Raw genomic sequence first — 71,518 nt, forward strand, 5'->3', positions numbered from 1 at the left:
GAATTGAGGACTTCACGCCGAGTTACACGAAGAAATGGCTAAATTTGGACCTCCGGAGCCGTTCGACTTTACTCAGCCGGCAGAGTGGCCGATATGGCGGCAGAGATTCTCCCGTTTTCGAGTGGCGTCCAAGCTAGGGATGGAGAGCGGCGAAGTGCAGGTGAACTCGCTTCTTTACTCCATGGGGAGAGATGCCGAACCAATATATGGCTCATTTGTGTTTCCTGCTGCTACGGAGGCCAGGCCAAGTCCGCAGTTTGAGTTTGATCTGGTTATACAAAAGTTCGATGAGCACTTTGTCCCAAAGAGAAACGTTATCCATGACCGCGCCTGTTTTCACAAACGGAGCCAGAGGGCCGGGGAGACGGTCGAGGCTTTCGTGCGGGGCCTGTACGAGCTCGCGCAGCACTGCGAGTTCGGCGGCAGTAAAGACGAGCAGATCCGGGATCGTATCGTCATTGGATTAATTGACAAAGATGTTTCACAAAAACTCCAGCTCGAGGCGGACTTAACTTTGGATAAAGCCATTCAACTAGCACGCCAGAGTGAACAAGTCAAACAGCAAAGTGCAGACCGAGTGGAAAGCACGGTGAATGAGGTGAAACAGAGGCATTATAACAGCATGAGAAGGAGTTACTACCAACCTCATCAGGTACGTGAGCAACAACATGGTGAGAGTAAACCAAAATGCCAAAGATGCAACAGGGTGCATGACAAAAGAGAAAACTGCCCAGCCCGCAATAAAAGATGCAGAAAGTGCAATAAGTTGGGACACTTTGAAGTTGTATGCAAAACCAAAATGCTAAAAGAGGTCAGGGCTGAGGCTGTAGAGGACTCAGATGAGGATTCATTCTTCATAGGGGAGCTTTTCCTAGGAGCAGTAATTGAGCCAAAAACAACAGTCATTGAGGAGTCAGGCTCAGATGCCGACTGGGACATTGAGCTATTGGTAAATGGCAGTCCAGTTGATTTCAAAATTGATACAGGCGCAGACACCACTGTTATGACAGAAACGACCCTTAATAAGCTACAGCAGAGACCCAAACTTATCCAGTGTAAGCCAACTGTGTACAGCCCTGGTGGAAAAGTCAAGTGCATGGGTAAATTCCTTGCTGCTACAGAGTACAAAGGCCAAAAGTACCAGTACTGGATTACAGTTATAAAAGGGCAATATGCAAGTAACCTACTGGGGAAGACAGTAGCAAAGCGCATGGGATTAGTCACTAGAGTTAACAAAATCAGTAGTGACTTAAAAGAGGATGTGTTCGGAGAAATTGGCCTGCTGAACTGTGAACCTGTAAAAATCGAGCTGACCGAAGATGCAGTGCCGTACAGTGTAACCACCCCACGCCGGGTGCCTTTTCCTCTCCTCCCAAAAGTGGAAAAGGAAATAAAGCGCATGCTCAAACTTGGCATCATTGAGGAAGTCACCGAGCCAACAGACTGGTGTGCACCAATGGTGCCTGCTCCAAAGCGCAACAAGGATGAGGTCAGGGTGTGTGTGGACTTAAAACGTCTGAATAAGGGAGTAAAGCGTGAACGGTACATCTTGCCCACATTGGATGACATAACTCCTAAGTTAGCAGGGGCTAAAGTTTTCTCCACTTTGGATCCCAGCTGCCAAAAACTAACCACGTTCATAACTCCCATGGGCAGGTTTTGCTTCAGACGCCTGCCATTTGGCATAACTTCAGCACCCGAGATCTTCCAGCAGCTCATGAGCACCTTGCTCAAGGGCCTAGAGGGGACTGTCGTCGTGATGGACGACATATTGGTTTTCGGGGCTAACAAAGAGGAACATGACAAACGCTTAGGTGCAGTATTACAGACAATCAAAGCATCAGGACTTAAGCTCAACAGGTCCAAGTGCCACTTTGGAGAGAATGAACTACAGTTCTTCGGTCACATCATCAGTGCGGATGGTGTGAAACCTGATGATGGCAAGGTGGAGGCTATTGCCAGGATGCCCAGCCCCACCAATGTAGAACAACTCAGGCAGGTACTCGGATTAATAAACTATGTTGGAAAATTCCTGCCAGGCCTGTCCACGGTGCTGCACCCCCTCTCCAATCTACTCAAAAAAGAGACTGTATGGGTGTGGGGCGAGCCTCAGGAGCAAGCATTCAACAAAGCAAAAGCAATGCTCGTGGCTGCACCAGCACTTTGTTATTATGATGCAGGCCGACCAACAGTTGTCAGTGCGGACGCCAGCAGCTATGGCCTGGGTGCTGCACTGTTACAGGACAATGACGGGGAGTTACGGCCTGTTGCCTTTTGTTCTCGCACGCTCACAGACGCAGAGAAAAGATATTCGCAGATCGAAAAAGAGTGTTTAGCATCTGTCTGGGCCTGCGAACGTTTTACCCGCTACATCCAAGGCATGGGTCATGTACGTCTACAAACTGACCATAAGCCCTTGGTGCCTTTGATCAACTCATACGACCTTGATAAAACGCCACTGAGATGTCAGAGATTGCTGATGCGACTGATGCGATTCAATGTCACTGCTGAGCATGTTCCCGGTAAACAGTTAGTGGTGGCGGACGCACTCTCCAGACATCCACTGCACGGATGCTACCCGTCCGAGACAGACAGCCATGTCAAGGCATATGTGAGCAACGTAGTGACAAGCAAACCTATCAAGTCACATAAGTTGGAGGAAATTCGTAGAGCTACACAGAGGGACCCAGAGCTTCAAAAAGCAATCATCTTCATCAGACAAGGGTGGCCTCGGAGAATGGCAAAGAGCTCACCACTGCAAGGCTTTTATGCAGCCAGAAGCCACCTTTCAGAATCAGATGGTCTAGTGCTCTACCACGATCGCATCGTAATTCCCACAGCACTTAGACCCAGTGTCCTTGACCAATTACATGAAGGCCACCAAGGACTAACTAAATGTAGAGAGCGCGCAAGATCAACAGTGTGGTGGCCCAACATTGGACTTCAAATAACACATAAGGTGAGGTCATGCAACTTTTGCAGAGAGCACAAGCCTACACAGCGACGGGAACCTCTCGTGACTACTCCTCTGCCCAATGGCCCCTGGCAAAAGATTGCAGCTGATCTTTGCGAGCTTGAGGGTAAGAACTTTCTTGTCGTTGTTGACTATTTTTCAAGAGACATTGAGATTGCTTCCCTCACTACAACAACCAGCAGACAGGTCATTAACAAGCTTAAACACATGTTCGTTAGATGGGGCATCCCGTTAGAACTGGTCAGTGATAATGGGACGCAGTTCACATCATCAGAGTTCCAAGACTTCAAACTGAGTTATGGCTTCACCCACACTACGTCGAGCCCTCATTACCCCCAGTCAAATGGAGCTGCTGAAAGAGCTGTCCAAACTGCCAAGTACATTCTCAAACAGCCTGACCCCTGCTTAGCCTTAATGAGTTACCGCTCTACACCAATTGCAGCAACCGGTGCAAGCCCAGCTCAACTTATGACAGGACGTCAAATCCGCACCACCGTCCCAGTACTCGAAAAGACATTGCTGCCCAGTCCAGTCAATAGGGACACAGTGTGCCAAAGAGATGCTGCAGCTAAGGACTCTTACAGATTCTTCTACAACCGCAGACATTCAGCTCGTCCACTTCCTGAGCTTCTCCCAGGCCAGGATGTTGTAGTGAAGCTTGACGGGGAAAAGGGGTGGACGACTCCAGCCAAGGTCATCAGTAAGTCTAAGGAGCCGAGATCCTACTTGGTGGAGATGGCGAATGGGAACGTGACTCGCCGCAACAGACGACACCTTCAGCCTGTCCCAGGCACCGCTGATCCTGAGGAGCAGCAGCAGAGCACTGTTCCAGCTACACCGACTACTCCAACTAAAGGGGCGGCCGCTTCCCAAGAACCACCAGTAAGGCAGACATTGCCAATCCCTGTCCCGGGGTCTCCTCTCCACCCTACCACACCTGTGAGAGTGACTTCCAGGGGGCGGGAAATTAAAGTACCTCTCAGATTCAGAGACTGAGGACTATCTCCTTTCTATGTTCTAAGGACAGAATAATCCCTTATCAGGACTGAGGGTAGTCTACCCCTGTGATGTCCTGCGTTCTGACAACACTGTTTTATGTTAAAGTACCTTTGTTAAAAGGGGAGATGTTGTGAAATCTGTTTATGTTGTCCTAGTAAGGCTACCATGAGGGCAGCCACTAGAGGTCGCTAGAGGACCGGTGTATATGTGTTTTTTCCAGAAATTGATGTAGCCACAGACACTGCTGCTACAACTCAATAAAAAGTGGTTCGTGCTTGAGAACCCTGCGTCTTATTGCCTCCGAACATGACAGCGGGGGTTTATCTTTCCAAAGGAATTTGGAAATATATGAATCCAGAGATCTGAACCAATCTTGTGATGGTTTGTTAGGGATCATCAAAAATAAGTAATTTATTTTTGGCGAGATCATCATTTTTATAGTGGCGACCCTTCTGTCAGTATTTAAGGACCAGCTTCAGCTCTCAGTTGTCATCAGGCCGTCTGCATCGTGATTGGGAACCTCGTTGCTCTGTGTTTCTGCAAGTTCCTGAGTTTAAAGCCATCGTTTGCTTGTTGCCACGTACCTGTCCTCCATCAAACAATCAGTTTCATTCTGGATTGTGTCATTTTTGGCTCTTTTTAGGGGCTTGTTCAGATTAAATAGAACAAGATCCAAAGCTTTAAAACATGTTAAAAACACAACAGCCTTAATAAACACAGAAGCAGGTTTCATAGTTCATCACTTACAGAGGAGCAATCTTTATTAACATTAGTAAAAAAATATTAAACATGTAGCTCATTTTAAGCAAAGCAAAACACAACTTTGAGATTAACTCGTCGCCTAACACAAACGCTAACACAAGTGTAAGCTAACGTATTAGCATAGAAATGAGAGCAGCTCCTGCCTTCTGTCTGTTTCTTCCTCTGTTTCCCTCTCTGTGCCTCTTCCTCGCTGCCTCTCTCCCAGTCATAGGCCACCTTTTGTCTCCATGCAAAAACTCACATTCCTCATGGCCTCTGCCCACAGACACACACACACACACACACACACACACTTGTAGGCATTCCTTTGCGCAGCAACAATGAGGTCTTTGTGTTGCACACCGCCCGTGTTTTCATTTCATTTTTTATTGCTTTTGAACTCCTTGCATGGAGAATTTAATCATCTCTCCGTCGGTTCCTGAGGCTGGTTTTGAAAAGATTTTTTTTGTTTGACGGCTGGTAGTCAAGGAGGCCGGCAGCTGCACTGTGTGTGTGTGTGTGATCTCCCACAATGCACACGCATGCAGAAACACACCACCACATGATCCAAGGACAAAGGGCTGCATGTCTTCAGAGGAACCTGACTTGAGTTTTGTTTTTGTTTCAGCTGCTTAAAGCCAAAAGGTTGAAGGCTGTGAAAACTGAAGAGGCAGAGAAGAGCAGGAAGTGAGCGGAGATGAAAGATTTGATGAATTACAGCAGATTTTCTGCAGATTTACACCAGATTAACGTTAAGACATTTAAGATCTCTTTAATAGCGCACACTGTTCAAATAAAAAAGAAAAAAAAAACCCGTAATGGCCTTACCAGAAAACACACAATGAGCCAATCATGATGTCATATTTTTTTGCTCCTCCCAGTTTTATATTTAGTTACATCATCAGTCTGTTAGGGTGACCTGGACCAAAGTGAGGCCTTGGATCATCTGTGTAAAGTGCTACACAAAAGGCACACAAAAGAACGATAAATCCTAAAGAATAAAAAAAATACAGAGACAAAAGAAAAGAAGCACGTTAGCGTGCAGTAACATAACATCGAGCTTTAAATTCAGTGCAATTTAAGTTCTTCTAGAAGGAAGTCCATGAAAACGTTTGTAGATTTTACCCAAAATAAAGTTTTTCCTCTCCCACCACACACAGCCGGCCAGTTCATACAACCACACAGTGGAGGAAAGCATTTGATCCCCGTCTGAAGTTTACTCACAAAGAAATGAGCTTCTCTATTTCTATAGTAGCTTTATCTTAACGCAGCGAGGCAGAATACCAGCCAGCGCTCCACAGTAACACCACATAAAAGTTACAAACTGATTTGCATTTCACTGACTGAAATAAGTATTTGATCCACTACAACCCGGACAGAACTTTGCACATTAAGACTGTTATTATAAAAGTAACATTGAATTTAAAAAGACCAGCACAAAGAGCCTAAAAGAGCCATTTCCTGTTTTATTTTGTAATCCTTTCTTCCCATGAATCCATTTTTTTCCTTCTACAATCAATTTTCAACACTTATTACTTCCACTAATAGAAACACACGTCTCAGCTGGATTCAGTCGAGGTCAGGTCCTCGTGCTTCCTGTTTTCTAACTTTTAATAGTTTATTCAGTAGAATCTTTTGCCAGGATCATCTCAGTTATATTTAACAACAAAGTTTAGCAAAGGTCAAACTACACAAACGCAGTGTCTCACACAGGGCCGTGTGTCTGTGTTTCTGCCTGCTTACATAAGACAGCGGCTGTAAAATTTATATCAGCAGTCAAACATTTAGTTTTTACAGCCGCGCAGAACAATGGCGGGTATTTTGGTGACGGGACACCTGCAAAGCGTTTGAAATTTTAGCGTCGACTCAGGCACAAAGCTCCCTCAGAGACAGCGCACAGTCAGGTAACCCAGTTTCTGCAGAGCTGCATGCCTGTGTGCGTACCTGCTCGGCTTCGCCTCAAGCTGCTTCCCGCTCAGTGACAGGCCTTTATGTTTGCAGAGCCTTTGAACTTTTTGCTGCAGAACTCAATGTGTGAAAGCAGGAACATCCTCTGAGGCCATCACGTCCAACCACAGACAGTTGATAAAATATGGATGTGGCCACGATGACGTCGCCTACTGGTTTTATACTCCAGTGTCACAGGTTTAGTCAGTGTTGTTCTATGGGGCCAATCTAAGTCTTTACTTTAAACTGCATCCACAGACTGTATGGGAGCATCACAGACACAGAGCCTGGCTAGTTAGTGCTCAGTTACATCCAAATCAATATCACTCCCCAAACTGGAGCTCAGACTTTTTGGACAGTCTGTTAATACAATTATCCACACAGCAGGCATGTTAGTGGTCAAATGTACTGCAAAGTGTGGTTTTTGTTCCTGTAAGTGTATTTCAATGCTAAACTTTTTTACTATTATCAAAGAAGAACTGCAATTTTTACTTGACTTACTTTTAGGGCAGCAATAAGAGCCCAGTGCAGTACTCCAGAGATGGAATATAAACTCAAAGGGTGGATTTATTAATATTTGTTAAATCAAACACAGCTGAGATGGAGCTACACAACTAAAAACTGAGAATCAGAAGAGGAGGGAAGCACACTACCTAGTGGGGAGGACATGGGGAACATATAGACTCCGGGTAATTAGGGAGATGGGAAACACCAGGAAACACATCGGCAACAAATCAGGGTTAATGAGACAGGAGACGTAGAACTCAACACGACGCACACAAGACCGTCATAGGATGGACAAGCGTGGAAAGCAGACCTGTGCAGTCCTCCTGTATACCATTTCATCTTATTTACATCATGAAGCACTTTGTGACTTGTTCTTGAAAAGTGCTGAATTCATTAACTTTAGTTACTTAACATGTTTAATTACCTACCAAAAAAGTTACCACTGAGGACACAGGGATGAAATATTCTGATTCTGGGCTGAGTTAATATTGAAATTTTATCTGCAAACATAATTAATCTTGTGAAATACTGAATTTCAGTGACTCACAAACTTGCCGTAACTTCTTTTTAATAGAAAGTGCAGAAAAGTTGAATTAGGTTTAAGGGGCCAGAATGTGTGTGACGTGTGAGCGAGAGTTCTCACACATATACAAACACCAACGTGTGTGTGTGTGTGTGTGTGTGTGTGTGTGTGTGTGTGTGTGTGTACCCAAATCTAATAAACTGACCGTAGCATCGTTACGCATCATTACTTCTCCACTAACAGTGGACGGCTGAGCAAACACGGAACATTTTTCATGCTAAAATCATGTCTTAAACTCTGGGGAGTTATTTTATTCAGTGTGTGTGAGGGTGTGAATGCGATGGTTGTTGCCTCGTTGCACAGCGGGTTTCTTTGCAGTCTAATTTCATGATGGTGGAAAGAGTGACGAGGCGTCTGCAATAACACCATTATCCAGTCTGAAATAACAGGAGCTGCTGTTACACCTGAGTGAGTCACACCTGCTCGCCTTCACAGGCACAGACTTTTCCACCCTGGTTTCTGTCTGTAGGGTCAGTCACTATGAGACATCAGCTTTAATCTAATAATCCTCCTTTTCTTTCTAATGAAGTGTGCTGAGGCCTCGCTCCATCCTGCAGTTTCATCACAGAACTGTTTTTTCTTTCAGTCATCTGTAAACTCTGGATGACGGTGGTTTTTCTGCTCCTGTGCTTCATTTCTGTGGTTGTTTCAAACCTCAGCCTGACTATCTCTTCGCACCAGCAGAGTCTCATGACTTGCCCCTCCTCACTACTCAGCTGGTTCCACTCCACTAAGCATCCTTTCAGTCACCCACCAATCCCAGGCTGATGTGGAGTTTCTGTCATTTCCTGTTTTATTTTGAAATGCTGCCACACACTTCAGCTGGATCTACCTCCAGACTTTATTCTGTTTCACACCTTGTTTCTACCACACCTTTGTTCAATCAGTTAGTCAGGTATTTCAGTACCTACTACACTCTCCCACCTATCATTTTGTCTCCTCTCACTTCACAGTAAACCCTATTATTGATCATTTCCTTCTACTTTTGGCTGCTCTCTTATTTCCCAAGGATTTGTATTTAATTAAAAATGCTACAAAAGGCTCCAACAATACAGTGATGGAGAGGTGAAGTCTACTTTAAGCCTTAATCTGAAGCTGTTATGCAGTCCAAACAGGTGAATGATAAAAATGTACAGTTATCATGAAGAGGAAAATATCCACAGAGGCCTGAACAGTTTTTGTATCAGACTGTAAAAGTGTTTTTTTCTGCTGTAAAATTGGATGTTTTAACATGGGAGTCAATGGGGAATGCCTGACTGCTGGAGCCTCTGGTGGACATTAGAGTAACTGCAGGTTGTGGCACTCTAGCTTCACTTTTTCGGCTTTGATTTTGTCACTTTATTTGGGACCTCTTAAGAGAACAATCACTGTCACTGGCTGGTGCAAAGCTCCGCCCTCTGAAATTCCACCTAAAGATTCAGACGGTTACAGCTCAGCACTAATATCAGGACTGTACACGCTCACATCAATCTGGGAAATAGACACAGCTTCTAATGTGTTCATTTATTACTTAATGTGTCCGGTCGCGGCAGATAGCCCCCCCCCGCCTGGTTCTGCCGGAGGCTTCTTCCTGTTAAAAGTAGTAATAATAATTAAAATTGCATAAAGCAACTTTAAAAATTCAATTAGGCTGTTATTAAAGTGCTTTTCAAGGCCTGTTGAAGACTTGGATGATGTGAATGATGTTTCTGTTTTCGGCCTCTTTTATTATCTGTATACTGCATCATGTGTAGAGATCTATTTTCTATTTTTCTACTTTCATCTTCTCCAGTGCAGCAGTCAGATTAGCCATCAGAGCAAGCTTCATTTCCTCTGTTTTCATTATTGTACTTTTAGTTTGCTGACATGTTTTCTCTCAAATGCTCAAAGCTACATCTCTGAATATCTGATCAATAAGTTCATATTTGACCCTTTCGTGCACTGTAAGTTGTCTTTCATTGCCTCTTTTTTCTTTTCCCATCCATCATCTCTTTGTTCACTCATACAGCCTTCCTGTAACTGCGCCTCTCTTTCTGCTTTAGCCCTTTGTGTTGTATTTTTGTAGTGGCTCGCTGACTAATGGGAGGTGAAAGGGGGAGGGAAGCGAACATCACACCCACCTGAACTTTGGACTCGCTCGTTCCACTCTCTGTTTCCCTCTCCGCCCTCCTTCTCTAACCTTTCTAAACACACACAGAACATTGTGTTCTTCAATAATGTGCAACGTTTGCCCCACTTCTTTGCTGATGACATTTTCTTTCTCATCAACCTGAATGTTTTTCTGCACAGCACCCAGATGAGCTGCACATATTTACTCTTCCTGCAGCGAATTCAAAGCAGAACTATTGCGTTTTATGTCACCCGTATTAAATTCATTATTCATTATTTTTGATCTCACATCTTACTTAATTATTACAGACAGTGTCATCACTTTTACTAACAGCATTTGCAGGAGTTACGTAACCTTACGGACCGATTTAATCCTATGTCTCTCATCAGCAGAGATGGGCAGTAACGCGTTACTGTAATCCAATTACTTTTTTCAAGTAACGAGTAAAGTAAGGGATTACTATTGCAAAAACGGTAATTAGATTACCGTTACTTTCCCGTAGGAACGCTGCGTTACTGTGTTACTAAAACCGTGATTTTTTTTGTGAAAATGTCTGATGACAGTGACGTAAGCGAGTGCGACGTTTGTGACAACAGCTGTGTGCAGATCAACAATGGATCATATATCGAGTGCAGAGAGAGTATGAGCGTGCAGCGTTTAAAGCGTGGAAGTACTGACCTTACTTTGAGTTTGATTCCATAAAAAGTGACAAAAACATTAGTGTCCGTTGTGCGTGAGAAGAAAACTTCTTTTTACAGCGAAAAAACCCCTAAACTTCCAACAAGCACCGAGTAGCTACGACGTAATGGGAAACTCACAGAGAAACTCGCGGATTCTTCCACTGACCGCGGCACACCTGCACCAGGGTAAACCTCCGCCTGCTTTACAGGTGAAAATAGAGCAACAGGACCGCTGAGTCTTTGACTTTATTTATTTTCTGCTGTGTTTTACTTGCATCTATTTGAAAGACTGAGTGTAAACACAAAAAATATTTTATTTTATGAGCTGGAATGTGCAGAAAATAGGTTTCAATGTTAAACTAATTTATTCAACTCAGAGAATGTTGCAGATAATTAAATGTTTGCTTGATGCATAAAGTTAAAAGATTAAAACTAATAAAACAAGTTTTAAAAAGAGACTTTTCCATTTGATTACATTTTGTATGATGATTATGTAGAAAAAGTAGAATTGGGCTGAAAGATCTATCGCTTTATCACCTCTTCAGGTTGTAAATCGTGTTTTTAAAAAGTAACTAAGTAACTAAGTAATTAATTACTTTTGAAAATAAGTAATCAGTAAAGTAATGGGATTACTTTTTTGGGGGAAGTAATCAGTAATTAGTTACTGATTACTTTTTTCAAGTAACTTGACCAACACTGCTCATCAGTACAAATATGTCCATTAATTTGCTTTAGAAGCTTGCGCCACCTGATGCTGCAGGTTGATGTTCAACCTTTGGTGCTCATTTCAATCTCCAGCTTTTTATTCTTGTACTCCAAGACATGAGTAGCTTTGCATGATTCCCCGTTCAAAATAATCAGCCTTTATCGTATTCTGCTCATCGTCTGAAGGGATATCCCCTCTCTTTGACATCATGCAGATCCAAGAGTAAAAAAAGACTGTTTTGGCTCACAGGAATGACCCATACATACACTGACTTTATTATTTGAAACTTTACTCATGTTTCACATGAATCCACTATTGAAACAGGAGATGTGTCACGGACCGGCTCTGGAGGACTCAGGGGTCCGTGAGCAGTTTTGACTGTTGTTGTTATTATTATCGTTATTATTTGGTGATGTGTGTGTTAATCTGTGTTCCACTCATTATATGTATAGGCAGGGTGTGGGTGTGTACGTGTGCGTGTCTGCGGGTGTGGCTGGAGGATGGAGCACAGCCACCTGCAGGCCTGATGGTTGTGGCCCTGCGGGAGGACTGGCCACACCTGAAGTTCCTGCCACACCTGTTGGTGATCAGGGCTCGTCGGGGGAGCTACTTTGGAGAGTGTTGGAGCTCCCACCGGCGCGGGATCATTGCGTTGTCATCCAAAGTTAGTGTGTGGCAGTGTATAAGAGTGCAGTTCGTGTATGCCCGCGGGGGTCAGTGTTGACGGCTGTTTCTGTGGTTTTCCTGCAGGTGGAGGAGTGGACCAGAAAGGCAGCACGCACGGGGTGTGCGGAAACACGACAGCGGGGAGCACGAGCACAGACGTCGGAGGGGAGCACACACATGGGAGTCAAGGGAGAAACGGGGAGTTATTGTGTTTACAGCTTTCACTGTAAATAAAGTGCAGTTTCCATCGCAGAAACCTGCGTTTTGGCTCCTCATTCCCCATATCCCCACGGTCTGCCAGCCAGACCTTGACAAGATGTTTAATGAGAAAATAAATAAAATATAGTTACCTGCATCATCATTTTCATTTTCAAATAAAAATGATATGATTGTCTGCTAGTAAATCGATCGAATCGTTGCCTTAGATGCACAAAACCAAAATAAGTCACCACATATACCTGGACAGCCCACAAAAAATCAGTACACACGTAAACAAATGTGTTTGGAATAACTGTTGAACAATATTAAAGACCAGTGTCTGCACTGGGATTGTATTAAAGGATATGGCTTTGTTCAATAAAGTGGATTACAGCACATCTGTAAAGTTAATATTACTGTTTGTTTCCTCTACTTGGTGCTTCATGTGTGTTTCAGTCTGACCCTAACTCTGCTTTAACATCCATCAGGTCATATTTAGGGTTCAGCCACACATAAAGCAGAAAATTTTTCAAAAACTTTTGACATTTAAAGTCTCTTATTTTTATGGATCTTCTGTAAAAGGTTTTCCTTTTGGGTGATCCAAACAAGTGAAAATGAAAAAGGCCTGGACATCAAGCCGAACTCTCCTACTGACCCATGATGCACTGGTGTTGATCTGGTGGATGTTGCGAGGTCAGTGACTTTGCATATAAGGATGCTCACATCACCTGATTGCTCACCTGACAACCTTCAAAACATCCAGCTGATCAGCTCTGCAAGCTGCTTTACAACCCACCTCTACCTCAGACGTTGTTATATCCAGTTAGTCGATGTCATATGTTGTTAGCATGCGATTTTGGTGCTGAAAGAAAATGTTCACATAGGTTTAAATGGCCGTTATTGACCTTTCTCACTGAATTTAAATGGATCATTGGCAGATGTGTCATGCTACAACTACAGTGATACAACTCTGCCACAGACCTCCACCTGCAGCTATGACACAGTGTTTTATAAGAACAGAAGAAATGTCGGATTTCAGATTTATAAGCTCCATTTATCGCTTATGGATAATCAATAATCAGTTAATATTAATTTTGAAAACTGCTGTTTGATACAGAGTGGATATCCAGGAGGAGGTGGCTGTGGTGACAGGCTGCTGCATGCAGTCCATGTGAATCTAATGGTAGTTATATTATATATGAATATAATATAAATTAATACTGTTGCAAACTGAAGTATGCGATGTTTCTATGGAAAGTTTTAAATAAAGTTTTGTTAAATTCTGAAGGAAATGGGATGAAAACACTGACTGCAGAAAGAAAAATCCTCCTCCGAGAGCTTTTTAAGATCCGTATCTTTGGCTGCACTCGCCCCAGTTTTCTTCCTGGCACAGCAGGGACTCGATCACTTCCTGTTATTAAGTCTGGCTGAGTGTCGGAGGTGAAGGGTGAGAGGTGGAGGACAGACGTAGTGTTGACAGGGAGGAGGGGAGGAAGAGCGAGAGAGAGGCTCTGCCTTATGTGTGTGAGACGGAGGCAGTGATAGCAGGAATTACAGAGGAATGACTGGAATTTCCTGAGCTGGTGATGAAGGCTCGCTGATTCAGAATGAGTGTTACAGGATTTCATATCTGGCCTCTCTGATTATCTGATCGTTTTGCACATAATGAGCATCTGAATCACTTACATGAGCAAAACTAAACCTCTGAAAATAGAATCCACGTGTTGTGTGATGAAAGTTTTGTGCACTCTGGAGTCACAGGGGGTTGTGAAATCTGGATTTGGGACCACTACAGCCTTCTTCTGCCAGGACTTCTGCACAGCAGCCATATTATTGGTCAGATAACATATTGTCGCTTATATTGGAGCTTTATATTGTCTACCTTACAACACAGAGAGCCTTGAGGTGACTGTGAATAATTGCAGTAAAAATGCTCCAAAGGCTTCAGCAGCTACAGCCGCCTGTGTCACCATCAGTGTTGGTCAAGTTACTTGAAAAAAGTAATCAGTAACTAATTACTGATTATTTCCCCCCCAAAAGTAATCCCATTACTTTACTGATTACTTATTTTCGAAAGTAATTAATTACTTAGTTACTTAGTTACTTTTTAAAAACACGATTTACAACCTGAAGAGGTGATAAAGCGATAGATCTTTCAGCCCAATTCTACTTTTTCTACATAATCATCATACAAAATGTAATCAGATGGAAAAGTCTCTTTTTTTAACTTGTTTTATTAGTTTTAATCTTTTAACTTTATGCATCAAGCAAAAATTTAATTATATGCAACATTCTCTGAGTTGAATAAATTAGTTTAACATTGAAACCTATTTTCTGCACATTCCAGCACATAAAATAAAATATTTTTTGTGTTTACACTCAGTCTTTCAAATAGATGCAAGTAAAACACAGCAGAAAATAAATAAAGTCACAGACTCAGCGGTCCTGTTGCTCTATTTTCACCTGTAAAGCAGGAGTGGGGTAGGCGGAGGTTTGTCCTGGTGCAGGTGTGCCGCGGTCAGTGGAAGAATCCGCGAGTTTCTCTGTGAGTTTCCCATTACGTCGTAGCTACTCGGTGCTTGTTGGAAGTTTAGGTTTTTTTTCGCTGTAAAAAGAAGTTTTCTTCTCACGCACAGCGGACACTAATGTTTTTGTCACTTTTTATGGAATCAAACTCAAAGTAAGGTCAGTACTTCCACGCTTTAAACGCTGCACGCTCACACTCTCTCTGCACTCGATATATGATGCACTGTTGATCTGCACACAGCTGTTGTCACAAACGTCGCACTCGCTTACGTCACTGTCATGAGACATTCTCGCAAAAAATCACGGTTTTAGTAACGCAGCAACGCAGCGTTACTACGGGAAAGTAACGGTAATCTAATTACCGTTTTTGCAATAGTAATCCCTTACTTTACTCGTTACCTGAAAAAGTAATCGGATTACAGTAACGCATTACTACCCATCTCTGGTCACCATCCACCTAACAACGCAAACTTTAAGCCTTAAAACCATTTAAACAGGTGAGTTATAAAAACATTTTCACCCCTTACAGTTTTTTGAAGGACAAACTTATGTATAGAGACAATAACAGTGTTGGTATCAGGCTGTGAACATGCTAATCTTTGCTGTAAAGCTTTAACATTTTAACATGGAACTGACTCACTGCTAGAGCCTCTGGTGGACATTGGAGGAACTGCAGCTTTTGGGTGTATTTTTAAGCTGTGGAGGTTCGCCTTTGAGGAGCTTGGCTGCCCTGATGGTTGCAGACATCTCTTTGCTCAGAATATCTGGTGGAATCAAAAGGATTGGCTGGAGAGATCAGGAGGAGTTCCCAGGTGGGACTCGGATGTTACCTGAGCAAACTTCTGATAAGTCACCTGAACGCTGCTTCAGTGGAGGCTGGTCTTTCATAAAAAGCTGCTAACACGGTCGGGAGCACAAAGCTGCTTCCCCTGGATCTGGATGTAAGCAGCATCTGAAATCTTTTTTTTCTGAGTCCTCAAACTTTGCGATTGTTTCCAGATTTATATGAAAACACAGCAGGTTTTTGTTTTTATTCATGTGGACTTTTGTGACATTGAATGTCGTATAAAACAAGCAGCCAAACCATCAGAGTCAATGAACACTGACAGAATGATCACAAACTCATGTTTAGTCTTGGTCCCGCTCTTTTAATGACTCCTCTGTGTTTGGCCTGGACCTGAGTCCATGTGAGCTGTTGGCAGTAATGAGGATCACGTTCTCAGGCTCTCCAGCGGCTCGTTCGAGCCGTCAGAAACAACGCGGACGTGTTCCGCCTCCTGCATTGTTCCCCAAATCAGCCTGAGCTCCGTGAGGATCAGCTTACATGGCGGTGTGACCTGCCAAGCAATGCACAAAGAGCAAGCGCACAGAAACACACAGTCATACGCTCACCTACACTGCTCCCAACACAACAACATTAAAACGACATATTTGTTCTGCTGAAGTCGTTGTGAACCTCTCAAGTGTGTAACAACATGATTGGCTGGTGTGTCTCACGGTCAGTCGCCAGCTTCCCTGTTCCTGTTCGGGATTCTTTGATGGTCCTGCTTCTCATTCACTTCCGACGTGTTGGCGTCACGTGATGCTGAACTGTGAGGCTTGATATTTCGCCTACCATCAAAGACTTAACACATAAGAAGATGCTTGGGGTCAACTAGAAATGGTTTGATCACACATGCTGGCTGGGGTTGCGTCAGCCAGTGAAGTCGCCTTTATTCCAATACTCCTGCTGCTAACCAATCAAATCACAGTGTGGAAAAGTCCTGAGAGGGTGAGGTGTTTGAGCAAACCTGCATCAAAATGAAGAAGAAGGTGATCCCTGTGCCGAAATGCTCGCCTACAGCAGCTGCGACGTGCATACTCACGGTTTTTCTCTATTTCAGAGACTGCTGATGTTATAGAAAGATCCGGCCTGACAGCGAGCTCTCCTGCAGACGGGAGGCTCTGATGTGTTTGACAGGCCGGAGGAGGAATGAGACGTTTGGGACTTTTCCATGCGGCTCGAGCTAAATCAGCTCCATGTGTGTTTGAAGGTACAGTAAATCCAGCGCGCTGCCCCCGGCTTCATTTTAGGGAGGGGGGGATAAATGTTAAGCTGGCTAAAAGCCCTTCAAGAGTCCCCGCCCTCGGGGGGGGGGGGGGGGGGGGGGGACTTTATGTATGGAGTCAAAGTAATACGATTCCCTTTCTTTCTGTCCCGGCCTCGCTGTTATATATGTGCAATCATGTTTCACAGTGTGGCAGCCCGGCTTCATGTGTCTCACATGTGATGCGTGCATGACCGTGAATATGACTGAATACCAATGCTTAGTTTTGCCACCTGATGCTGATTTAGTTCGAGTGTTTTGTATTTTTCTTCCGTTACGTTCGGCAACATTTTAGTCTCACTTTTGATCTTTTCATCTTTGAGGCTGCAGCCATTGTCATAGGCGTCGGTTTGACCCGAGAGTCGATGATTTAGTTTCATACCTTTTGTTTTTGCTCACACGCAGTTCCTGGTCACATATTTCAAAAGAAAGAACGTCAGAGAGTCGCGTTCAGGAAACCATCTGAGCCATCAGAAGAGGGAGACTGCGGTCATAAAGGGACGGACAGGGTCAGCATCGACAGGCTGACATTCTCTCCTCTGAGATGGTTGTGTGAGAAAGTCCCAGCAGATCAGCAGTTTCTGAAATACTCACCAACAATCATGTCAAAGCCGCCCTAAATCACTTTGCTTCCTCATTCTGATGTTGAGTTTGAGCTTCATCCGTCTTCATCAGCTGTCACACAGAAAATGATGGACTCCACATCTGCAGCTCACTGAGAACTTTCTCTTCTGGTCAGCGCTGAAGCTGCTTCAGTTCCTCCAAAAAATGAAAATGTCAAAGAGAAAATACCAAATGCATCAAGTTAAAAGAACACAGAGTAAAACAAATGAAGGGAAATCCCAGTTTAGCACTTTGACACAAAATATTCTCCGTTAGCATAAATATGCACACCTTTCTATGTGTTTTCTCACATCTAAAATAACTTTATTCTCAGAGGTTAGTTGGACTCAAAGATCCAACCCTTCATCCCTGGAACTGAAGAACGTCTCACAGTTAGCAGCCATCTCTAAAATCCTCTGGACGCTTGTTTGTGTCGTTATTTTCAGGCATCGTGTTAACCTACGATAAATTAATATCAGTGGTCAGTGAGATGTTTCCACAGGAGCTGCACGTTCAGCACCACACGTCCGAGGATGCTAAAGAGACGCCATCGTGAAAATGGAGACTCTGCTTTTTATTCAGACTTTAAATGGCGAGTCTGTTATCAGACTGAACAGGCCAGACTTTGATATTTAAACGTAGCGATATTGTAACTTTGTGTTTTGTCTTAATTATCTTTGATTTATTCTGTTTAAAAGGAGCTCATTTCCATGCAGTAACACAGTTTGTGGAGCATTATCATGAAACAGAGGAGGTCAGAGAACTCTCTCCCTCTCCTGTACAAATACCCGCCAGCACCAGGAGAAAATCCAGCGGCCGCAGACTTTCAGTCACGTGTTTCAGACTTTTCCTGGTTTTTCCCCTTAAAGCAGCAAATTCCTCCAAACCGGGTCGGGCTGTGAGCGTGTCTGCGTGTTGGACAGTTTACAGTTTTTATGTCAGTTGAGGAAACGTAAAGGAAGCAGTTGGCATTTGAGGACGCATGCTTGCTCAGTGTCTTACGATGAATCGGGAGATTAATGAAGTTCTTGTGGAAATTAAACACGGAGCTGTGGAGCTTATACACCGGCTCCTGGTGCTATGGAAATAAAACTGATCTTTCAGTTACAATATGAAATATTTAAAAACACTCTGTCTGTGTTTTTGGCTGCTAAATAGAAAACCTTTCAAAAAAATAAATGATGCAGTCTTTCAGCTGTTAAACGTGTGTCTTGGTGGGTTGCTGTGGATTTTAAAAGGTTCAAATTAGAAAGGCTGACACAGAGCCTTCAGTTTTCAGGCCCCTCTTCTGTGGAACCAGCTTCCAGTTTGGATTCAGGAGACAGACACTATCTCTACTTTCAAGATTAGGCTTCAAACTTTCCTTTTTGCTAAAGCATATAGTTAGGGCTGGACCAGGTGACCCTGAATCCTCCCTTAGTTATGCTGCAATAGACGTAGGCTGCCTGGGATTCCCATGATGCATTGAGTTTTTCCTTTCCAGTCACCTTTCTCACTCACTATGTATTAACAGACCTCTCTGCATTGAATCATATCTGTTATTAATCTCTGTCTCTCTTCCACAGCATGTCTTCATCCTGTCTTCCTTCTCTCACCCCAACCAATCACAGCAGATGGCCCCGCCCCTCCCTGAGCCTGGTTCTGCCGGAGGTTTCTTCCTGTTATGATCAAGCACTGTTGCTAAAGTGCTGCTCAGAGGGGGTCATATGATTGTTGGGTTTTTCTCTGTATGTATTATTGTAGGGTCTGCTTTACAGTATAAAGCGCCTTGAGGCGACTGTTGTGATTTGGCGCTGTGTAAATAAAATTGAATTGAATTGACTGTGGTGTCAGGATCAGAGGGAGGGCGAGGATCTCAGGAGGGACTCGGTGTACAGCATTCTGCATGCTTCCTGTATGCTTCCTGGCTGTGGGGAGTTGGGCACGTCCCACTCCCAGGAGAACTGCAATATTCTTAGGACCTGCTGGAAAGATCATGCGTCTCAGTTTACTAATGAAAGTAGATGCTAGTGACCTGAAAAAGAAGCTTGTCTTCCCAGAAGTGGTGATGGTGAGTAAACAGACTGAACAAAGTCCTGATTGACGAGGCCCGTGGAAGGATGACAGCCTCATTTCCCACTGAGCCCACAGCAGCATCGCTGCACTCTGTGCTGCAGGAGATCGACTCGGAGCTCAAAGCCACGAAGAAGCTGCTGGAGAGAGAACCTCGGCAGCTGAGGCCAGCTCTGCACGCTCATCTTTGATGAGCGCTCGCATGTCTGGTCTCCTGGACTCGACCCTGTAACAAGACAGAGCCTCTCTGAAGTTCTGCAGCACAGTGTCCTCAGACTGCCGTATGACTTTAATTATTAATAAACGTCTGTTATTCTGTTGATCCACTCGTTGAAAAACTGGGCAATAATTCACAACTCTGCTTCAAAACTTTATATCTGTGTTAGTAATAAATCATACTCTGTCCTGTGACACAAATAAGAACAGATGCTCACAGTAACGCACACACACGCACACACACACACACACGCACACACACACACACACACACGCACACACACACACACACGCACACACGCACGCACACACACACACACACACACACACGCACACACACACACACACGCACACACACACACACACACACACACACGCACACACACACACACACACGCACACACGCACGCACGCACACACACACACACACACACACGCACACACACGCACACACACACGCACACACACACACACGCACACACACACACACACAGTGTATTTATAGCACAGCAGGCCTCAGTTTGATTCCTGGCAGTCTTCATCAAAATATTTACTTCACATCACATACCTAAAGACGTGCCAGCATCTTTACATATTTATGTTCCTCATATTTATTTTCCGATCACTTTAGTTGAGATGAATTTTCAGCTCTGGGAACTTCGTTTGAACAAAGACAGAAGGAGTCGTGGTAAATAAATACGACGTACCACAGAGCCGACAGGAGCCGTTTCCCACAGATCTGGCCCTCAGTCGTCCCGAACGCACAAGCAGAAGCATGTGGAAGCATTTAGAGGTGGCAGCCCCAAATCACCGTGTCCTCCGTCACCCCAGAACACCACCCTGAGAGGGCTGTGAACCCGGGCAAAGAGGTCAGAGGTCAAAGACTCAGGATGGAGTCCAGGCCTCCCAGAAACAAACAGCCGCCAGCAAACCTGACGACCAGAGGGCAACACGGGAGAGAACAAGAGTGCGCTTCACCGGTCTGTGAGCGACTGCGTGAAGCTGGCTCGTCTCCATGGAGTCGGCTGTTGATTACTCGAAAGTCTTGTTTACAACTTTTATGATAAATGTATCAAATAATGTGAATAATTTAAAGGAAAAGCAGCAAAATTTTAATCTTGAGAAGTCGATCTGGCCGATCATCATTTACTGCTGCTCAACTTCTGATGCTGCTTCTTGTGCCCACCAGGGTTACCGTGGGTAACGGGGACAGCATCACACTGACTTTGTGTTATGTGAAGGCTGTGTGCAAGCAGAAGTGGTAGGAGGAGGACCCAATGTGCAGACACTCGGAGGCAGAACGTGAACTCAAAAGGGCAACAAAACTAAGACTACAAAACACACTTACACAGCCAGAACACACAGCTAGATGAGGGTAGATCACAACACTGACTACTGAAACACAGGGCTTAAATACACAGAGGGAGCAATCAGGGAATGTTGTTGTTTGATGTCTTTGTTTTTGGCATAGACTGTATAAAAAGATGGACGGCATACAAAAGCCTCAGCGTCAGCATTTTGACGCAGCTTTGACATTCAGACTGAGCGTCTTTGTGTTTGGGAGAGTCAGACACTGTGAACATTACAAGAAATGTCAGCAAAACATCAGATTTCCAGAAGTGCTTCCTAGAAAAGTATTTAATGTCACATCAACAAGGAAACAAATATCTAACATTTTGTAAAAGTGATGGTTATTTGCAGCTTCGCCTCTTTATTGGACTGCCTTGAATCTATATGCACATATAAATATACATAAATATATAAAATATGATATATGCAGATGTAAAGACTCTTTAAGTTGGTGGTGAGAGAAACCTCTCTGACCCCTGACCTTTCCTCAGTCCAACCACATGTCAAAACAGTGAATTAGCAGTCGTGTCAGACGTTCTCTAAACACCTAACAGTCCGAGTGTCATGTCATTATGAGGGTTCAAAGGTCAAGAATAATCATAACCTTTTGTCTTCCTGTTCCACAACGCGTGTCATCTGTTTCTCAGCTGCGCCTCATTCCTCTTTGTTTCCTCTCTCTTTAGCTCGGCTCTGGTAACAGAATCTGCCTCCCTCTTTTCATCGGTGACATTACAGGAACCCGATCTGACGTCCCGCATTCCTGCAAACAAAGACGGAGAGCGAGAGCGAGGGCAGGCAGCGAGGGATAACAAGCCAGTGGAAAGATTTCAGCCACATGAATCGAACGCATGGCGATAACAATGGTGGGAATTCAAGGAAACTCAGATTTCAGTACAGACTTCAGAGCTATATCAGTGTAACTGTGGGTGCAGATTATTGGGGGTGTAAGGAAGTGTGGATCCCCTGTTGTCCTCCTCAGTGCATCATGGGAAACCTAATTACATGTTTGCACCAAACACTCGAGCTAGCATCGATGCAAAGCACAAACCAGCTCCTGTCCTCCGGCTCACAGTGGGATGTTGCACACTCTGCAAACTCCAAACAAAGGATGCCTGAGACATTGTTCTTTGGAACAGGATAATAAAACATGTTCAAGGCTGGAACCAGGCTGCAGATTATATTTAATTATGATTTTTCTAAACTTTTCTGATTCCTTTGTTCCATCAGTCACAGCCCATTTAAAGATCCAGTCCCCTGCAGGGAAACATCGCTGATTTATTAAAGCTCGGCTGCTGCACCTGCTGCATTATGATTCTTATGTAGGACTTGCAACGGTTTTCTTGTTAAACCAGTTTAATCTTGCACGCAGACAAGATAAAAGATGGCTGCAGCTGTCACAGGAATCTAAATGAACAGCCTCGTCAGCGGATGTTTTTTTCTCAGTATGTTTGCTTCCTAAATCAGTTTATTTGTGCAACGACTGATGAAAAACCAGCAGCAGTTACCCAAAGATGGGCGAGCCAGTCAAAGTGTTTATGCAGCTAGCTTTAACAGTTTGTCCCAGGCTCTGTGCGGCCCTCTACAGGCCCCGGACTGAGGCCAACAGCAGCAAAGAAAGATGTTTGCATAATGGAAAAGAGCTCAGCCCTCATCCAAAGACCTGAAAGAAGTTTTCAAGAGTTTGTTTCATATTTTTATCCTGATTGTTGAGCGAACCGGTTGTGAAACGCGTCCCGAGTAAACGCCAGATGTCCACATGTTTGGCAGAACATCGATCAAATAAAGACTTGAAAAGGTCAAAAGGTTAGATCATCAGGTACGGGCACATACGCGACTGAATTAATCGTGAGCAGAGAACGTGACAGAGCGATCGCTCGAGATTCCTCTCGGGTGAAGTCGACTCTCTACTCTCTCAGTTTTACTCAGCTTTGGGAAATCAGCCAAAGAAAAAGTTCAGACCTGCAGGTGTGGTTAATCGAAGTGATTATATCAACGACTCTAGATTAAAGATGAAAGACTTTGTAACTGCTTCTTCTGTATTATTTTACATTTTTATGACTTGACGACATCCAAATGTCTCCTTCAGGATGTTATTTTTGCCAAAACTAAACAGAATCTAAAGTAAACATGAAGGAACTTTTTCAGTATTTGTTTCCAGCCTGCAGGGTGAGACCAGCAGTGAGTCGGTCCCCATGTTAACGCTTTACAGCAGAAATAAACATGTTTACAGCCTGATACACAGCTGTACGGGTGCAGAAGGCTTTTGTAACTGACCTCTTTAAATTGTATTCAAATCTGCATTTGGGGCGTGGCCTAATACAGGTATAACAGGTGGGTGTAACTTAGCACTTGACCCTCTCTGTTTCCAAAACCAACAGGCGAAAGTGTGATAGCCATGTCCATCTTTTATATACAGTGTATGCACAGCAGGACTGGGCTTTGCTGGACTCATACTGGTCGGGTTAGTGAATGTGCTGCTGCTGCCTTCAACCAGTGTAATATCCATCCATCCATCCATTCATTCGCTTATCCTTTTCAGGGTCGCGGGGGGCGCTGGAGCCTATCCCAGCTGTCATAGGGCGAAAGGCGGGGTACACCCTGGACAGCTCACCAGTCTGTCGCAGGGCCAACACACTGGGACAGACAACCATTCACACCTAGTGACAATCTGGATTATCCAATTAACCTATCCCCACAAGCTGCATGTCTTTGGACGGTGGGAGGAAGCCAGAGTACCCGGAGAGAACCCACGCAAACACGGGGAGAACATGCAAACTCCACACAGAAAGACCCCGGCCTGATGGTGGAATTGAACTCAGGACCTTCTTGCTGTGCGGCAACAGTGCTAACCACCGTGCCACCGTGCTGCCACATTTTTAGCAGGATTTTGTTTGTGTGTATTTACACTTTTATACTTGCTATATTTATTATATCCTGTATGTTAGTCTGCTGAAACATAAGCTCTGCTCCAGTTTCACTGTACAGCGCCCGAGCACAGTGACAATAGAGGAATCTTTATCTTATCTTTATCTTTACACACACAAAGACAAAGGTGTGTGTGTGTTTCTACTATTCTGTTTTTGTACTTGTATCTTGGATGTTTGTGTACCTGCCAAATAACTGCAGTGAACTGCTCCATTTTGATGCTTAGTGCAGCCAGTTTGCGGTGTGCAGCACAGCTGGCACCAAAAGTTTCCGACTCAAAGTACGACTGCAAAATGTTCTTTAATTCAGCATCTTTCACTTTCAGCAGGGTCGGAGTACTTTCCCCTCCGTTCTCATAAATGAGATTCACTCTGAGCTGCTTCTGAAGAAGGATGTTTCTAGAAAGCAGCGGAGAGTATGAAGCGCGTCTTTGATGGTCTCTGTGTGGTTTTCACCTTTTTGCTGAGAAAAATTCCGCCTGTGCCGTTCGTGAGTTTATTTCTTTAAGTGCTGCAGCTACATCACAGAGGAAGACAAGATCCTGGCTGCTTCTGATCGGTGAGGTTTGACTTAGAGGATGTTTGCACGACGGTGGGCTTCTGTGTGGAGTTCCCCCTCGTTGTCTTAGTGAGAAAACCGGAGCAGCAGCCACAGACATCAGGCTGTCAGCGTTTACAGTCAGACTTCCTGTCTCTGCTCTGTGAAAACCCGCCGACTGTAACTGCTGCAGAGCAAACGCTGCTCTCATGTTTAAGGCTGTAAACTTTGAGAAACTAATGCAACAGGTGCAGAGTCACTGACGGGAAAAGTCACACACACACACACACACACACACCTGCACACACACACACACACACACCTGCACACACACACACACACACACACACACACACACACACACACACCTGCACACACACACACACACACACAGAGACACACACACAGAGACACACACACACACACACACACACACACACCTGCACACACACACACACACACCTGCACACACACACACACACACACACACACACAGACACACACACACACCTGCATACACACACACAGACACAGACACACCTACAAACACACACACACACACACACACACACACAGTGTTTAAATCTCATTTTATTTTTCTACTATGCAAGAAACTTCAAAACACTTTTTAAATGTTTGTTAAAGACAAATGTCTGTATGTGTTTGAATAAATCACTAAACATTTTTTCACTTTTATTGTTTATACATTTGTAAATTGAATTTATGTTTTTTGTACTGAAAAAGCACTGACTGTATATGAAAGATGACCATCATAAGAAGAGGTTCATTTACCTTGTGGACAGATGATGGAGCTTCTTCTTCACAGACTGATTTAAGGACACGTACAGGAAGTCTATCATGCCACATACGTCTTTAAAATACTCTTATTGTTCCTTAACATTGCCGTCATGCTCACTGTGTCGCCTGTGTCGTGGGAGTAGCGAGCCAATTTTCATATCACAACACGTGTCGCAGGACACAGTCTTTGTGGTGCAGCATCCAGGTGTGCGCCTTTCACGTTCGGAACTTGGCGTGTTGCGCTGGGTTGAAGGCACGAGGGTACGATTGTGTCATTTTTCCCACCATTTTAATGATGTTTCAGCTCAGGGCCATACAGTATCTGGCCTTCAAGTCTGCCGTCGTTAGCCGTTTCCGGGTCCAAACTCCGCTTCAGATCCCAAAGTCAAACGAACACTGCAGCATCACTGAGAGTTAAAAACTGTCTAAATTCTTTCATCTTTAATAAAATGATCAGCGTTGCTGCTTTACCAGGTGTAACAATTGAGTTTAACATCCAGGCATCCATAAAAACAGGATTTATGATGTTTAACAGAGTTAGAAGTTAGCAGGGAGTTAGCTCGCTAGCTTCCACCTAAACATGATATAGCATGTTCTGACTGAGAGATTTCTGACAAAATTCAAACGTACAGCTCTGCTATCACTTCCAACATAAATGAAAACATGAAGACATGCTATATAAATAAAATGGAATTGAGTTAGTGCTACGAGCTAACCATCACCAGACTCATGCAGTGTAGCAAAGTTACGGCTAGGTAGCTAACAGTAGCATGCTTGCTCAGGTTAATGCTACTAAAATTGTGTGGCTGGCTAGCTGAAGGACCATTAGACAGTGAAATGTGACTGATGAACAGAGGATGCTGCACACTCACTCAGCCAGCATTTACATTCAGTAATAATCTGCAGGGTCTCCCTGACGACCAGTCTTAACAGAGACAAAATTCAAAATTTGAAGTTGTGAAAATCATGAAAACACTGCGTCACGTTCTTACTAGAGTAGGTTTATATCTCATTCATCTCTGCATTTTATTTCACTTATCCCATTCAGGGACGCAGGGGGGCTGGAGTCTGATCCTGCTGTCGAGAGGCAGGATACACCCTGGACAGGTCGCCAGGCTAACACAGAGAGACACACAATAACACGCAATTTAGAACAACAAATGAATCTAATTAATCTAATTTCTTATCACACTTGACTGAGATGCTGAGCACGGTGCACCAGAGATTTTATCATTTAAAAACAAATCATAGATAATTTATACAAAGATATACATAAACAGCATAAATGTGCTGTTTATATTTTCAAAACTATACTATGGTAACAGCACACTTCCCAAATCATACTTGTTTACAAAACTGGTCTCACATTGTATTGATTTAAACCCAAAACTGGAACTTAAAACCATAACCTCACATCTGGAAAGTCTTTATTATCCTCATAAGTCAAGTTAGAAATAGATTTCTTTTCCCAAACATTCCCATACAATCTGATTCCACACGAGTCGCCCCCTGCTGGCCTTTATAAGAATGCATGTTGGAGGCTTCATTTCTAGTTTGGACAGGCTGCTTGGGAGCTGGATGAAACCAGGTCTATACGATGTTTTATTTCTCGGTGTAATCTGAGAGAATGGGGGCTGTACAGTAGCTCTGAAAGTCGGTGAAGAGCTGCAGGTTTGGCAGTCGCAGTGTTTTCAGCCATTGGTTCATGTTGTTTACAGACTTTGCTGGTTTGTGGTCACAGCAGCTTTCAGCCTCGATCTTTGTTCCCCAAACCTCAGAGTCCGACTCGCACCACAAATTAGTCTCATTTCCAGACACAAGTTTGTGTTCCCACGGGCTGGTTTTTAGAAAGGTGATCCTGCTTGAGTGAATGCACTTTGTTCCTTTTTTACCATGTTGATCATAACAACCTCTGTTTTTCCAAGTTACTCATATGCTAAGGATATTATTTATCCCTCTGACGGTGAATTCCTGATTTAAAAACAAACAAACAAACCAACCACAAAAAAAAAAACAAAAAAAAAAAAAACACTATCAGCCTGTGTTATTGCACGCTGTAAGTGACGACACGAGAGAGAAATCCACAGATTGTGAAATCACTGCAAACAGGCTGCCCTGAAAACAGCTGTGTTCCCCCCCCCCCCTTTTGTTTCCTTTGGTCCAAAACTGGTTTGATTGCTTTAGTTCACGATCCTTTTCATCCCCGGGCGCTGAACAGAAGATGACACACCCAGATGAATAATCCCAGGTCATGCAGAAAGTCAACTGTGCAGTCCCCGAGAGCAAATACGGAGCTGCGGTTCGGGCGGCGAAACCAAAGCAGAGGCTGCCTCTCAGTGGTCGCTTTCATTGATGCATTCAGAGAGTACAGATGCACATCTGCAGGCCTGTTGTTACCGAAACTCCGTTTACTTTACACATACTCTGCATAATAAAAACTGTTACTACAACAATGAAAGTACCAGATTGTGTTGTGGAGCTTTCTTTGCGGGTAAAAAGCAGCCAATGCCTAAACAAGAGCCTTAACCGTCCATCATAAAGCTGGAGCGCTGTGAAGCTTTAAATACACTCTGGCTCCCTGGAAGCAAATATAAAGAAATGAGGGTGAACACTTTTTCTATAAATAAAATAGTTTTATTTTGAAGAGTGACGTCAGCTCGCTGTCGGGAGCGTGACGTCAGCGGGTGCGTTGTTGCAGAGTCACTGCGACGGTTCGACTGTAAACAAGCCGAGGACAGAGAAACGTCTCGAACTGAGTCCGAATGTCTGCGCTGTTATCTCCGTTAGTTCATCACGGCTCGTATTCATCCGTGTCCGGTTCCATGTAACCGTCCGTGCTCACTCTCCCCCCGAAGGAACAGATCTCGTTGTCCCGGAGAAAGAGTCGCTCAAAAACGTTCAGACCCTGAAGCTAGCTTAGCTTAGCGTAGCTCTGGATAGCCTACCTGGCTAACCAACATCTGAGGGCCCGTTCAGAGGAAAAGCCCCTCTATGCCCTGGGCACCTCTCTCCCTTCACCGTGACTGGGATATCCTGAACCGTAAGTATGCCCTCCTGTATTTTAGAGGTGTTGCAAGCATTTTAACAGCAGTTAATATGACCTCCAATGCCGAACTAGCTAGTTAGCCTAGCAGCCTGCTAGCATTAGTGCAAAAGGTTTGAAAACACGCTCTTTACATGCAGAGATTTTCAGCGTTTCAGGCATTAACTAAGTCTAATTTTACTGCGAAAGCTCGACAGACGTGCATTAATCTCTCGGTGTCACGTTTCATTTCATTTATTCGGTTTATCTCAAGTAATGTGTTTTTATTGGCAGCGGCTCCGCTCGTCTTTAACTAGAGGCCTGCTAAACTCATTCACAGAACTCTGCGTGTCATTGTGGAGTGATCTCTGAGTTATTAGTTGTAATGTCTCAGTTAACGGTGGATAGCACTCATATTTCCTTCAGAAACGGAACCCCTGCTGTCGTGTTTTTTCCGAGTTTGCTGTCACGTTTATCACGTCTGCCGATCTGATTGGATTATCTATAGCCCAGCTGATCGATCAATAACATATCAACAATCTCAAAAGTTCAGTGTTTGTTGATTTATTGTTTATTTTAGAATTGATTTTAGCTCCTTGGATCAGCGAATATGGCCTTTATTTTTAATTGAATTTTTTCATTACTGGAGTAGTAGTTGGTAATTTTTTTAGAAAGGCAGAAAATACCTTCTTATGACCACTTAGGTCTGTCTGATATTTAATTTACTTGGAAATTAATAAAAAAATGTTGACTCAGAAAACACAGAAATGCCTCTTTAAGGAGCTGAAATTATTTGTCTTTCTCATCTTCTGTGATGGTGTGTGTGTGTGTGTGTGTGTGTGTGTGTGTGTGTGTGTGTGTGTGTGATTTGATTAAAGACTAGTTCTAGTTAATTTTCTGATATTGTTTACTCGTCCAGTGTTTTCATTATACTGACTCTTTGAACAGCTGCTCCCACTAAGCAGCATATTCTCAGCGCCGCTTGATAACAGATGTGACTTTTAATTAAAATTGGAATCTCTGTGAAGGAAACCGTGATGCGCACTTACCTGTGTGGCTTCATCTGCAAAACACTGTTGTGTGTTTCTATTTTGTAGCTGGGTGGCTGGTCAGAGCGGCCTCCTCCCACCATGGAGGCAGGAGGGAAGGACTGTGAGGAGGAGACGCTGCAGATGGCGTTCAAGAAGCTGAGGGTTGATGCTGAGAGGTAAACACAGGCCAAAAAAAGTTTTTAATTTATTTTAAAATGATTTTTTAAAATTAAAACCCCCACAGGCCACTTTATTAGGTTCACCTGTTTGACTCCTTGTCTATTTAGCGAATCACATGGCAGTAACTCTGCTTTCCTCTCTCCTTCCAGTTTGCCCGGAGCTGTGAGTGTTTCGGAGGCGGTAACTTCCAGAGCAACATCGCGAGCTTGTCTCGACTCAAGCGGAGCGAAGCCCAAACTCGGCTGCCCGAAAGACAACTGGCACAGGTAGGCTGATTCTCTGGGAGACGCTCGATCACAGGAACAGACAGTGTGGATACTTGTGTCCATCATTGTGAGCTTTTTTCCACTGAGTCAGAAAAGAAGAGGAGGCACGTTTCGTTCTATCAGTTCCATCCTAAACACAGCCTCAGGACTCAGACACTCTGGTTCGACTTTTCTTAACTGGTGGATGCTTTAACTGTTCTAATCCAGTGGAGTGTAATGGTTTTTATTCAGCGTCATTAGGAAAAAAACAGGCTAAACTGGTTATTTTAACTCTAAGCTGAGTCATAAAGTTTAAGTCAGGCATTGTTTGCTTGTTTAATAAATACGTGAACACGTGAGGAGGAGATCTAACCCTCGTGTTTAGTGTTTTGTTTTGTTTTTTGTTCTAAAAACAACCTGTGAAGGTTGTGAATGTTAAGATGTGGCAGTCTGTGGAGAAGTATTCATTCATGCCAGTGATATTCCAACACTGGTGACTTTTTGGTTTTTACAGCAAAGAGTAAATGATTAAATGAAACTGACTAACAGAGCAGTAACCAGCTGCCTCTCCAGCTGGTGGCCTTTCTTCTGATGTGCAGCATCTGTGAGCTCGGCACAGTGGCACCGGCGCTCCGCCTGCTGCAGGTTCTGGTTACAGTGGCTCTTGATCTCAGAGCAGATCCTCAGAACAGAACCAGGACTGCAGATGCTAGCTGTGATCCAGGCTGATGGAGATAAAAGTCTGTCTGACATCAGGGGTTGGGTGGAATTGTAGCTCAGAGGTCAGCAAACATCTGGACTGAAAAATAAGAGCGAGGGTTTTTTCTAAGGTCAGACTTTGTGTTGTGTCTTTCAGGTGACGCCTCTTTTCTTGTTGAGTGTTTATTTTGGAGTTCTTCTTTGTGATATTTGATTTTCTCTCTCGTCCTTTTAGCTGCATGAGGAAAACTTCCAGAGGAGCATCCAGAACACAGCGCCGTCGCAGGTCCAAGTCGCCCATCCTCCACCCACCGAAGTTCACCTACTGCAGCACCTCCGGAGCGTCTGCACTGTCGCCCCCTAGTGGTTGCCCGAAGCACCAGCGCCTGGCCGCGCCTGAGCCTGCCCCACCTCGTCCGGCAGCAGACGGACTAGCTGCCTCGCCCGTGGCCATCCCGGTCCCAAAAGAGCACTCCTCTCCAGGCTCACCCGGGCATGTCCCCACTCTGGTTTTTGGATCCTGTGCTGCTTATGAGACGCATATTAGAAGCGTGGCTTCCCCACAGTCCTCACAAGAGATCCCCACTATCATCACCGCTACGTCCGGGCTGGCCGGAGGAAAGTCGAGTGAGGACAGCAGCCCGCAGAGCAGCGAAACCCGAACGGGAACATCCCCGAGATCCAGACCGGCAGAGGCTGCTGACTTCCGAGCTCTGTCCGAACTCCACAGTGGCAGGTCTGCCGAGGGTCCCCACGCCGCCTGTTCCTGTGCCCAGAGAAGCAGCTCAGAGTCTCAAGAGGACGGCAAGCAGGGGGTCGAGTGTCAGTGCCATCATCAAGGGTGGCACGGTGTGGAAGTCTACTCCTTCACGGGGCTCCGCAACGTCATATCGGAGTGTGAGAGGAGCCTGCCGAGCAGCGAGGAAGCATCCAGAACTCTCAGCTGTAACGCGGCGGCGTCTCCGGCGCTGTCGTCAGGCTCCCCTCGCTCCTGCTCAGAGCAGGCGCGCGCCTACGTGGATGACATCACAATAGAGGACCTTTCTGGCTACATGGAGTATTATTTATACATCCCCAAAAAGATGTCGCACATGGCCGAGATGATGTACACTTAGAGTCAGATTTATTATTACCACTATTATTATGTCAGATAAGGAAAATGATAAGACGGTAACAAGGGTATTTTTTTCTGTCGATGAGAGAAAAGTTGGCCTTGGAGGAAAGTAGGAAAGGTGCTAGTAGAAGGAAGAGTTAGGAATAAAAGTTTCATTTAAATGGACAAAGGTTGGCCACAACATTAGAACCACTCATAGGTGAGATCCACATGTTAAGTTGTGACGTTCTGTTAATCCACGTCTGTTATATTCCCACGCTCTGTTACAGCAGCAAAACAAAACAGCTCCTGGCCCGATCGAGGGTCTGTGGGAGCCCAATTCACAGAGGCCCCTGAGCCCATAGGAACCAGCCCCGGGGGCCACAGGCTGCCGTTTCAAAGCTGGTCCAAGCACATCCTGCTAGCGCTCTGCTAGCGTTAACTTTAACCCACCTTTCTGGAGGTGGAGCCGGGGGGCTGGAGGCTTTTCCAGCTGACATAGGGCCAGAGGCAGGTCTGTCACAGGGCTAATGCACAGAGACAGGTTGCTGTTTTTCTCATGAAATTCTCATAAATTTGCATGAAGATTAAACGTTATTCTGAATAATTGTCATAAATTCAGTATAAGTTTGGTTTAGTGGGTCAGTGACACAGTGTCAGCCTGTAAACCCACAACCAGAGGTGCACGGCTGCCCGCTGTGCCTGCAGTAGGGGAGGGTGTGACTTTTGAATGTTAGAAAAATCATTAAGTTATAAAAATTCAACTTTTTTTTTTGTCTTTCTTTTTTCTTCGGGTGAGTGAAAGGACACATACCTACAAATGTAGGAAAAACATTGATACTAACTACAAGACGGTGAGATTAATGTGACAAAAATAATCCAGAAATGAGGCCCAGAGCCTTCGACTGCGCTTCAAACGTGTTGAAGTGGATTATATTTGAATCCAACGTGTTTTGATAGCACGCTCTCTCAGATTTGTTTAAAGATGCTTCGTATCCAGTAACTCTGATAACCAGAAGCTGTCGTATTTTGGAGCCTGACTGTCAGTAGGTGTGCAGACCGTGTCAGGCAGGCGGCTTTAATGTTGTGGCTGATGGCCACAGAATAGACTAACCCACGTTTAATGTTTCTGTTTGTCTTTCTGTGATTTTTACTAAATCTGACAGAAACTCGTCACAGCCAGCTGTTTCGCTTTAGTTTCGCCTTTCTCTTTGTGCCCTGTGGATCACTTTTCTTTCTTTGTTTGTTTTCGGTTTACAAATGAAGTTGCCAAAGCTCCTGGTGCTGGGTCTTGCAGAAGACAGGAACACGCGAACTTGTCATGCCAAGTGTGATTCTGTTTTTGGTGTTTGTGGCGACCTCAGGAGTCGCCCGTCTGGATTTAATTTCACTCAATAAAGAAGTAAAAAATGGAGAATTCGTCGTCTTCACTCGTGTCAATGAAGCTAATCAGAGATTTTTCTAACATGCTCGCACGGAGTTTACAGGGAGTAATAAAATAATTTCAACACAAACCCTGAAGCCCCAGTCACAGTCACAGATGGCAGTTATCAACAACTGTCTCTTAAACCATGCTCTCTGCTTTAGGCTCTGGGCACGCTCACAAAAAAGGGGCGTTTCCCGTGTCTTGTGCACAAATTGATCCCCATGAGTGTCACCTGCTTGAGTGATAAGTTATATCATGATAAAATGGTGTCTAAAATCTATAAAGAACATAATAAAAGTAACAGTAAATGCAACACTGCAGCAATATGACAAATTATTGTTCCATAAAAATGCTAAACGTGTGTTTTGGCACACTAAAACAATTTAACTCCAGCCTCACATTAGAGTTTAAGCTGGATCCATTTAAAAGTCCCACAGTCTAAAAACGCAAACGTGAAAAATGCTTCTGTCACAGATTAAAGGGAAATTTATCTGATTGAATAGATAGTCTGTGTGAGTAAACTATAAAAACATTCTATATTTCCTGCTTCACCAAAATAATACATGTAATCTTCAGTGACAGTGTGAGGCACAGTTTGAGCTGCTGTACCAATCAGGGAAAATGTGGCACTTTCAGTTGATTTTAAGATAGAAATGAACCTACCTCGCTCCAGACCAGGTGATGTATTACTGTGTTACCAAGGTGATATAGCCAGGTAAAAAGCCATGTTTATATCAGGAAGCTCTCAGAACACAGTCTCTGACTGTAAACAGTAAACGCTGTGAACTGTTGATGAAGCCAGTGTGTGAATGGGTGGATGACAGGTTGTGTAAAGCGCTTTGGGGTCCTTAGGGACTAGTAAAGCGCTATACAAATACAGGCCATTTACCAAGCCATTCATTTTTCATTTTTCTCTGACCTACCTGCAACCAAACCGCAGCTTTTGCACTACAATTTTGCCTCTGGCTAAAACTGGGTTGGGCCAGTATTTTGTTGTAGGAGAGATTACTTTCTATGCTTACCCGATTCTGCCCAACAGAAGAGTTTCATCATATTTTTAATCATAAAATAGAAGATGTAAACTGGGATTTAATATCACAGATACATCTGAGCCATGGAGGATGAAAAATGATATAAATAGACTAATAAATACTTGGATAAATGTCAAGACTAACAATGAAAATCTTAAATACAAACTTTCATAATAAAAATGATGAAATCAAAATGTGTCTCTATATTTCACCAGTTTCATTTTTGTCAGGCTGTTTTGTAATTTATTTATTTATTTCCTAAAGTAAGATAACGGTATTGTGATTGTCCCTTTACACTAACAATGTCGTTTTTATAAAGCTAGTTGTGTATTTATTCGTAAATGTGGCATTGTTTGTCCTCCATAACGGGCCACTAGTCGCCTTCCGCTGACATACATTATGGGAGCACGGTGAGGGTGTGGACCAATCAGCCGGCGCCAACTGGACGCTGTCCCCGGAATGCTCTGTCTCCGTCCAATCAGAGACGAATGCGTGGAGGACTCCGGAACGAGTCGGACTTCTCGACCAATGAGGTGCTGGCGTAGCGTGACGTGGCGCCGGAAAGACCACACTGATCGTTCACTTTACCGGCGTCTGTGCAGAAGCGGCTGCGGTCCATGAGTGCGGAGTCTCCCTGTCCAACAGCGGTTAACCGGGCGGCATTCTGAGTGTTTATCCTCGCAGAAATGTTGTGTTTGAGCGGGTTGTCGGTGGCGCTCGCCCTCGCTCTCGTGCCGGGTTCCTCCGAAGCCTTGAAGGAAGGAGACTGTGAAGGTAGGTCCGTGTGCTAGCTTCAGTTAGCTTAGCTACAGCGACCAGGGTTCAACAACTTTTCAAAGACCTCCACCCGAAAGCGGTCTAAAGTCCACTGCCAGGGTTACCGTGGCGAAGGGAGCGGAGCTGGTGTTTACAGGGGTGTCACTATTCCAAAAAGAGGGGGGAGGAAGCATCCAGAGCTAATGTTCCCGTGTTACCAGAATAACGAGCTTCATCACTTCCAGTAAACCAAAACTCACCTGCAGACACACCTGGCAGCATCCTGTGAGCGCGAGCCACAGACGGGATATCTGCAGGCTGACACAGAATCAAACATCAGGATGTAAAAGTCTGAAGCTTCACCTGTGAAATGGTTGGATTGGCTGTTGTAGCCAGGTTGGAAATCACCTTAAAAAGTGACCTTGTGTTTGAGAACATGTAAATGAAGTGTAAAAACCAACGAGCCTTAAAGTCAGGGGCCTATCAGGACCCCAGTTTGTGCCACAAAAGTGAGTTTTTTTTAAGTCTAATATCTTTGCTCATATTTATAAATAGTCAGCATCAACAGGATGTGCCAATAGGTTGGATATAAAATAAAATGAAGTGTTTTGCAGGTATCATTATGACTTTATAACTATTGTACATACTGTTCCACATTATAAACAAGCCAGTCCTTCTTGGCCACTTAAACTATCTCAATATAACTGTTATGTTACATTTGTTCTACTTCCTGCTGCCCTCTTGGCTTGATCTCTCTTTTTAATGTCAATGAGAGTTTTACATTTATAAATAAAGAATATATTAGAGTCGCTTTGACAGAGACTGATGGAGCTTCTACCCATGACAGAAATATTCCTTCTGGCTTAAAATAGCATGCCATCTCTGTTTCTATCAGGAGAGGTGTGTTTGACATATGGTTCAGAGGTTGTAGGCCAACAAGTCATTTACAGTAGTTTAAATACTGGAAATCACTTTTTGACCCACCAGTGGGAATCATCCTGAGGTCTGGTGGTGGTCTAACTTAAATAAAATAAGCTCTTTTAAACCTTATTTGTGTTTTAATCAGCTCTGACTGGATATTCTAGACATGCAGGTTTTATTTCTCACTGACTGTTGAATTTAACTTTCAGTCTCCCAGCAAATTCCAATTAAAGTGCGCAGGGTCTTTTCAGAAAGTCTGCGAGTGTCAGTATTTGCATCTAGTTGTTCTCCTTCATTCCTGATATGGAATAAGTTGTTTCTATCGTAAATCTCTGCTGCTTTCAGTTACTCTTTCAGGTTGCAGACGGCTCCGTACGTCCGTTGTCATTTCTGTATGATGACAGACTGTTTGTGAAAAACATAAATCTAAGTTTTTATCTGACAAAGTGTCAAATTCAGTTTTTATTCAATGAGGGAAAAAATGAATAAGAAGTCGTCACATTTTAAACATCCTAATTATTTTTTAAATAAAGGAAAATCTAATCTATATATAGATTGTACGGTACTACATATTTAATAAGATGAGGGACTTTGTTGTGACTGGCTTGTGTTTTTCTTTCTACACAAAGATTTAACCGCTCATCGAGTTGACTTTTGTTTTCCTGTTTCAGTGTGCGTGACCTTCCTGGGGAAGTTTTATCAGTCGCTGAAGGACAAGGATGTAAAGTTTAACAGCGCAGACATCGAGAAGGCGCTCACGGCGAGCTGCAAAGACACCAAAGGCAAAGAAAATCGCTTTGTGAGTAAAACGCGTTTACATGTTTCTGGAAGCTGGAGGTGGTTGGATCGATTAAAATGAACCTGAGCTGGAGATTCAACATGTCAGAACAGGTGTGTGTGAATGAGAGTGAGGAGATGAAATGTTAGAGAGGCGAGGCTGAGATGGTTTGTGCAGAGGAGGGATGGTGGAAATGTTAAAGATTCATGGATGTAGTGAAGGAGGATGTGCCGAGATGGAGGCAGATGGTCCTCTAAGGTTTTGCAGTACAAGCTACAGGAATGAGTGTGATTAAATGCCCCCCCTCCCCCCACAACCATAATCCTGGTCAGTTAAACGAATTATTCAAATTTTATCACCATGGTTTGATGTCACCTGCCACAGCCCGGGTGTCAGGATCAGCACCTGCAGCTCTCTGATGTGGAAAGTGTCTGTGAGCTGAATCTTTTTTGCTGGTTTTCTGACTTTCAGACTAGTTTTCTCCTGTTTAAACACCCAGACAGTGCAAGTCAGGGGTGTCCAAACTTTTTTCACTGAGGGCCACATACATAAAAATATAGGAGGGTCTGGGCCACTTACTAGAAATTAGATATATAACCTTAACTTTAGTGTATTAAAGTTAGAAAAATCACTTAAAAGTGGTCGAATATGTTATATTGTTGAATATAATTAAAGACAAAACTGCCTTCATCACAGCTTTCCATAAATGGATCTTTATTGATTTATTCAGAAAAAGCTTTGGCAGCTCGTTCTCACAACAGCCTCAGATTTCTTCTTAGACAGAAGATTTACAGCACAGAGAAAAACCAATAAAGATGGGACGGGTACATTTCAAGTTTGTTGTTTAAGTTATTAGGCTCAGCAACACACCTATGAACGTTCGTTTGAAACCATTATCGACATTAACAGACTGAACTGGACTTAATAACAGGAGTGCATCATTTTAGTAAATTCTTCTGGTGAGTATCAGCTGCGCTGGGTATGTAAATCGGGCCGTCCAGCTGCGGTGCTGATCCGACGCCACTCGTGCCAAAAATCCGGACAAATGTTTCTTGATCAAGGAGCAGATCTGCATCAGATGAGATCAGCTGACTACGTGTGCGTGCGCTGTGCACAGCGGTGTGTACTCTGCGTGTTAACAAGAAAAACGCATATAAGAAAGTGGTGCACAAAAGCAGAGTAGTGACAAGACTCATGCGTATTATTGATATTTGAAGCATGTGCACATGCATGCTTATTAACACACGGGTACTGTGGAATATATTTTTAAAGCGCTCGTGCTCTCGTCCACTCCCCGCAAAAAAATAGCAGCTGTGCGGCGTCTGTGGCATCGGTGCTCTCATCGCATGCAATGGAGTAAAAATCAAAAGCGCAGCTTCATCAGACAGCTGCAGTTTAATGTTGGCTGACGAGTCTCCAGTGCGTCGCACGACTGGATTTCTGGACACGCTGACGTTGTTGAAGTCCTGCACTTTTTCCGGGCTCATTATTTCGGTGACTTTAATGAGGCCGTGTTTTATGAGGTCTCCATCTGAAAAAGGCTCACCATGTCTCGCGATGAGTTGGGCGACCTCACAGCTCGCTATTGGAGCCTTTTCCTGGACTTTTTGAGCACGAAATAAATACTGCTGCTGACCCTGCAGGAGAGCTACGCTTTGCTTTAATTTCTGCTCTGGCTCGGCACCAGTGTCGGATGCACAGGCCTGATGTTTGGTTTCATAATGACGTCGTACATTATCCTCTTTCATAACTGCCACAGTTTCAGTGCAGATCAAACAGACACACTTCCCCTTGAGTTCTTTGAAGAAATCTTCACTCTCCCACCGTGTCTGAAATGTTCTGCACTCACTTTTCTACTTTTCGCTTCTTTGGTTCTGCCATGTTTAGTAACTTGGGGGTAAATTTCTTCTGTGATGTCCTTTTTGGTGGAGCAACTGCCTTGATCAACAGCAGCTCCCCCTGGTGTTAAAACTAAGAAGTGCAATGCACTCAGGCAAAAGTTGAAGTGCGGCCATATTCTATTCTATTTATGAAATTACTTGCGGGCCAATTAAAAATGGATCACGGGCCGCAGTTGGTCCGCGGGCCGGAGTTTGGACACCCCTGGTGTAAGTGAATGTGATCGCAGTTTATATGAAAATGTTTGAGTTCAGTCATGTTGTGTTTGGGCAGCTTGCCACCACTAGGGGGTGCAGCGCTGCTCCCTGGGACAGAGACCTTCCTGTGTTTGGTTTTTGTAAATGGACTCTTATGATGAACCGTTTGAAGCAGACGTTTTCTATTTTAGCACGTGACGCAGCAGAATCCAGCAGAGTGACCGAAGCCGCTCGTGTTTCATTCGTCTTTAACTTTTTGATTTCTCCTCCCTGTTCAGTGTTACTACATCGGTGCAACGAGTGACGCGGCAACCAAGATGATCAATGAGGTTTCCAAACCGCTCAGCTACCACGTCCCCGTGGAGAAGATCTGCGAGAAGCTCAAGAAGAAGGACGGCCAGATCTGTGAGCTGAAATACGGTGAGGAGGGAAGAGTGCGGATCTTCTCGCCTAACAAACGGTTGAGCCCCACAGTTCAGGAAGTCAACAATAATAATAAAAAACAATAATAGTAGCTTAGCTGGTGTATTATTTATAGAATTATATTTTATTTATAAACCAGCTTTAAGAAAATACGTCCTTTGTTTGATACATGAAATCATCAATTTAACTGTGGCTGATCGATGAGTACCGACCCTTCAAAATAAGAGCGGTGAGTGTCTGAGATGATTTAAAAACGGCTGACGTGAATAAACTGTCGCTCACAGAGACGGCGCAGCTGCTCGTAGACAGCACGTGGACTCATGAATCCACATGAATCAGCCGTGCTCTGATTATTTCAGTCTTATTGATTTTTTTTCTTGCTTTCCTTGCAGATAAACAGTTGGACCTGACCTCAGTGGACCTGAAAAAGCTTAAAGTGAAGGACCTGAAGAAGATCCTGGAGGAGTGGGGCGAGTCGTGCAAGGGCTGCGCTGAAAAGTCCGACTTCATCCGCAAAATCACAGAGCTGATGCCCAAGTACGCGCCGGCAGCCGCCAACGCACGGACAGACCTGTAAAAACATAAATATATGGACTCTGATCAGACTGCAATCCAGCGCAGAGAAGAAGGCGGAGCGGGAGTTTTGTTGGGCATGCTTGTTTTGTTTTTTTAATATTTGAAGAGGCAGTTTCAGAAGTATAGATGTTAGCGTAGTCCTGATCTGTACTTCTAAGTGAGGGAGAGCCAGCAGCAGCTGTAGTTAATAATCTTCACAGTGACTGCCTAAATAAGACCTCCAGTTTTCTTCACCACATTGACTCGGATGTTTATAAATTCTAAGTGTGTGCGACTGAGCCGTGATGAGGGAAATTCAAACAGTAAGAGGAGCCTGGAGTGACCGAGGAGCCAAACATGGAGAAACCTGTAACGAGTTACCTGTACATTTATGTGAAGATCAAAACAGGAGCTGCTGATGGAGAATTCGGCTACTTTTCATTTGTCTAAATGTCAAAAAATAATAAATCCAGACTAAAATAAGATGATTGGGTTTGGATCTCCTGATCGTTGCCATCGTATTGGTTCCCAAACAGGTGCTCAGAGCGGCGTTTCCTTTAAATTGGGGAAAATACTCAGATACAGAAAAGATACCAGAGCTAGGCTCATGTGGCGGAGAGGAGGAGAACACTGGGAGATGATGTCACCTGGAAGTTTTCCTGAGGAGGAGACGTTTAAAGTTTCTGGTCGGAGAAGCTCCTCCCACAGATCCCCTCTGACATGAGCTCCGCTGTTTCCATGGTGACTGCAGGACGGGTGGATGTACTGAGACTTGTGGGTGATCCTGACATACTGAGTGTTTGTTCAGCTCCACCCTGCCGTGATCTGTTTCAGGAAAGCTGCAGTTTGTGTTTCTGTTCTCGTTAGATTGAAGGTCTCTGCAGAATCGTCCCGTCACCTTCTCGGCCAGTGAGAAAGCTCCGCCTCCCTCAGGTTAAAATGACGGTTCAGGCCCCTCCCTCCTCCACCATCCTCTCTGGTGTCAAGTACAGAAAAAACCCTGCTTTTCCCTGGAACGTTCCCACTTCTACTGCGCTGTTTGGATCATTTGTGCTTGCCGCTCGGGTTTGTTAGGATTTACGAGTGGCCCCGGGTCGAGTGCGGCGCTGGACTTCACGGCTCTTGGAAAAAGATTAGCACAAAACTTCAAACCACCGATGACAAGTGTGGGTGACTGTCAGCAAAGCAGGAAACTTTATTTAGAATAATATTTAAGGGTTTTTTCTCTTCAATTTCTAATAAATAAATACAGTTTCTGACTTTTTTACATCCACCTTTGATGTCGCTCACTCAGACACTTCATGTGTTCGTGGTCCCTAAACGTTGGGAAACAACCATTTACCGTGTTCTCTCTCACATGTGGTGGAACTGAACTGCCCCTCCACTCTGGACTGCGGCGGCGTCTCGATGGACGCTGGATGAAACTTGTTTTGTTTGACATAAACGGATGACCTGTAGCTAAAGGTGGTGATAAAAGCTGTGTGTGATGCTTCATATGAAAAATGAAAACTTAAAATATGCTGTTGTCTCACAGTGACTTTTCATGTAAGGCAGTGTCATTTGTTACAACTGTACTATTCTACTTTTTCATTAAAATATGAAAAGCTCCAGGCCCTGCTCTCTGTGATGCACTCACACCTGTGTAGCACTTTGTCTACGTCTCACACTCCACACCGCTGCTTCTGAAAAAGCCTAATGCCTGCCTTTGGAAGGAAGCTGGAGGAAAACCAGTCACAAGCAGAAAAACATGAGTTTGTTCTTCTCTCCTGAGCATGATCGAACACTTTCCACTGACTTAGTTTAAAACATGAAAGCATTTCTCTCATTAGCTATGAACTACTACTCCCTGTATCACTCCTGGATATTTGGGAATACGCTGGAAAATTACCCCCCAAAATGTCTTTATTTCAAACAGAAAATTACAGAACAAAGATCTTGTGCACATCCCAACAAGCAACAAAGCAGAGAAATAAAGGTGCATGAATGATATAAAGTATTGGCCACAAAGAATCGCCATTTTTAGTGATACTCATGAATGTTGTAATTGCTTAGTGGAGAAGAGAGAAAATTAAATATAAAATCCAATAAATATGTAAGAAGTGCAGTTTACAGCAGGATAAAATTAGCCCCGACTTTGTATTCCATAATAACGCGTCCGGCGTCATGACGTCCGCCACGGTTGCGTCATCACGTCTCCGCCCTCCAGAGGGAACGCGCACATTCCTATTGTCCAAGATGGCGGCGCTGGTGCAGACCCTCCGACGCTGATATGTTTTTAACCGACTTTGTGCTCGTTTCTCGGCGTGTGTGCGGTCACCCAGCGGCCCGGGGAGAAGCGTGTGTTTGCCGTAGCTGCCGTCTGCAGCCTCAGCGTCGCTAACAGGCCTGGACTTCGCTGCCCGGGCCCGGATTCCCATCGCAGGCTCCGAAAAGTTTGAGCTCCATCATCCTTTGAAAATGAAGCGGCAGGCCGGGAGAGAGGCGAGCCCGTCCAGGGCCGCCGCCAAGCGGATACGGGAGCGGGAGAGTGCGCGGAGAGAGGAGGTTCCACCGCCGCCCCCACCGCTGGCCCTGCTGCTGGCAGACAGCCGGGGATACCACCGCCGGAGCCGCAGCCGCGAGCGGGAGAAACCGCGGCTCCGGGAGGAGCGGGCTACCGCCCTGGAGCTCCACCACCGGCACGAACTCAGCCTGCTCGGCCGGCCGCCCCTCCGCACCGCCGCGGCCGAGGTTCCAGCCTCCCGCCCGGGCACGCTGGAGTACAAGACGCTCCTCATCAGCAACCTGGGCTCGCAGGTGTCAGACGAGGACGTGGAGGACGCGCTATTCCACGAGTTTAAGAAGTTCGGGGACGTCAGCGTGAAGCTGTCGCACACCCCCGAGCTGGGCCGGATCGCCTACGTCAATTTCCGACACCCGGAGGACGCCAAGGAGGCCCGGCACGCCAAGTCCTCCAGGTTAGTGCTGGGAGATCGGCAGCTTAAAATCGAACCCATGTACGTGAGGAGGCGGAGCGCCACGCCGCCCGACGTCGGGTATTTACCTGTGCACGCGCCCTACCCGTACCGACAGCGCTCCCTGTCCCCTCCCGTGCCCGGCGTGAGCAACATCAGGGACCTCCGGGCCCGCCACTACGCCCTGGAGCAGCTGGGCCTGAGCCGGGAGAGGGAGAGGCTGCTGGATTATTACGGCATGCTGGATGAGCGGGGTCGGCCCTACGGCTTCCCCCCCATGCCCGTGGTGGAGGATTTAAAACCTGAGGACGACCAGAGGGCCACCAGCAACCTGTTTATTGGAAACCTGGACGGTAACGTCACAGAGGCCGAACTCAGGAGGGGCTTTGACAAGTATGGCATCATAGAGGATGTGGTGATTAAACGTCCTTCACGTGGGCAGGGCGGGGCTTACGCTTTTGTGAAGTTTCAAAATCTGGACATGGCGCACAGGGCCAAAGTAGCCATGCAGGGGCGGCTGATCGGAGGCAACCCCATAAAAATTGGCTATGGCAAAGCCAACCCCACCACCCGGCTGTGGGTGGGCGGGCTGGGGCCCGGGAACTCTCTGGCCGCCCTGGCTCGGGAGTTTGACCGTTTCGGAAGCATTAGGAACATAGACTATGTGAAGGGGGACAGCTTTGCTTACATTCAGTACGAGAGTCTGGACGCCGCTCAGGCCGCCTGCACACAGATGAGGGGCTTTCCTCTGGGGGGCCCCGAGCGCCGCCTCAGGGTGGACTTCGCCAAAGTGGAGGAGAGCCCCTCTCGTCCGTTTCCTCCTGGCTACCAGCCTCCCGTGGCGCTGCCCTCTCACTACGACCTGCTCGGGGAGGCATACAGCCGCCATCGCAGCCTGGAGCGGGAGCTGAGGGGGGCCAGGGACCGCCTGTCGCCGCCCTCTCACAGCCTCCTCTCCCTCCGGGAGCGGGAGAGGGCCCTGCTGGAGAGAGACTACCCCACCAGCCCCACACGAAGCCTGGAGAGGAGGACGGCAGGCGTGGAAGCGTTCGGGAGGAGCGGGCGAGGAGCCAGGAGCCGCAGCAGGAGTAGGGAGCGCTGGCTCAAGGAGCGGGAGGAGAGGAGGAGCCGGAGAAGAAGCCGGAGCAGGAGCGTGTCCGCTGAGAGGCAGACGGAGGAGCGGGAGAAGGAGAGGGTGAGGTCCAGGGTTCGCGGTCCACTAGGCACCGTCTCTCCTGATGCGAGCCCAGACCGAGCTCGGGTCAGAGCGCCGGACTCCACCACGGAGCCACGAGACCACTCCCCTGACAGCGGCGGAGGGGTGCGGCACTCCACCGCAGCCACTGCTGCCAGTGAAGAAGATCCCCCGTCTGGCCGCCACCACAGCAAGAGGTCCTCCAGCGACCACGTCAACAACAACAACAACAACCACCACCATCGAAACAGCGAGATCATCACCACCGGCTCCCCCGCTGCCATCCACACCAACACCACCTCCCCCCCGAGCACGCTGTCTGAGTTCGCCCAGACGGCGCTCTCCAAGACGTGGCACGGCTTCTTCGCCTTGAAGAACAGTAGTTTCCCCACCGACCTGTACCTGCTGGAGGGCGGGGCGGCGTTCTTCAGCGCCGTGATGAAGGACAGCCCGAAGCTGCAGAACCAGCCCAGCCAGCTAAAGATCGCCCAGCGGCTCCGCATGGACCAGACCCGGCTCGACGAGGTGTCGCGCCGCATCAAACTAGGCCGCCCGGACAACTTCGCCATCCTGCTGGCCCTCCAGGGCCCCGTCGACCGCCAGGCCCCCGCCCCCGAGCCGGGCCTGCAGGTGCGCTTGCTCCGTCACCTGGTGACGTACCTGCGGAACAAAGAAGCTGCTGGAGTCGTGAGCCTCCCCGCTGTAAAGGAGGGCGCGCCGGGGGCCATGCTGTACGCCTTTCCGCCCGGCGAGTTCTCGCAGCAGTACCTGCAGGCTGCCAAGAGGACTGTGGGTAACCTGGACGAGGAGCACATGGTTATTGTGATCGTCAATGACACTAACTGAACCTGCACAGGTGTGAGCGCAGAGGAATACTTCCATGTTGTTTTTAGACAGAAAAGCATTATTATTGTTTTACTCAGTATGTTATGAATGAAACACGGCGAGCTACACTACGTCTGCGGCGCCCTCGGGGGCTCGTGGAAAATGCGTTATTATAAAACACTTAAATGAGGCTAAAACGCTGCACGCAGGCAGTGCTTGGTCCCGGCAGGAAGTAGAGTTTATTGTGGAAGTCGTATCGTGAGAAATGCCCGTTTGTTACACGTGTCCGTGCGATTATAAACACGCCGCCGCCACCTTATCGACGGGGAAACTTGACCCAGCCGACTGCCAGACAGAATAAAGCAGGAAAAATATTACAATAAATATTCACTTCTAATAAGACATAATCATGAAGCAGTGAACCAAAACGATCTTAAAGGTCACGACTAAAAAAAGTCCGAATTAATACAGAAACTGGATGTTTGACTTGTTGAACACATAAAACCAAAGTTTAATATTAAAGTCACAAAGTTAAAAAAGTCAAACTTTGCTGTAAAACCACAGCATAAAAATTATCTTTAAAAAGTTTGATCATTATTTCTATAAATTATTGTGGTTTATGTGTCAAAGGTACAGAACATAAAGTAGGATGTTTAAATAAAAAAGTGAAGTTTTAGATTTGGAAAGTAATGTTTCTAAAATCCATGCGTCACTTTGATATTTAAGATTAAAAGCACATTTTTGACTTCATGTATTTCTGTCCTTATCTTGAATGTGATAAAGGCCACACCCCCTCAGAGCTCAGGTGTCGGCTGACCCCGCCCTCATCCTCTGATCACTTCAGTATCCTTAAATGATGAGAAAATACAATACAAACAGGAAACAGACAAAGGTCCCCTTCAAAACAAAAGCTGCGCCTTTTTAAACGTGTGCTTCAAGAAGAGCAGAAGCTCAGAGATAAAATATTAAAGACAAGAACACAAAAAAACCCTTTTTTCATGATTATCTGGAGTCACGATAACGGAACAAGCCGACGTTAAATCATCAGAGTCTAAAGATTTGAAATGTATGGATTTTATATATAGTAGTAAAATGTAAAATCTGATGTTTCTCTCCAGACTTTCACATCTGATTGACTAAACTGAGGCCTCATCTAATTTAATTCAAACATTTTATTTTTATCAAAACTGCATTTTACTCCTTTTTGACTTTTAATATCATTAGATTTGCTTTGAGAATCATAAATGTGACGTCAGGAAGCACGTTTGGTTATTCTACTTCATAGTGTTCTTATTGTTTGTTAATGATGAGGATTTATTTTAATAATTACTGAGGCTTTTTCTGCTTCGTGCTCTTCTTCGAACTGCTCAGTTTTCACATCGTCTAGTCGCCGCCAGCTGTTGAGCACATCTGCACAAGTAGGACACTGAGAGCAGGAAGTACCCTCAGACTAAACTGTCATTTCTCACGATACGAGTACACACACTTATCGCTCAGAGCAGCACTTTTTCTATTCTAAGCTGTTACACACAACACTAAACCCCGACAGGAGTCTTCGTGCGCTCTCTGAACTGTACCGAGCTGCCCCGAATGTCCGAGCCGAGCAGCACCGGGTGGTTTTATTCAGAGTACTGTAAACCGAGGGGGAAGCGGCACTTTGTCTCCCCCTGTTGGCTTCTTCTGGGACTTTTTTTGGTTAAGTGAGGCCGGTGGATTCCCAACCCTCCGTCCCCACCGCTGTAAAGTTCATGTTAGTTAGTGTTTTTATCAATTTAAAATCATTCCAGGTGTTTTGTTTGGAAGCTGTACGAGTGTGTTCGATGTTGCATGCAGGAAAAAAAGTTTGGTTTTGTCAGTCAACAAAACAAAAAGAAACGCCAGCTTCTCCAGGAAGCTGCTGATGTTTGATCATATTACTGGTTTTATATTGTACACATTTATACCTTTTATTGGATTTTAATACATCAGTCCATCTGTTATCCACACCTGCTTCTTTGTTTTTATGTTTTCTCCCTTAAATTGTCATTTTTCTGGTCAATTTTAGTCAAATAAAACCTTTTAACCAATGATTCAAGGGCTGATTTTAAGACCATTCAGATGTAATGAGTAAAACAGTTTGACACTAAATTATGTGAGAGGTGAAAATGTGGCGGAATAAATAATGAAGCCAGTAAATTACAGTAATTAGAATAAACAGTTGAAAAAGTAAAGAAGCTTTGAGTTGAGCTGAACTGAGTTTCTTATACAGCTCGATGGTGTGAGAGCGACTCGGTCCGTGTTTATGCTTTAATGATGATGAAGAAAAGCACAAATATAAGGAAGCCTGTTAATGCCAGTAAGACAAAAAATTAGGATGAAGATTAGCCGTGATTTTATTTTTTTGTTTACTCGTTTTCGGTCATGTCCAAAGTCATAATGAAAATGTTAAAGAGTGAAATTAACTTTGGCTTTATGACCCAATGCATGAGTTTTATTTTTAAATAATTAAATGATTCGGTGTGTTGTTTAAATTCTGGTATTTTCTCTCATTTTGATAAAAAAATAAAAATAAAAAAATCAAAGTTGTCCTGAAAAAATTATATTTTTTCAGTTTCCACTTCTTTGACGTTTGTTCATGATTTTTATATATCACGGCAAGAAAATCATGGCAATAACTGTTCTTATGTTTTTGTTTTTTTAAATTTTGACTTAAAACTAAATTGTAATTAAGTCACAAGCTTGACTTTCTAAACTAAAAGATAAAATATCTTTCTTGTAAATAAAATAAAAATAAATTTGTATATATTTAATAATGATGGTTAGCCTCCATGCAGTGCTGAATTGGAAGAAAATGAATTGACAGCTTATGTTTTCTGTTTTAGTTTGTCTTTTCTTGACATTCATGGGCTTCCTTACTTTTAGTCTTTCCAAGCGTTAATTAAAAAATTATGGCGGGAACATTTCAAACTCTCCAGGATGCACCTTTGAATATTATTTGAACACTTCCTTAAAAAACAGCTTGAAAACTGTAACATATGAATAAACAAATAAGTCAATCAATGAAAAGAATTGATCAGATTTCACTTGTTTGAGTTTCCCTTAAAGGTTTGTGATGTGAGTGAAGATGCCCCCCCCCCTTTCTTTAAATCAAACAAAATTGATGTCATACATTTGTGCTGCTGTCATTTTAAAGATATTAGTACGTTTCTAGAGGTCATCCAAGGTCAAGGTGCTGAACTAGCTATTATTTTTTATTTTGAAAAAATAGTTTTAAACTTGAGGCTCGACGGTTCATGCATTTAGCTTTGCTAACAGGAAACATGCTTACGTTGTTCTGATAGTTTTGTATGTTGCAAATAAAGTTTTGTTCTCTGACAGAAAACATATTTTAACTATTATAAGTTAACTTCGTTTTTTACTTTTACAGAGTGATGATGATAAAAAATATCCAGTATTGGTTTATGTTTCACAACCTTTTTCACAGTGAAGATGTGGCCTGAATGACCTCTGGAAACTTTTATTAAACGTAGTACAAACGTTTGGCATCAAGTTTATTTGATTTGAAGAAGGTGGGTTTGTCGCTCTGTGCCGTGAAGACAGCTCCTGGTAATCTGGACGTTACGATGTCCATGTCCACTGTAAATATTTTCCACACCTCCCAGAATAAATGACTGTGATGCAGTACGTCCAGCACATTTACGAAGAATTTTACTTTATAATTCTCATGGTTAAAATATAACGCGTGATCATTATGATCAAATTAGCAGTAATACTTTGTTCAGTGTGTGTCGCCCTTTTTGGAAATAAACTGAAAATAGTGCCAAAAGTGAACAAACGACCACGTTAAACACATTATTGGTGTGATATTGAAATTTGATGTTCAGATGTGACTCTCATCAATGTGACAGCCTTAAATGAATCAAATGCATGTCAGCATATTAGAGCCATCATTACCCGTTTATGTTTGAGTCCTAAATCACCAAAAGTTTATGTTAAAACTCATTTTAATAATTATTCCTGTTATCAAATTATCTTCAGATTTTTTTACAGTATTAATAAGAAACAGGAAATGGCAAAAATCACATGTCAGCACTCAGTGAGGTGTTATTAATATTATTATTAAAAGAAATAAAGTCTTTAATGTTATGGTTTATTTTCCTTTTTAGTCCCTTTTAGAGTGTTTACATGTAACCCAGCTGTTGGTCTGTCAGTGCACCTCTTTAGAACAATTAGCCGTGTATGGAAGCCTATTTATGCCAAAAAGAGAAAGGTTTTTGAATCCTATACAGTGGGTGAAATATTCATTTGATCATCTGGTGAATTTGTGACTTTAGAAACGAACATTCTCTCGTTTTTATGGGAGTTTTATTTTAATGGAGACGTTACATAAGAGTTATAAACTGAATTCTGTACGACTGAGTGAAATAAGTGCTTGATCCTTTAAAACCAGTCAGAATTGTTCCTCCATGACCTTGTGACAGCCTCCTGATCTTAACTCATTATCTGCATAAAGCACAGCTGTTCACAGAATCGGTTTCTTCCATGCTCTCTGCCACCGTGAGCAAAACCACCGAGCTGTGGAAGGACGTCAGGGACGAGTCACGAAGCAAAGACCTGCACGAGGCTGGGATGGAGAACAGGACCGTCAGCGACAAGCCCGATGAGAAGGTGGCAACTGTTGGTGTGATTATTCAGAAATGGAGAAATGTGAACGCCCATCGATCGTCCTCGGCCTGGAGCTACATTCAAGGATGGCCATGAGAAAGGTGGCGTATCGGCCCAAAACTACGTGGCAGGAGCTTGTTAATGATTCAAAGGCATGTTTGACCACAATCGCCGAGAAGACGAGCGGTAACACGCCACGCCGTGATGCAGGGTTCCTGCTCAGGAAGGCCCGTCCGACATTTTTAAGACATTTATCAGAAAGTTGAGTTACTGTTAGTAGAACTGAAATCTGTGATGCTGTTCTTGCTCGTCACCCACACGTTTGTTCGGCAGCCAGAGATTATAATAAATTCTAATAAATCACCTAAAATTCTCCCCAATGAGAGAAAAATGAGCAGAAGCATCTGCACTGAAACTCAAATCATCACAAAGCAGCTGCTGAAACGAGCGTTTTAATTACGTTAGGGAGAAAGAGAGAGCAGGTCAGGCTGGAGTTTAGCTTCCTTTTGTGCTCCGTGTATTTACTGACCCAGGAATTCTCACTTAGTCAAACAGGGTTTCACAGGTCACTGTTTCACCGTCTTGAATGAAAGAAGAACAATATCTGAACACAAGGAGGCAGCACGAGCACAGAAAAGGCCGAGGTGGGCTGGACTCAGACACTCTGATCCTTCCCCGACATCCGAGGCGTCCGCAGGGATTCGTCTGAGCCCAGACTCTGAACACGGGGGGCAGCCAGGAAGCTGCTGCTGGTGCAAACACGCCTCAAACATTCCCAGTGCTGAAAAACTAGAAATGTTGATGGTGCGTTAGCCCGAAGCATCGGGGTGGATGTCAGTGAAGACTCAGGGAACAGATCCTGTTACCCTGCAGTAAAAACATGAAAGCTGTCAGGACACGTTCCTGATTTTCCTGTTTATCACAAATCAGTGTGATTATTTTCATTCATTTAGTTTGATATTAACGGGTAAAACAGTGAAAGGAGAAAAATGTGGTGATGTTTGGGTCGCTGTTTGCTGCTAAAATAAACTGAAGATGTGCGGCCAGGCGACCAGATCAGCGGCGCCAGTTTGGCTGAATTAGCCGGCTTCATCCACTTAAGACGGGATTTTGCTGCGAGACGCAGCCTGCAGGCCGCTGGTGTTGGAGACCGCGCCAGTGTTTGTTAATACGAGCCAGAAAAATGAGCTCGAGCTCAGGTTTGATCCCAGAAACCAACCCCGAGGAATCCTCCCCATCTTTCCTCTTTCCTTCTACTACTTTTCTGCTCCACCCTCTCTCGCTCTCAGGTGTACCAGGTGGACTCATCGATGTCTCTCCTGTCCCAACATAAAGGAGGATGGGGGCATGCAGCCTCCCTGCATGCCCAGATCCCTGCGTCTTTGCGGGGATTTATTGTCTCGCCTTTTGTGCTGGAAGTCCTGGAAGTCGAATTTGTTCTGTCAGCTCGGTTTTCATATCTCATTAGTTTAGAGAGAGACGCTCTGGGTCCTACTGCCCGCACTTTCACCTTTTTGTTTCATTTTGTGTCCAAACCGTGAGGGCAGCTTTTGTGTTTGGGGACTCTGAGAGGACGAGCCATGAAGAGCGGCCCGCTTATATCATCGTCTCAGGATTTTCTTTACTTGCACAAGAAATAAAGTGCAGTCGCAGAAAATCTATGACTTCAGCCACCCGCGAGCAGTGTTGGGCAAGTTACTTTTAAAAAGTAATTAGTTATAGTTACTAGGTACTTTTTCAAAAAAGTAACTGAGTTACGGTATTATAAAAGTAACTAATTACTAGGAAAAGTAACTATTGTGTTACTTTAAAAAAGTGTTTAACCTTCTGGGGTCCAGGGTGTAATTGGCTGTTTTGACTGCTTGTGATTTTCTTCTGCATCTCACCTTTAAAAACTGTTTACTTGCCTTGTTTGGTCTCATCCTTTTCAGCACAACCTCACGTGTCTGAAGCTGATCGTTTCTTCTTCTGTGGTTTTTGACCTCACGTGTCTGAAGCTGATCGTTTCTTCTTCTGTGGTTTTTGACCTCACGTGTCTGAAGCTGATCATTTCTTCTTCTGTGGTTTTTTCCGTGTTCCCTCCCTGTTCGGTCGAAACACTTTTTCCTCGCGTGTTCTTCTGGTTTGTGTCTCCGTGTAACATCTTTTATTTTCGGTTTTATTTTGAAGCGTATTTTTCTGATGAGGTTTACATCCTGTTCAGAATCAGAGAAACGTTATTGATCCCAGAGGGAAATCGAGTTGTCATAGCAGCAAGTATGCAACAAACAACAAGCATTCATATAAAATGAGAGTTACAGAGTTATGATAGATACATATTAAGATAAAGAGATAAATACAGAAATATACATATAAATATAAAAGTATGTGTTGTACAAAGTGACAGGATGCACTGTGATTAATCCTGTTCCACATTTGTGGATCTGACCCGTCTGACAGCAGCAGAAGGAACGACGTCCTGTAACGTTCCCGACAGTCAGGTTGAAGGAACCTGTTGCTGAAACTGCTCTTCAGATTGTCCGGTGTGTTATGGAGGACAGGCAGTCTGTCGCTGATCACCTCCTCCAGGGTGGCTCTTATTGTCCCTCCTGTGTGATGATCCCTTGCTGTTCACGCCTGTGTGATCAGTCCCGTGCTTCCTCTCCTTTGGCGTGTGCTCTTAGATATTCAAGCTGTTTCCTGCTACCGGAAACTGTCACATCTTTCTTTCCCGTCCACAGCTCATATGTTACACTTCATCCACCTCTGCCCTTCAGTGTTGGTATTTCTTTAGTATCTTTCACACTAAAATATTCACATATTTTCATGTCACTGTTGTTTGAGATGGGTGCACATATTTCATTTTATACAGAAGATGAGCAGGAAATGGAAGAATCCATCAGTGGACTGAAAGCAGGGGACATGACTATTTGTTGTGTTTGTTTTTGTGCGAGGTGAGGGTTAGCTCGTGTTATACATCCACCCGTGTCTGTTAGGTCAGATACGTTAATCTTTAATGAGGTTTTGTTTTGCTGACCTCGTTTTGGGCTGAGCTCTGTTTAGGATTTCATTACACTCTTCTAGATGGAAATTGTTCCAATGTGTTCATCCAATTAAAAAGGGCTTTTTACACCATCATCCTCGTCTTTCTGCTCGGTCACACATGGGCGTGAGTGAGACACGAGAGTGGAAAGATCGTGATGACGAGAAGGAGAAAATTCACGTCCCACAGCACGAATGATCCCATCTGATGAGGTCATGATTCTCTATTCTCAAACTAAATGATTCGTTTTAGCCGACAGGTTATAATTTATAACACAGCAGGCACGAGTACAGTGAAAGGATCATGATAAGTAAGTCAGGCTTATTTAATCTACAGAGCAGTAACTCCAGTTTTGTCTGTCCTTTACAAAACGGTCCATGTTGGGAACACTCGACCTATTTCTTTACTAACTTGTGCATCATCGTCTGCTCTGTGCAGCGGCTGCTGTGGAATCTATCGACTAAATTCAGCTCATCTGTTGCTCCGCAGGTGATTCTGAGTTTCTCCAGATTGTGCCGGCGGCTGAAAAATATCTCCCTGGTTTCCTCTCGTTATCAGTCCTGCTCGGTCTCTCTGACAGCACCACCATCAGCTGCTTCTGCAGGGTTTTGCGATACAGGCGGGAAACGGAGGCCCGATGAAATGTTAATGTGGAGTCTCTGGAGATTCAATGAAATCCATTCAGGGAACGAGTAAGAAATGCCAGACGAGCTCTGTGAAAGTCAGAGTGTTGGAAACATCGACTGTTCTCTGTTCTTCTTTCTGTGGTTCTCAGCTACTCCAACAATAGCTTCTTCTTCTCTTTATTATTATTATTATTATTATTATTATTATTATTATTTTAGCTCCTCCTTTTAGGGATCATCTGCCTCCATCTCCTCCTATCCCAGCATCCTCCTCTGTTACACCAACCCTCTGGATGTCCTTCACTACACCCATTCTTCTCATTTCTGATCCATGCTGCTCAGTGAACATCTGAACATCTTCAGCTCGGCCTCCACCCTCTCCCAACCACCACAGCAGCTCTCACCACCATCTTTAAACCTTCGTTTCACTCTTGCTGCTCTCCTTCTGTCACACATCACCCGACAGTCGTCTCCACCCGCTCCACACCTCAACCTGTCTCTCTGTCCTCGTACACCTGCACCACGCTCACACACTTCTCTGCCACTCCTGACTTCCTCTCGCAGTACCACAGTTCCTCTCTCTGCAGACAATCATCTGCTTTCTCTGATCCACAAAGACACAGTGAAGCTCCGTCTAACCTTCTGTAAACTTCTCCATCAACACTTAGCTCATAGTTAGGGTTGGACCAGGTGACCCTGAATCCTCCCTTAGTGATGCTGCAGTAGGTGTAGGCTGCTGGGGATTCCCATGATGCACTGGGCGTTTCTTCTTCACTCACTATGTGTTTATACGCCGCTCTGCTTTTAATCATTAGTTATTATTAATCTGTGGCTCTCCTCCACAGCGTATCTTTGTCCTGTCATATCTTTAATATTGTAGGGTCTGTTCAGTTGAATTCAGTTTAATGATATAGCACCAATTAACAACAACAGTTACTTCGAAGTGTTGTAAACAATTCTGAACCACACACATCGCTGACAACCTAACTCTGACCCTCCTCATTCAGAACGTGTAATAATAAACCACATACCTTCACATTTCTCCCAACAACGTTACTTTCAGAGGGTTAAAATGCCCCGAAAGCTTCTGTTGAACTCGTCCGTGCAGGGGTAGTGGTCTCACATCTGGATTGTGGCAACTGGAATCAAACTGAACGTGACAGAACATGTCTGTGAGAGCTTTAGGAGAATAGAGCTGCTTTCTGGGCGATCGTGGCTCAAGAGTTGGGTGTTCGCCTTGTAATCGGAAGGTTGCCGGTTCAAGCCCCGGCTCGGACAGTCTCGGTCGTTGTGTCCTTGGGCGAGAGGGGCCGATGGCGCGATATGGCAGCCTCGCCTCTGTCAGTCTGCCCCAGGGCAGCTGTGGCTACAACTGTAGCTGCCTCCACCAGTGTGTGAATGGGTGGATGACTGGGTGTGTAAAGCGCTTTGGGGTCCCTAGGCGGGACTAGTAAGAGCGCTAAACAAATACAGGCCATTTACCATTTCATTCGAAGGAGAATCAAACAGCTTCTGTATCTGGGCCTCTTATCCAGCTGTAAACAAAGTGAGGTAAATCTATGAATGACACAAGTGAAGTGGACAGTGGGAGACATTTTCAGAATTCATGTTTCATCTGAAACGTTGCTGCGAGCAGAGAAGCGACGTGCTCGACAGCACGGTGCACACACGGAGCAGCACAAGAGATTTCTAACAAGCCCTGAAGAGGGATGAGCTCACTGCTGATGCTGATGAATGCTCCCTAAATATCACAGCTGTCTGCCGTGCAGAGCACAGGGTGATGGAGGAGGCGGTGCTAGTTACGAGACGATGGAAACTAAAAACATTTTGATATGAGGAGAAGAAAAGACAGCTGAACAGGTTTAAGGAGAATAAGAAGAGCAGGGAAGTCGGGAATAGAGCAGGATATATAGTGCATGAAAAAAACACGAGGCTGTGCTATGAGGTAGAAGGATGAGACTTAAAAGGCAGACATGAGGAGTGGGAGGAGGAAGAGGAGGGCGGATGTCTGCTGATCAAAGTGCCAGAGCAGAAGGAGAGAGAGAAACAGCAAGCCTGTGCCAGGGAAAAGCAGGAGGAGGAAGACGCTGGAGAGGATGTAAGCAGGATGAAGGAAAACTACCCAGAGTCGAGATGAAGATGAAGAGACGCGATCGTCATAGAGGAACAAGGAACATAATTCAGGCTGATTTTAATGGATCAAACTGGCTAAAATGAACCAAAATGAACACAGATTCCTGTCCTGCGCAGCAGTGATGAGGTTTTTATTGCTCACTTATAAATCAGGATATATCGTGAAGCTCAACAAGACAAACAAGCAACAGAACACAGATTTTCATGTATTCATTCATAATGTCATGTCTTTATTACCACCATCTAAAAAAAGCACAGTCTGCCTCTAACAGACGTCTGCCTAAAGGACTCGGATCAGGTTTCCCATGAAACCCTGTGACGCTCACACTTCCCAGTGCATGGAAGTCAGCGTCAGTGAGCAACACTGGCTAACGTTAGCTTACAGACAGAGTCCACTGATCGCTAGCATGAACACACAACCGAATATCAGTAACATCTCATCACAGTTCACAGGTTACCGTAAAATGACAAATGTTTCGTCGAGCACAGTTCAGGCAAACACCTGCTGGATGATGACTGAAGTTTGACTGAATTCTGTGGACGAACAAATGGACACCTCGCTGTTGATGATTGGCTCTAAACATGCAGGCATCTGTGAAAAAGAGGGTAATGTATACACCGTCTTATGACTGGACACAGTGTAGATAAATGCCATCGTGCAGCAGGAAGAAGAAGCAAACGTCATTCAAGAGAACGTCTGACATGATCCACGAGGTTGGTCATTAATCTGCTGCTGTGGGTTTTCGATCTGTCGCTGTGAAAAGTCTTTTACACGAAGAGCGCTGAGAGAAACCTGGAGAGGCCGAGAATGACCACCGAATAGTTTTTATGGCGCTTTGGGTGTTTCTCTTAAATCAAAGATAACACAAATGACTGGAACACCACATAAGGACAAAAGTGGCACTCAGCATAGTCAATGCTGGACTGATATATCATGAAGCAGAGAGGCCACACAGTGCACCAACCAGGCTCCACATAGATGTGCTGCAGCTGTGTTTTTAAGGGGCGAGAGGTTTCCCAGATCTCCTTTCATGGAAACTTGGAAACGAGGTTTGAGCACAAAGAAACATTTAGTTTGCAGAAAGATGAGTTGGAGGAAAGAAGGAAGGAGAACAGACTTCAAAGGAATAAAAATGGAGATTAATGGGTGGGGTTGGGAAAGCATCAGAGGAGGGAAGGAAGAAGGGAGCAAGATGCTGGCGAGAAGGAGGAAAATAAGGAGTGGGAGAGGGAGGCTGATCGCTCACAGCGTGGCGTACCGACAAAACAACAGCACAGATTTCTCAGCAGGCCGAGCCGCTGATGAATGGTGGTTAAATATCACAGCTGTCTGAGAGGAGGAGCTCGGAGGATGAAGGAGGAGGAGGACTGCAAGAAAAGCTGGGAGAAGGACTGAGCGTGGTGATCAAAGCTGGAGCTGACAGGCTGTGGAGAAGTGAGGGCATGGAAAGATGAGGAAGAGGAGGCGGTTGTTGGGAGGAAGCGGAAGGAGCTGGTGACCACCTGCTCACAGCATGGTGTTCAGTCAGAACAACGGAGGTTTCTGAGCAGCCTGCAAGGAGATGAATGAAGCTGGTGATGACTGCTGGTTAAATGTGGTTTTTCTGACCTTATAAGACCCGCCTTTGATTTTTGATTTACTCCTTTTATGGTTTTGCGTTTGTACTTCCTGTCTCTGAATCAGAGGCCAAGCTTGTGATTGGCTGCTAATACTTGTTTAGTCCATTGAAATTGAACCATGACATGGTGGGAGGGCATGAAGACTGACGATGTGACGAGGAACAGATATAAACTGGAGACTTAAATACACAGAGGATGGACAACAGGTGGAAACACAGCAGGAACAAATCTGACTGATGGAACAGGGGAAGCAAAACTGAACATAGCACACCTGAGACCAGGTAGCTTCAAAATAAAACAGGAAGTGACGCCCACCGTGAGACCCAGACAAAGACATGCAAGCTTAACAATAGGAGAGGGAAACACAGAGGAGCGTGCTAAAGACACAACATAGAGACGAAGACTACAGTGGACGGGACAACAAGAACCACCAGGGATGAACAACAAGAAAAACGAAACCAGGAAATATGAATCACTCTAGGAACGCCTTAATGTTTAGTCAAGAGCACTGGATCAACGACCCAGCACCACGACAGACTTGGACCTGAGCATCCTAAGATGGAGCTCCTGGTTCTCGCTGAGATGTTCCACAGCTTCCACAGCTTAGCTTGGAAGACGATGACACACGAGGAAGAGTAGAAACGTGTCTTCTTCCTGTTACACATGCAGAAGAAGCTTAAAAGCTTCTGAAATGATATCACCGGATTCGTCTCTGCTCTAATGATGCACCATTAATGCTTCAGACATCTGTAAACAGTGGAGCGCTCCTCTCTTAACATCATTTCACTGAGAGCACAGGGAAAACACAGTGAGGCTCACAGGCTTGCAGAACCGCACTGCCATCCATTACGAGTCGTTATATGAGACGTAATAAACGTTTGAGCTTTTCCAGACCATTTTCCCCCATGAATACAATTTCCCGCTGCACATTAGAGCTCCGAGAATCCTTCGCGGGATCTGAAAGAGTCATTGCACCCGTACTGTCATTACCTCAGTGCGAGGCCGACGATGTGCAGAGGAAATCTTTTCACAGGGCGGATGCAGCGGTATTAATAAAGGGCCTGATAAATAAAGTTAGCACTGTGTTCATTTTCATCTCTTATATTTTTACACAGTAGCAATTTATGTTTGAGGTTCATTCGTGACGATGGCTTCGTCTTTATTTATTTTTAATCTGTTCCACATTTTGTCTGAAACCGCCTGCAGCTCCATCGCTTTAACTGCTGCTTATGGATTTTGGGGGTTTCCTGCATGTTGTCAGTCTTTCAGGCCACACGAGGGCAGAGCACGCTAACAGGACGCATTGGAGCTGAGTGGAAGGAAAGCAGGCGATCCTGTGTTTCAGTAAACTTTGGCAAATACAGCCAACAGTCCGATAATGTGACGATGACAGGAGCCGAGATGATGCATCGTCAGTGCAGCTTAAGAGCAAAGACTGGGAAGCTCCTCTAACTGGGTGAAGCAGGTAGATGAGGAGTCTGAGAGGGTTTTTAAATTCCTTTTTTAAAGAGTTATTTTTAAATTTAGGTGAAAATACATGAGCGCTAAACAGACGGCATGTGGAGGCATCGCCTCTGAAAGTGTAAAAGGATTAGGAACATAAAAGCTTCTCTGGGATCGAGACGGGGAAGTTTCCCACAGCCTGGTCATATCTGTCCTCCTGAGCACAGGTAGGACGAGAGGAGGAGGCACCAATGAGAGAAATAAGAAAAGCCTCACAGCTGCTTTGGTTGGTAAACCTCCCACCACAGGGGGGCGCAGCGCTGTTGCCAACCAGGCAGAGGTGATTAAATCAAGAGGTTACTTGACTCAGGTGTTTCTAAACTGGCTGCCTGTAAATGGAGGTTACAGGAGCAGCAGATGCACATGCATAAGTAAGTAACGAACTTCCTGTTTTATGTAAGTTTACGTCTTTTCATGCTGGAGATGAGCTGATCCTGATGCTGCTTTGGTGGAAGTGCTCCAGGTGCCTCACATGTCTCTGAGCGGGACAAAATGAGGAACTTGGAAATTGTGTTTTCTGCATTTTACCTGCTCAGCTGTCAGGCTTCAGGATACGGTGGCTGTCGGTGCGATCATGCACTGCTGTGGGTCGGTGGATCCTCCATCAAGGTGAACAGACCTCTTCCTCTGAAGGCTGAAGTGTGTTTTAATGTGGATTTGAGATCTAATTGCAAAGTGTGGAGCTTTTTGGGTCATTTATTTGGTTGGAAAAGTGTTTGAGGTCAGATCCTTTGGTCAGTAATACCCTCCAGCCTGAGGCTGAGGCACTGTGCCGACAGATGGCAGCTTAGAGGAGGAACTGCTGGCTTGAGAGGCCAAACATCCATCGTCTCTTAATCCAGCAGCTCAGTCCTCTCCTCTGCTCCTCCTGCAAATCGTTTCTTAGCATCCGTTTACTCTCCAAATAATGGCACATCTGCAGTATCTGTCCCTGTGATGCTCCACGGCTGGATGTGTCTTTGTGATCTGATGACACCTGTTTGAACTCCTGACCTCACCTTTAGTGTTGCACACCTTTTCTCTGCCACAGTGAGCTTCTGCTGTGATGGTTACAGCTGGAACTGATGGAGATGATGTTGGTTTTCTTCCTTCTGATGATGACATATTGAAATTGAAAGCAGGAGACCACGATAGTCTGTTTTCTTTGTTTCTTTTTTATTTTGTCTCAAAACAGTTTCAGTAGACTGACAAAGTGGAAAAAAAACATGTAGAGCTTTTATTCTAATTCTGTTCAGACTTTGATTTTGTCTAGAAAAGCTAAAAATGTTAACTTGATGTTGCTTGGTGGACGATTGTTGGACCGCCGAGGCCTTCAGAGCTCCAATTCACTTCAATTTTATTTATATAGCGCCAAATCACAACAGCAGTCGCCTCAAGGCGATCGTACAATAATAGATTCAGAGAAAACCCAACAATCATATGACCCCCTCTGAGCAGCACTTTGGCGACAGTGGAAAGGAAAAACTCAATGCATCATGGGAATCCCCGGCAGCCTACGTCTATTGCAGCATAACTAAGGGAGGATTCAGGGTCACCTGGTCCAGCCCTAACTATATGCTTTAGCAAAAAGGAAAGTTTGAAGCCTAATCTTGAAAGTAGAGATAGTGTCTGTCTCCTGAATCCAAACTGGAAGCTGGTTCCACAGAAGAGGGGCCTGAAAACTGAAGGCTCTGCCTCCCATTCTACTTTTAAATACTCTAGGAACAACAAGTAGGCCTGCAGAGCGAGAGCCAAGTGCTCTGATAGGGTGATATGGTACTACAAGGTCATTAAGATAAGATGGGGCCTGATTATTTAAGACCTTGTATGTGAGGAGCAGGACTTCAGTCGAAGCAGTGAAGCAGCAACTTAAAAGCAGTTTTTATTTTTCCTCTGTGTTCAACGAGTTTTTCTCCTTGTTCAGCTTCTTTCTGCGCCCTTTAGCAGTGACTGATGATCCTGGATTTCACGTGATATTTATAAGAGTTTGTGTTGTCCGTCTCTTTCCTCCTTCCTGTATGTGTTCATCCTCTTCTTTATAACTTGGCATCTGTATATCAAAGCAAATGTCACACACAGTAGTAATCTCCCCTGCTGGGCGTGCTGTATATGAGCAGCCACTGCGTCTCCCTCCAGAGCAGCAACATTTTAAAGATAAAGACTTTTTTTTTTCCAGTGCAGCATCCGTGTGAGGGAAATCAGCAGGAGGTCGTGGCTGCCCTCACCCACACCAGCATTCCCACCCTTCCCTCCCCACTTTTATTACTAACCCTATATATCACATCCTCCCCTCATATCTCCCTCCTCCACCACCTCCTCCTGTCATTTTTGATGGATAAGGTCTTGTGATTGCATAGTCAGACCTTTGGAGCATCTGACTCTGTGTGTGTGCGCATGTTGATTGGATTGCTTTTACAGGCAGAAGGGCCGTATGGATGAACAAAGCAGCCCCAGTCAAGCCAAGCCCTGCTCACATAGTGTGTGTGTGTGTTACCGTGTGTGTTTCCGTGTCCTGTATCTTCTGTGCAGAGCTCCGGATATGGACTTTCTTATTTTGCAGGGTACCATGTTGCTGCGTGTTAATTGGCCACATTTTTCTTCCTCGCCGTTGGTTTGAAACCGACAGCAGCGCTCAGTCTCTTCTTATTGATCCATATCGACTTATAAATGTCGCCGGCAGTAATTTTCTGAGTGGCTGTGCTGTTTAACAGCTCTGTTTGTGTTTAAGTCGAGGCTGTCAGTTGTGACATGAGCAGATGATTGGACGTGCTTTTTGTTCTCAGGCTCTCCGAGAGTAGCTTTGCATGATTCACAGTTTAGAATAATCCTCACATGGGGTCTTGGTGTGTCAAGTCATCTTTGCCCCCCCCCCCAAATGTGTGTCTGCGATTCTCTCTATGACATCATACGATCCAAAAATAGCGTTTAGAGCAGATGTTTTATGTTTTCCTCTCTCGGGGATTACTTGCACGCATGTCAACCTCATTTTGTGAAACTTTAATCATGTTTCATATGAGCATCCATGATTGGAGCAGGAGCTGAGAGACAGGAAGTGAGGAAAAGCAGAATTACTGTTCAGTACATAAACCCATCAGTTATGATTCAGGTGGTGTTTAAGGCAGGGACGACCATTCTTTGGTATTTCAGTGTAAACGTGAAGCTCGGGATTGAGGCTTTTGCTTCGTAGTTCAGTCAGAACAGAGTCTGTCATCTTTAGATGGAAACTAGCTAGCTAATGCGAAACCTTGTAAATCCTCTTTTTCATGAACGCCTGGAAGTTAAAATTTATTGTACAAACTGTGAGAGCGGCCACACTGAATCTGGATCAAATGGATAGTGATGTCAGACTTAATAAGCAGTTTGCATGCACTGGTTCTTTATTTTAACTTCCCCTGTCACAACTGCCCAGCTCTTACACAGCGTTTTGTTTGGGTTCCTCAGTTATGGTCCTGAGCTTTGAGGACACAGGTGGGTCTCCTCCAGATTTCCAGAAAGTTCAGGAATGCATGAAAACTTCCATGTTGGGGCTCATGTCTCGTCTCTCTCCCAACAATCATTAAAATTAATTTCCAGCAAAAATCACAAAACCGTCCCGACGGCGCTGCAGTCTCCCCGTCGCAGCCCGAAGAATCAGATTAAATCTGATGGATTATTTTCTCTATAAATAAGATTTTTTTTTGGCTGTTTAACTGCAGTAAAGCATTCAGAACTTCCAGCAGCTGGTGGAAAAAAATCAGATGGTTAGAAACGAGGTACAATCAGCTTCTCTGTTAATTAACTTATAAGCACTTAAGAGATAAAAAGATACACGTATACTGAAACTAATTGTTAAAAAATCAGATTATATTGAGCGCTCTGAGAGCGTCGTACGAGTACCAGGGCTGTTATCTGTATCAGGGTGTGGTGAATGCAGGTGCATCAGCTGTGTGCAGGAGAAGTAAAGAACACATCTGTAAAATTGTAAATACTCAAAGAAAATTAAAGCCTAGCAGCTGATTTCCCCTTGAGCCCATCGTTGTCCCTCCCCCGCTGCTGCTGGTGTGACGCAGACGTGACATCTGTATAATTATCTCCAGCGGTCGAGGTGCTTTGTGTCAGTTAAGGGTCCTCGTGTGAACAGGCTGCTTTAATTGTTGTTTAAAACACCGGCTAGCACCGATCTCTGTGTAATTACTGCTGTCCCCGACTCGCTCGCCCTTATCTGTTTGGTTGGTGAGAGAGAGAGACAGAGAAGTGTGTGTGTGTGTGCGCGTGTGTGTGTGTGTGTGTGTGTGTGTGTGTGTGCGCGCGCGCGTGCGCGCGCTTTGATGAGGCAGACTACACAAGAGCTTTTCATTTTGCAATAGATCACCGTCATGTTTGTGCCTACACACACTCACACACACACACACTGTGGAAGAGGTAAACATGCAGTTCAAGATGTACAAACCCTCAGAGAAACAGTATGACAATATATACATACATGTGCACACACACATGCAGAACTGCTGGCTGTGTGTGTGTGTGTGTGTGTGTGTGTGTGTGTGTGTGTGTGTGTGTGTGTGTGTGTGTGTGCGCGCGTGTGCAAATTAATGTGACTCTAGACCGTGTATAGGCGCAGTAGAAGAAAGTACATGCAATCGTGTGCTGAGGTTTAATGTGCATTTCAGTAAAGACTCCTGTTCAGAACATTAATATTTCCATTTCTGGTCATTTCTATTTGTTGGTTTGACTCTGGAGGGCAGCAGCAGCAGGACGGCCTCACGGGGCACAGCAGGTGATGACGACGAATGTGACAGTGAGGAGCTGGGTTGCAAAGCAGCTTGCAGGTGTGCAGCAACTTTGGGCTGAATGTGATTAACAGTCTCAAAACGAGTTTGCAGGATTGTTTAAACTAATTGAAGTGTAACAGGTGGGAACAGTCACGCACCGCTTTGCTTTTCTGAAGTCTGAATTGTAGCATTTACACTTTCGCCATGTTTGTTTTTCAGAGGCAGACGTGACCAGATTTAGATGAACTGAGTTAAATTAAAACACCTGTGTTTTACAGCAGGCTGTAAAGTGGTTTGTTTCTGCTGTAAAGTTTAACATGACGTTGGTGGTGACAGACTCCTTCCTGTGGATGTTAGACTGCAGGTTGTGGTTCTTCATGGTTAGCAGCCACAGAAAACAGCAACAACTTATTTGGAAGTAAAGACGTCACGTGTGTGCGTCGTGCGTGTGTTATGAAAGCTTGTTGTCCTGTCTCTCCTCATTTGTGTTTTCTTTTGTGTGCTTCTTGCCCATTAAACACCCCATTTGCATTTTGAAACCACTCGTTTGAGGGAGGCTGCACAGCTGCTTTCCATTATACTCATCAGAGTGACGGTGCGGCGTGGCACAATGACGGGCACGCTGGGAGTGGAATGAAGTTCAGCATCAGGTCCAGCGTGCTCCCGGACAGAGTTCACTGTGGTCGCAGTTCAATGACTCGGACTCTTTGTTACTGACCGACCTTCCGGTTCTTCTTTTCCTGCAGAGCGTCTCATGTCTCCGAGCTCTGTCGCTGTAACACTGTAATCTCTCTGAAGTGGCTGTTGTTTCACCACCTACAGAGAATATGCTTCTGTTCATGTTTCGGGTCGCTGCCTCATAAAATGATCGGTAATTACTTAAAAAAACCTCGGTGGATACAGTGATTAGTGGTGTTTTTATTTGTCATTTTACAACTTTGGGATTTTCAGCAGCTGCGACGCTCGGGGGAGGAAACAGTTTAAATAAAAGCAGAAAATAAAAATTGAACATTTCAAAGATGCATTTGCAGGTTCATTCACTCTTCAGAATAATCCTTCATCTTATCCTGAGCCTTTCCAGTTATCTTTCAGTCTGAAACTAGCTGTTTTAGCTCCTCCCCCTTTAAGGCAGTTTTCTTCTGATTGGTTGTCTGTCACAAACAGAAGGTTTGAACTGTAAGAGGGGCCAGTGTGCTGATAATCTATATGCAACGAGCCAATAAAAAGTAATACAAAGATAATTAACTCGATTTAACTCGATAAACTGATCCGTAAGGCCAGTAATGTTGTGGGGATGGAGCTGGACTCCCTCAAGGTGGTGTTGGAGAGGCGGATGCTGTCCAAGATAAAGACAATGTTGGATAACACCTCCCACCCACTCCATGACGTGCTGGTCAGTCACAGGAGCTCGTTCAGTGAGAGACTGAGATTACCCATGATGCACCAAAGAACGACACAGGAAATCATTCCTGCCTGTGGCTCCCTGTACAACTGCTCCACCTAACACACTGTTTACTGCTACAGCTACACCCTTCTTGCACATGTTCCTTTTCAGCTATTTATTAACAAGTGACCTTTATGTATATACATGCCTGTATATATTGTGCTATTCTTAGTGTATTGTCTTTGTTAATGGTTGTTTATAATGTAGCACTGTAACGAAAAAGAATTTCCCCCAGGGATCAATAAAGTATTCTGATTAAACAATATAATCAAATAAAGTAATGCTGTGCGATTTTTGGCCCATTTTGAGCCGATTTTTGAGTCGTGCGACCGTTTTGGCGATCGGCCCGATTTTGGCCTTCATCGTGCGTCGTGTAGTATACGTGGGGTAACGAGAGCACGGCAGTGCAGCGTGTGATCTGGACACAAGCGATGGAGGCACAACTTGTAGAACTTTGGAAAGCTCATCCGAGCCTTTTCGATGTGGCCTCACAAAATTATCACGACCACAACAACCTTGAAAATAGTTGGATTTACATGCTGCTCAATCACAGCTGCCTGATCATGTTTTTCATTAGCAATTTAGCAAAGTTGATGGTGGTGGTGTGTCTGTGTGAGTGAAAGACAGAGAGCGCGACAGATTTTCTGTTATAACCTTCATTTTATGGAGGCACAGTGTGAGCACTCAGGTCGCATCAGAGCATCGGGCGGTATAGTGTGAGACCTGCATCGTGACCTATGAACTTCTAACCCCTGCGAGTCAATCGTACAGTTTGAACAGGAGCTGAATCGCGCGCATGAAAAAATCGCACAGTGTGAGCCCAGCATTACAGGAACACAAGTGGGCGGGGCTTCTTTTCATCTCAATTCATGATATTTAGAAAGAAGAAAAAACATCAGTGAAATATGAGGACCTGTTGTATTTGCCTGAGACAGAAGCTCTTTCTGTCACCATGAAGCCGGATCCGGCACACTGTGTGATTCCCACTGAAGTAAATGGTAAACGGCCTGTATTTGTATAGTGCTTTACTTGGTCCTAAGGACCCCAAAGCGCTTCACACATCCAGTCATCCACCCACACATTCACACACTGGTGATGGTGATTGTAGCCACAGCCGCCCTGCGGCTGCCGGACACTGGCGCCACCGGGCCCTCTGACTACCACCAGTAGGCAACGGGTGAAGTGTCTTCCATGTTTAGGCTTGAATATGTGTGAAAGCACTCAGCTGATCTGGACTGTTTTAAATATTCTGGGCCTTTTGTATGAAGTATCAGCCCCCTGCTGTGGGGAAATTCACCTCAGTGGGGGGTCCTCAAAACATCTTGAAATTTGTAGATAATATCATTTCAAAATGGCTCATGAAAAACATGAGGCTAGAAAACGATCTAAAGCAGTCCTGCTGTCATCCTTTGCTTGGAAATTTTTATTTATATATTTTGAGAAATCTAATGACAGCAGGGAGCTGAGACTTCCCAAGGAAACCTTTCTGCTGTTTTTAAATCTGAAGACTTTGGATGGGATGGACTACATGTGATGTAGAGAAAGAATGCTTTTGAAAAATAAAAGTGTTAATCATTTATTTTCATCTATCAACAAAATGCAGCAACTGAAGAAAAGAGAAATCTAAATCGCATCAATATTTGGTGTGGCCAGCAAAGGAGGCAGGTACGTTGTTCCAAACATCTTGGAGAAATAACCACAGATCTTCTGTGGATGTCGGCTTCCTCACATCCTTCTGTCTCTTCGTGTAATCCTGACACACTCGATGATGCTGAGATCCGGGCTCTGTGGGGGCCGGACCATCACTTCCAGTACTTCAGTGACTTTGGCTGTATGTTTGGGGCCGTTGTCCTGCTTCAGAATACATGTGGGGCCAGTAAACAATCATTTATATTTCTGAAAGCTTTCTTTCATGCCTGCCTGAAACCTTTGCACAGTACTGTACATCAGCCATGTAGTTCATATGACGCAGCAGTAAACTGATGTAAGTCAGTGATTCCCTGTAAATCTGAGCTTTGCACTGATGAATGACTTATTGTGCAGTCATTTGTGGACATGAACGGCTAGTCCTGTTTTCTTTCACAGCTCTACTCTTTCAGGATGTGAAACACAAAGATATTTAAACCCAAATGCAGCATTTACGTCTTCATCTCAGCCTAACTCCACTGACTGTGAAAACATCATTTTGTCCGTATGTGGATTCTTTTAGGACTTGAGATGAATTTCGAGGTGGGATCTGTGCCCACCTACCCAGGGTGGCTGTAGGAGGTAGAGCAGGTCATCTACTGATCGCAAGGTTCGTGGTTCGATCCCTGGTTCCTCCAGTTTGCATGCCAAGTATCCTTGGGCAACATACTAACCCTAAATTGCTCTCCGATGTGTCCACGAGTGTGAATGGTAGTTAGGAAGCACTAAGAAACTTGGTTGTGTGAATGGGTGTGACTGGGTGAATGTGGCATGTTGTGTACATGTAAGAATGAGTCCATTTACCCATCGCATACAATCATCCAACATTAGCCTGCAGTGTCGGCAGACGGCGTCTTTCACGTTGAAGGTTCACTGAAGTTTTGTCTTCATATTTGTTTTTGTGCGAAGGTTTTTTTCCCTCCTCAGACTCGATGCAGCTTCATCAGATGTTTGCTGGAACGAGGAGTTGCCTTGAAGGTGAAAGTCAGAGGTCAACCTCACTGTGCAGTTTATATTCTGATACTCATCTGCGACTGCTTTTTAGATAATTACACACCTGCAGATGTGCATAAATGCACTGTGTACGCGTCTGCCCTGCAGGTGTGCACTCTAAAACTAACGTCACGCACAGAGAATCATCAGTTTTAAAGCAGAAAGCAGTCGACAGTTTCATCTTCAGTGTGGGTTTAATTTATTAGAACATGGCATGGATGGAAAGAAAACAGTCACAAACACATCAGGCTGATATACAAAGAGCAAAACATCCTGTCTTTACAGGAAGCAGAAATGAAAACCAAAAAGATGGAAGAATATGTCGTCATAATGGATTTTTCATGTTCGAGTGCAATACAATATTCACAACCGTTCAGCCGTGGGTTCAGGGCGAGCGAGCGTGTCGCCGTGTGTGTTTGTCGTACAGCCTCCAACGAGAGCATTTTTATGAAGCGAGCTTCATCTGGACAAAGTCTCGGAGCACGTCGCAGGAACGTCCGCCTCCACGGTCTGAGTGTCCAACACATTCACCCCGAAGAGCAAGAACTTGACTCTGTTTTGTTTCCCAGGAGACCTGACGACGTGATTTTTCTCTCTGGAAAAACGTCACAGACTTTGAATTTTAATAAGAGTGAAAAATGTGTTTCGATAAAGAATGTGTTGTTAATGTTCACTTCAGAGCAGAAGTGGAATTAAGTCTCCCTCAAAGGATGGATGCTCGGCTAAAATCTGCGTCGGTGTTCCTGAAAATAAATCTTTTTTTGTTAATCTAAGGAGCTGCTGTGGATTCTGGTCTTTGTGTTTAAGACTCCAGGACTCAACACGTCTGCTCCTGATGTTCTTCCAAAACATTTTGTTTCTAATTATCACTGCAAAAATGAGTTTTTTGTTAAAGGAAAAATTAATCTGGCACAAATTATTCTTCAGCTCAGTCTCTTTTAATGTGTCTTAAAATGATGTCTGGAGAGTTTTTTTTATATATATATTTTTGTTATGGGCCAAGAGCTGATTCATATTCATGCAAATTGAATAATTTTTGGTTCCATCAGTTTTTTTAGTTGATGAGGAAATATGAGGATACAATTAAAAATAAAAATAAAAGTTTGTGCATTTTTAAATGAAAGTGGTTAAAATTCTTACTTTAAAGAAAAGATCAGCCAAATTCAAATCGAGGGCGGTTCACGAGTTTCATGTTCTCAGAACTTTTTGATTCCGCCTTGTTTACGGTGCACTGAGGAATATGTCCTGTTTTTCCCTGCACATCCCTCGTCTACTTCTACTTGGTGCCCCAAATGTAAAGAACCCCTCCAGACCAGGGTTTTAATAGTTTTGCAATTTTCATTAGTTTTTATTTTTATTTAGTTTTGACTTCAGATTTTCAATTTTATATCAGTTTTAATTAGTTTTTATCATTTGTTTGCTAGTTTAGTTTTTATTTTTTTTGAAAATCCTTAGTTTCAGTTTAGTTTTGATTAGTTTCAGTTATAGTTTTAGTTGTTTGCAATAATTAAGTGCAACAAAATCCCAGTGTCATCATATCAGTCATGCTCTTCTGCTCATCCTTGGGTATGTTGCTATTCCAGCTACCATACCCTGCACCCTGCACAGGTCGCCTGTCTGCTGCAGGGCTAACACGCAGAGACAGAAATCACGCTGCCTTGCCTGGGGTTAGCTTCTGTTTCTGGGATTGAGGGTTGAGTGTGCTCCCTTCTCAAGGTAAGCTAGGTTAGCCTTCTTGTGTGAGCTTTTCAAGCGCACTTTAAGGTTTGTGGGATTTTTTTCCCTTTAGAAATGTCCCTCATAATTTGTCTCTTTCCACTACAAGACACTTGCTTTATCCAAAACAGTCATATTCAAAGTAATCCCAAATTGGACTCTGGCGCTTTCTCCCGACTTTTCCTGACATGATTCTGCGCGTGGACGGAGCAGCGACACAGACGACTCGACTAATGTGCTGCCACCTGCTGGCATAATGAGACACAGCAAGAAAACATCTGGAAACTAAACTTCATTTTCACCCTCGACTATTGTAGGACACGCACACATCAATGAAACTAAACACATTTTTGCTATAAATTCAGTTAATTTTAGTTAGTTTTGTGAACACTCATTACAGTTTTAGTTAGTTTTCCTTTTTTTGTTTTTATTCCGTTAACGAAAATGTTTTTTCACTTCTAGTTTTCGTTATTTCGGTAGTTTTCGTTAACGATAATAACCTTGCTCCAGACATCATTCAGAGTACCAGAGTCTGTCAGTTACTCTTCAGGGCGGGTGCGTTGCCAGTCAGAGCCGTAGTCTGCTGTAGCCCTTTCACTTCAGCTGCACGTTACCAGCACGGCGTCCGCGTGAACCCACGCAGGGTTCAGCGCTGAACCGCACAGAGATGAGTTTGCATAGACATCAATTCAAGTCAGACTCATGCAAATGGATGAAGGACACGTGGACGATGAAAAGCAAGGACGACGAAAGTTAAAGAAAAAAGTGGTGTCGAGAGGACGAATGTGAGGAGACGGGTGTCCACAGTTCAGTTCATCAACATTATTTATAAAAATAAGTGAGCTTGTTAAATATACCACATCATCATCGTCATCAGTCTTTTTAGAAACAAACAGAAAGAACAGGGAAGCGTCGACACCCCATCGAGTTGAACGTTGATGTATTTGTTACAGCTGGAAAGTACACACACCCAGATTAGCTGCTGCTGTTGCTCTGCAATGTGTAGCTACTCGTACGGCTCTGTTTAGTATTGCTTTGAGTTCACACTGCCAGTGCAAAGACCGAGGCCTGTGTGTGTTACACTAATTTCTTGGTCATATTTGTGTGTATTTACATGTTTGTGTGCGTGTTAGTGAGGCCAGTCAAACATGCAGCATTAGTCTCTGACACTCTGGGCGTCAGTTTAATCTGAACAAAATAAATTAAAATCAAATAAACTCTTTAAAAATTGCACAAGCTCTGCTACAGAACTACAAAAAGCACACTCACACATTTCTAACAGATCTCGTCAGCCGCTGCCACAGACTAGCATAAAAGATGCACCGTATAATGTCCAGCAGGGGGCGACTGCTCTCATACTGTCGTGACTTCAGACTTCCCCAACGACTCGATGGCCTGAACATTAATCTGAAATGGGATTTAACACATGATGTTCATTTTGTAAACTGGTGTCCAGACCGATGTTAAACTATCCGGTTTCAAAACACCGACTTGGTGAAAACGTTCAGCTTCATGCTTTAGGTGGCTACGTCCATCTCTGATAAACAGCCTCTGATCATCTAAATGTTTGTGGATGGATGACCTTACACTTCAATATTTTTGGTCATCGGTACTGATTAGCTTCCTGGAAACGCGTCTGCAGACTTTGTAGTTGATCATCAGAGTAAAACTAATGACTGACTTCTGCTTTAATCACAAGTTTGTCTATAACACGCCTGCTCGTTGTAGAGAACCTCACAGCCAGCGTAGCATCTTTACTCTGACTCGGCTCTGATGGTGTTTTGGTTACAACAGGAAGCTGTTCTCAGAGGTAACACAGTAATACATGAAGGAATCTGTTCCAACTTCTGGATCCAGATTCAGAATTCAGATTTGGTAAAAATCTAATTTCTCTCTCATATACTTCTGTTCCAGAGGCGGGCGTTCATTCAAACATGATCATGAGGTCAGTGTATGGACAGTAATCTCTGAGAGCCCACAGCTCGGCTGCAGACTGCCTGTGATGTCATACAGGGGTGTGTCCTTACATGATCTGTTCACACATTCTGTTTCAGAGGGGCAACCAATGGGAGAGGAGCTAACACAGACAGTTGATGAGATGAGGTGATGCCATAGCTGGACTGGTGGTGGATTGGCCAGATGCTGGTCAATGTGTAAAAATAACTCAGTTGTTTGGTGGTGGCTATGGTGGAGCTTCCACAGAGGCCAGCAGGTGGATGAGGGAAAGGGGAGGCAGGAGGAGGAGAGACCCGAGGTGCCCGCCGGTCCGAGTGTCAGGTGAACTGAACTTCAGGTAAGAAGTTATGACCTGCAGTGTATCTGGGTCAGATATAAACTAAGTTTAGGTGCAGTTTATTTTCGTTGTGCTGACTTTTTACTGTCAGTTACAATAACTCGTACTGCGTGCTAGCTAGCATGACGGAGTTTCTGGGCTGGGCGGGTGCTATGATGTTACTGATAGTAAAGTTCTCTAACTAACCTTATGAATAAAATAGTTGCCAACCGTCCCGTAAAAAACGAAATCGTCTCGTATTCAGAGAAAATATTACGCGTTTCGTATTGAGGTGAAAAGAAACAGTTTGTCCCGAACTTCAGCTAGAATGGAAAAGACACAAAGATGGAGTTATTCTGTGTCTTTACTGCACAGCTGCCTCTTCTTCTCCCATTCTCCCCCCTCCCTCTCCTGTTGCTACTTCAATCAGGAAACTGATCAATGATCAGCTTTTCTCTCTTGTTTATCTCTCACTTTGTGCCAGAAAGAGGAAACCGCCGGATGTCGCGCTAAACAACAGCAGCACATTTAAGCTTGATCAGCTGTTGTTAGAATTTATTTAATATTAATTTCTAGTATCAGCTGATGTTTGCTGGAGCCACAGCTGTAAAGCTGCTGGTCATGATGTCGGTTTGGATATGTGGTGAGAGGGAAACATGAAGATGAAACCAGGAGACGTCCTTACTGGATCATCAGAGCTGAACAGGTGATGGAG

General features: G+C 44.5%; 4 protein-coding genes across 8 annotated transcripts in view; 3 read left to right on the plus strand and 1 right to left on the minus strand.

Moving 5' to 3' along the window:
- The first annotated feature begins 27,860 nt into the window (after positions 1–27,860).
- On the plus strand, positions 27,861–32,884 carry oser1 (oxidative stress responsive serine-rich 1). The gene is made up of 4 exons (XM_080890441.1): positions 27,861–28,224; positions 29,304–29,413; positions 29,567–29,683; positions 30,597–32,884. The coding sequence occupies exons 2-4, from the start codon at positions 29,337–29,339 to the stop codon at positions 31,474–31,476; spliced, it is 1,074 nt and encodes a 357-aa protein (XP_080746567.1). The 5' UTR covers positions 27,861–28,224; positions 29,304–29,336; the 3' UTR covers positions 31,477–32,884.
- Positions 32,885–34,485: 1,601 nt separating this feature from the next.
- Positions 34,486–41,052, plus strand: manf (mesencephalic astrocyte-derived neurotrophic factor). Its single transcript, XM_080891479.1, has 4 exons — positions 34,486–34,685; positions 36,260–36,387; positions 38,741–38,882; positions 39,278–41,052. The coding sequence occupies exons 1-4, from the start codon at positions 34,598–34,600 to the stop codon at positions 39,460–39,462; spliced, it is 543 nt and encodes a 180-aa protein (XP_080747605.1). The 5' UTR covers positions 34,486–34,597; the 3' UTR covers positions 39,463–41,052.
- A 297-nt stretch (positions 41,053–41,349) lies between these two features.
- rbm15b (RNA binding motif protein 15B) lies at positions 41,350–46,483 on the plus strand. Its single transcript, XM_080891478.1, has one exon. The coding sequence runs from the start codon at positions 41,898–41,900 to the stop codon at positions 44,433–44,435; it is 2,538 nt and encodes an 845-aa protein (XP_080747604.1). The 5' UTR covers positions 41,350–41,897; the 3' UTR covers positions 44,436–46,483.
- A 20,520-nt stretch (positions 46,484–67,003) lies between these two features.
- Positions 67,004–71,518, minus strand: part of pcbp4 (poly(rC) binding protein 4) — a 199,203-nt gene continuing 194,688 nt past the window's right edge. For all 5 annotated transcript variants that reach the window (XM_080892765.1, XM_080892768.1, XM_080892764.1 and 2 more), the window contains one exon: positions 67,004–71,518. This exon is cut by the window's right edge and continues 4,286 nt beyond it. The gene's annotated coding sequence lies outside the window, so the exon portion shown is untranslated.

This window comes from Rhamphochromis sp. 'chilingali' (assembly GCF_963969265.1).
Source record: "Rhamphochromis sp. 'chilingali' genome assembly, chromosome: 9".
NCBI lineage: Eukaryota > Metazoa > Chordata > Actinopteri > Cichliformes > Cichlidae > Rhamphochromis > Rhamphochromis sp. 'chilingali'.

Excerpts from the sequence above, each read along its gene's own strand:
- oser1 (XM_080890441.1), top strand. The coding sequence starts at position 29,337 with ATGGAGGCAGGAGGGAAGGACTGTGAGGAGGAGACGCTGCAGATGGCG. Across the intron at positions 29,414-29,566 it reads CTGAGGGTTGATGCTGAGAG|TTTGCCCGGAGCTGTGAGTG; the intron begins GTAAACACAGGC and ends CTCTCCTTCCAG. Across the intron at positions 29,684-30,596 it reads CCGAAAGACAACTGGCACAG|CTGCATGAGGAAAACTTCCA; the intron begins GTAGGCTGATTC and ends TCGTCCTTTTAG.
- manf (XM_080891479.1), top strand. The coding sequence starts at position 34,598 with ATGTTGTGTTTGAGCGGGTTGTCGGTGGCGCTCGCCCTCGCTCTCGTG. Across the intron at positions 36,388-38,740 it reads AAGGCAAAGAAAATCGCTTT|TGTTACTACATCGGTGCAAC; the intron begins GTGAGTAAAACG and ends CTCCCTGTTCAG. Across the intron at positions 38,883-39,277 it reads GATCTGTGAGCTGAAATACG|ATAAACAGTTGGACCTGACC; the intron begins GTGAGGAGGGAA and ends CTTTCCTTGCAG.
- rbm15b (XM_080891478.1), top strand. The coding sequence starts at position 41,898 with ATGAAGCGGCAGGCCGGGAGAGAGGCGAGCCCGTCCAGGGCCGCCGCC.